Source organism: Quercus robur, chromosome 7 (assembly GCF_932294415.1).
Source record: "Quercus robur chromosome 7, dhQueRobu3.1, whole genome shotgun sequence".
NCBI lineage: Eukaryota > Viridiplantae > Streptophyta > Magnoliopsida > Fagales > Fagaceae > Quercus > Quercus robur.
In genome coordinates this window covers 7,457,684-7,511,508 of record NC_065540.1, presented here as the reverse complement: position 1 = coordinate 7,511,508, position 53,825 = coordinate 7,457,684, and the positions used below count along the sequence as shown (strand labels likewise).

General features: G+C 32.2%; 4 protein-coding genes across 5 annotated transcripts; 2 read left to right on the top strand and 2 right to left on the bottom strand.

The window, feature by feature from the left end:
• Positions 1-2,131: 2,131 nt before the first annotated feature.
• On the bottom strand, positions 2,132-5,943 carry LOC126691998 (serine carboxypeptidase-like 51). Of its 2 annotated transcripts, none has more exons than XM_050387344.1 (13): positions 5,770-5,942; positions 5,553-5,647; positions 5,361-5,468; positions 5,030-5,270; positions 4,715-4,758; positions 4,531-4,598; positions 4,345-4,450; positions 4,054-4,253; positions 3,880-3,949; positions 3,713-3,763; positions 3,506-3,558; positions 3,233-3,368; positions 2,132-2,464 (listed from the first exon to the last, which is right to left on the bottom strand). In XM_050387344.1, exons 1-13 carry the CDS (start codon positions 5,897-5,899, stop codon positions 2,399-2,401), a joined length of 1,368 nt encoding a protein of 455 aa, XP_050243301.1. In that variant the 5' UTR covers positions 5,900-5,942; the 3' UTR covers positions 2,132-2,398. The 2 variants fall into 2 exon arrangements, 1 of the variants encoding a protein (XP_050243301.1); XR_007644918.1 differs by lacking the exon at positions 2,132-2,464 and adding an exon at positions 2,565-2,694 and having other exon boundaries at positions 3,142-3,368; positions 5,770-5,943.
• A 21,145-nt stretch (positions 5,944-27,088) lies between these two features.
• LOC126691997 (protein RGF1 INDUCIBLE TRANSCRIPTION FACTOR 1-like) lies at positions 27,089-29,051 on the top strand. Its single transcript, XM_050387343.1, has 4 exons — positions 27,089-27,264; positions 27,371-27,550; positions 27,688-27,903; positions 28,353-29,051. The coding sequence occupies exons 1-4, from the start codon at positions 27,262-27,264 to the stop codon at positions 28,578-28,580; spliced, it is 627 nt and encodes a 208-aa protein (XP_050243300.1). The 5' UTR covers positions 27,089-27,261; the 3' UTR covers positions 28,581-29,051.
• A 1,973-nt stretch (positions 29,052-31,024) lies between these two features.
• LOC126691996 (RING-H2 finger protein ATL64-like) lies at positions 31,025-33,394 on the bottom strand. Its single transcript, XM_050387342.1, has 2 exons — positions 32,375-33,394; positions 31,025-31,541 (listed from the first exon to the last, which is right to left on the bottom strand). The coding sequence occupies exon 1, from the start codon at positions 33,271-33,273 to the stop codon at positions 32,389-32,391; it is 885 nt and encodes a 294-aa protein (XP_050243299.1). The 5' UTR covers positions 33,274-33,394; the 3' UTR covers positions 31,025-31,541; positions 32,375-32,388.
• A 13,417-nt stretch (positions 33,395-46,811) lies between these two features.
• On the top strand, positions 46,812-48,668 carry LOC126691995 (purine-uracil permease NCS1). Its single transcript, XM_050387341.1, has one exon. It carries the CDS (start codon positions 46,873-46,875, stop codon positions 48,583-48,585), a length of 1,713 nt encoding a protein of 570 aa, XP_050243298.1. The 5' UTR covers positions 46,812-46,872; the 3' UTR covers positions 48,586-48,668.
• The last annotated feature ends 5,157 nt before the right edge of the window (positions 48,669-53,825 follow it).

Here is a 53,825-nt window from a genome sequence, read left to right as displayed (position 1 = left end):
AGACTCACAGCTACTACCTAAGAGCTTTGGGAGGAGGTTGATGTGAAAGGACCAACAACATCAGATTCGACCTGCACGTGTACGGTGAAAATGAAGAAGAAAAGTAGTATATAAAGAAGAAGGAGCCCTGAGAAAATGATCGGAAAATTGAACCAGAAGATACACTGTAGCGATCTGAACCAACTTTGTAACCATTACCATTGTCACTAAAGAAATATATAAGCAGAAGCTCCTCGGACCAGAGTCGAGGACTGAATTGCTTGCTCAAGTCCACATTTGTTTTACTTGTTCATTCTTCATTGAGTAAAATTGTAGCCTTAGGTTACAACTAATTTTGTAACTAAACTTTGTCCTATATCATATTATTGTGTTTAATTGTTTGGTATTTCCTTCTCAAAAAAAAAAATGTTGGGTATTTTTAAATATATAAATAAATCAGGTTGTATTTTTTTCATGGTCAAATTCCATTCATATTTTTCATGGAATGATTTTTTTTTAACCAAATAAAACTCAAGTACAGATTATAGTAGTTTTTGTTAAATTCATAAATTAATTAAATTATGCAAATTTAATATCATATAGTAATCATTTATGTATCTAAAATTTTAGAATTTAATTTGAAAATAATATCAAATTTATTGAATTTACTATATATATATTCTCATATTTTAAAAATTATACACTCATTTTTATGAGGAAGAATACATTATTATATAAAGAATTTGAGCTTCTCAAACTTTGGAAGGCAATCATATTTTTTTCTCTTCAATAAAAACGTTTGCTTATTTAATTTTTTTCCCTTACACATTTTTTTTTTCATTTATAAGTTTGAATTTTAGAGAACATTGATAAAATAAAAAAAATATTTTCTTTCTGTTTTGTTTTGATGAAGTTTGACAAATAAAAGAGAACATCGATAAATTTTTTTTTTAAAAAAATCTTTCTATTTTGTTTTGATGAAGTTTGACATATAAAAGAGATATACAAAAATAAATATAGAAAAAAAGAGAGAGAAAAAAAGAAGAAGAAAAGGTGTGGATTTCTTTGGCCGGGTGGGGGCAATTGCCATTGACTCCACTCCAGCCTTTCTCATGCCCTTTTTTTTTTTTTTTTTTTGGTTGATATCTCAATTTTCACAATTAAGAGCCCGTTTGGATTAAGGAAGAAAGAAGGGGGAGTGGAGGGAAGTAGAGTAGAGTTGGTTGAAATAGGTTAATTTTGGGTCAATTCTACTCTACTCTACTTTACTCCCCCTCCCTCCTCCTCAATCCAAATGGAATGGAATTCTAAAGTCTCATCTAAAAGTTAAGAATTTACTTTTTCATAAGGATGAGGAGGCTTGTGGGATTTGAATCCCAAGTATTACAAGAGGTGTTGGAACTAAGGAGTATCCTTCAAATCCCACTTCTCACATTTAGGGTATGTTTGGATACTACTTATTACTGAAAAATGAAAACTGAAAATATTGTAGCAAAATAATTTTTAAATATGTGAATAGTACCGTGGAACCTAGTTTTAAATTTTTTTTTACTGAATAAAGTACTTGCAGGTCCTGTGAACAGTGCACAAGACCTACTAAAAAAGTAAAATGCAGCTGAAAATTTAATTTCAGTGCTATCCAAACGTACGCTTAGTTGAAATTGCAAAATATCATGCTTACAAGTAGTTAATGCTATTTATTGGGGTTTCACCTACCATAATGGCCATGTGTGTTGTTTTCAACTTTTTAGTAAACTTACATTAAACTCTCAGCATTATATTTTTAAAACTAATTTCTCTGGACCTACCGAAAACTAAAATCCAACTTCCCGAGAATCCAAACAACAAGGAATTTAATCTAAACTCCTTGATGGGTTGATTATCAACATTGCTTCAACTTTTCCTTTTTCCTTTTTCTATTATTGTTTGATATAATATAAAAGATTGGGGAAAAAGTTACACAATATAATACACTTCGCCTGCAAAGTCAATATTGGCTAACCTACCATATATACCGCAGCCTTATCTAAATGCATTTATCGTTACGTTGAATAGTTTCTCTTCTTTCTTTCGGTATAGAGTACTCACTAAAAATTTTCCAAAGATGGAAGAATAAACTATTTTCATCTTTAATCATCTTTGTCCAAGAGGGTTCAATACAAAGAATCAATGTGATCTCAAATTCAACGTAACCTTGATAACTTACATGGAAAATAAGGTATTTGAATAAAATTAATCAACTTTATGTAATTCAGTCTCTCTTCATAACAAATTTTCTATGCCAAATGGGGAAGCCAAGAAGAATATACCACATCTGCACAATATATATTTATCACCTTTCCTATGTATAAATAATAGAGCTTCACGCACAAATTAAGCTTTATTACAAAATATTTATTTCATTTTAGTAAAGTTAAGATTAATTCGGTGATCGAGTAATGTTGCCCACCATCTCTAAAGAAACACAAGGCTGATCAACAGGAACCTGCACACATAATCATGAATGCAAAAATCTAGTAAGACGATGTTAGCACCATTGACCAAACGTGCTATAGTGATTGTATCAAAACTTATGAGGGGTGGGGTGCAAGGCTCGAGATTCAAATTTCTAAGCGAGAATTTCACACACATATACACTTAAATTAGGCTAGAGTATGATTTCTATCTCAGATTAAAAAAAAAAAAAAATTTGCATTCTCGAGTGACTTCTAGAATCTAAATCACGCAGGGACGGAACCAGGATTCATACCTGAGGGGGGCCAAAGCTTAAAAACAAAAATTTTCTTATAAAAATAAAAACTAACATCTATTTCATATTCAACAAAATACTACATACAAAATTAGTATTTCTTAAACATTTCATATTAGAAAACACATCAACAAAGTATAACATACAAAATAAGTGTTTCTTATTTTGTGCGTGATTTTTGTTTAGTCTATATTTATTTTTTATTTTTTTGTAGTTAAAGGGGCATGAATTTTATTTATTTATTTATTTTCTTGTAGGTCAATATCTAAATATTTGAGAAGAGGGGAGATATATATATGTATATGTATTAGGGCAAATCTTAATTTTTTTATACTAATTTTTTTTTTTTTAATTTGGGGTTGGGGGGGGGGGGGGGGGGATGGCCCCCCTCTGCCCCAGTGTAGGTCCGTCACTGAAATCACGTGTGCATAATTGACTGAAAATAACTTAATTAATCAATTTTAACAAATAATGAAATTATTTTTGGTGTAGATGATTACTTACAAAGTGACCAGCCCCAAGAATCCAATAAAAATACAAGTTTTTGTAAGACCTAAAGAACCCTTTTGTTGTAGTATTGTCTCCTGAGCAATATAAAGGAATACGATCCAAGCTCATGAATTTTTTCAAGCCACCCCACCTGAAATGTTGATCCAATTGAGCATCCAATAAACCTTTTTTAATTTTTGGAGAGAGCGTCCAACAAACTTAGACAAAATGTGACATATATAGTAAATTCATAATATATTGAAAGGAGAGTTAGTGTAACAGTGTTACTTGAGTTTTTTAAGCCATGCTTCTACTCCTTTGGTTGAGCAAAGTAGATCAACCTATTATTGAAAACCGACCAAACTGTATTAGTCTCTAAAGATAATGAAAGAAAAATGAAGTCAACTATATATATTTATGTTAAAGGAACAATTCCCTAGTTGCTTTAGTTTAGTTTTTAAACAACTGTTGGTCCGTTATTATGAATATTTTTACCTGTCCATTATAAATGGTGACATTGACACCTTTAGCTAGGAGATGGTCAACCTGGCCAAAACTTCAAATGTCAATTATCATGGTCACCATGACATAAAATAAAAGCAGCAAATTCAGTCAGTTGATATGCAAGCAAACTTAATTAGACACATACACATTCAATTTACCTCTTTGATTCTTGGTCTCATGAAATCACCTCTCATGGCCTGGAAAACCAACATAGACTGCGAACGCCATCTACAACAACAACAACAAAAAATAAATAGATCAAACAATTAAGGAAAATTTGATGATTGAGGCCAGCCAACATATTTGTTCCTACAATTTGAGGATGAACTTACGTTACATTTTTGGGAATAATCTTCAATTTCTTTCTAATAGGTCCATTCATCAATCTAGGAAGGTCATGCTCATTACTACTTGGTGAATATTTTTTGGTGGATAGATATTCTGAGTACTTGCTCATCACATCTTTTCCTTTGGATCCCCTATTCCCTGTAACTGGGTCCTTGTTGCTATCCAACAAGAAGTTGTAGAAATCCTGCAAATCCAATACATGAATCACAATTCTGCAGTCTATTGTGTGTGTGTGTGTGTGTGAGAGAGAGAGAGAGAGAGAGAGAAATAATCACCACATTGTTGCTGTTATTGGAAATAATGTTCTGGAGGAGACCATATGATGGTGTTGCTTTTTTATAGTTACCTTTTGCTATCTGCCTCCGAATCTTATGAGCTAAACTGTTTTCCAATTTTGTTGCATTAGTGAAATTTTTTTCCATTTGATATTGTAGCTAGTATAAATGGCAGATTTCTCTGACCTGTTTGATATTTTCAATGTGTTGCTGTCAATTCTTGACAAGTCTTTCAAAAGGGGTCCCCATGAGAACTGCAATTTAATTCATGAATTTACCTAATAAGTAATCAGAATCTTTCTATCAATTTCCATTTGCAAAAGAGTTTTAGCTGCTAACGATTTCCCCATATGTAGCAAGAATTACATACCACAAACTCTTCAGGAGAAATCCAGCTATCTCCCAACGTCACCCCTACATATCACAACAAAACCACACAAAGTATAAAATATTTTTCATTTATTAAAAGTCATGTCAAAGTATCATAACATATAATTTTGTACAAAAAATTTATTTCGTGCAAAACAATGTATACTGATATCTCATATAATATAAACATGCGTCTCATGTGCGAAAAGTCCACAAGTAGATCATTCACATTTATAGTATAAAAGTAACGTATAATATACTGGGTGTACTGAATAATTTCAACTAATTTCATGAGATCACAAGATAATTTTATTACCACCAAGTTGTAGCTTTAATGTTCCTGCTTCAATTGCTTTTAGAGCTGATACCCCAAGAGTCACAGCAAATTTTCCACCATATGACTCTGCAAAAATGTACAAAGGACTTTTTTGGAGGGTCTCATTTCTATTGAAAAGCTTCTTCAACAGGGTAGTTAAATCTTCAGCTGCCTCTTCATCAGTTTTAACCACCAAGGTCTTATCCTCCACAAAACTAAAGCCTGTGGCCACTGGATTATCCTAATATCAATAGGAAATCATAAATTTCACATTACACTTAGGAAAGAGAATTGAACTAAGTAATACATAATGCAACACATAAAATTGTACCACAAAAAGAAGATCAGCTTTTCGGAGCCAAGTTGAATTCCGGGGATTCAATTTTGCATCCAGTGGACCAATTTCTAGAAAATTTCCAAAACCAACCCCAGAGCCTCCCTATGTGTAACAGAATCTGAATCAGCATAAACATGTAATTATATTGTAACTTGAGAATATTGTTTACTAAATTTAGTAACTTACAGGTCCTCCTTGGAGCCAGAGAATTGTTGGCCATGGTTTGGATGGATCTTCAACTCTACATGGACTTCTATAAAGCCACCAAAACATGTGGGCCTCTATACATTGCACATATATAACCCAAGTATCAACAACAATGGTGACAAAAAGTACCAAAATCTTATTGGGTTGACATAAAAATAGTGTAAAAAGATTTTGCAAGTAAATATTGCTTTATTACTTGGTCGAACTTCAACATATCCCCAGTGCTCCGACCCATCATTGGTTCCTGCAGCGTAGGCAATATGTTCATGAAGCAATGAGAAACTAAGCAAAAGAGAGAGATACAGAAGGGAGTACTGGTTTTCCATGGCAAGCAACCTCTTTAATTTTTCATATGAACTCGTAGAGGAGAGAATATATATAGAGATAAAGAAACATTGCCATGAGAAGTATCGCCTCGCTTTCTTTGACTTAGAAGACCCAAACAGAAAATGAGAACGTAATATTTTTTTTTTTTAATTTTTTGCTAACCAAATTTGAAAGCAATATGATAATTATAACTAATCAAGTTATAAATGACATAAAGAGAAAAGTCAAGGGGAAATAAACATAAACTTTGTTGGCGTACCATTGACATAATCGGATTGTGATAATTCCAACGAATCGAGTCATACTGAATGTGCAGAATATTCAAAGAGAAACATGCATAAACTTTGTTTGCGTAGCTTTGACATCATTGGTTGAGAACCACCGTGAGTGTAGCTTACTAATAGGAGTTCTCGTATTGTTTCACATGATGCTTGATAGGAGATGAACAATTCTAGCCGTAGCGCTTTAACAAATAAGATGTGTCCATAATGATAACCTCATCAAGGTCGAGTGATACACGTGATATTATTTATCATCACCTGATGTGGGATCTATATAAGTCCACATTGAAGACCTATTTTTTTATTAGCAAAAAAAAGAAAAAGAAAGAAAAAGACATATAATTGGTTGAGAAATAAAGAAGTGTGGGTTACGGCATAGACTTTGTGTTACGTATCTGAATGTATTCTATATTAAAATGCTGAAAGACAAAACGAGAGCACCAACGCTGAAATAGTAACCAGTATGTAGCAATCAGTGACTAATTCTTATTTGTACAAGTTATCTCTCTCTCTCTCTCTCTCTATAGACTTTCGAACCATTATGAGAAGAGAAGGGTGAGAAAAGGTCGGAAGGAGTTGGCTAAAGAAAGGAAAAAAGGGTACTTAGTAGTACTTACTACGTGGTTGGGTGACAAAGAGAGAAATTTTTTTTTTTTTTTTTTTTGAGTCACGTTTATGTTTACAAAAAATATCTTATTACACTAAAAAATATAGTTTCATAAAAAAAATACACAACTCTTGTTGCATGCAAGCAATTACAGTCTATCACGTAGGATAGTTGCGGTAAAAATTGTAACTTTTTATATAATACTAAAATTATTCTTATTACACACTTGCTTTTGAAATCATATTTTTAAAACACAGATTCAATTAAAATTATACTTTAAAAACAAGATTTTAGTCCATGACACTATGACAGTGAGTGTGTAAGGTTTTCTTTTTCTTTTGCTTTTAGCTAGGATTACACAAGTATTATTCTCGTGTGATGCACGACTTGATGAAAATTCATATGTAAGCTAAATTTTTCTAAAAATAATTTAAACAAAATTACCAAATAAATAGTAATAATAAATTATAAAATAAGTAAATAATTTTAATTAAAAAAATTGCTTTAAGTTCTAATTGTTTAGAGTTTGGACTTTATATCAGTATTTATCTATTTTTATATTTGAAAATTCTCTTTGTGTTAGTATTAATTTCTTAATATGAGATATGAAATGAGTTTGAACATTTCTATTTGGGTAATGTTTAATCTATGCTCTAGCCAGCATCAACACTAATAAACAAAATAGTTCCTCAATACAAATTTTTTCCCAATAATAGTCTAATTAAACAAATCAACATACTCACAAATTAAATATAATAACCAAAACCCAAAATCAAAACATAAATAAAAGAGTTTAAAATTTGAGAATTAAAAAAAAAATTTTAAACTTACATAAGAGAACCAAGAACTTAAATGGATATCCATTATTATTATTATTATTATGTATAGTAAACTTCTTTTGGCATAATATCCTGCACACAAATTCAAAAGTAAAGAATAATAAGTACGATGAATTTATTATATTAAAACATAAGCCTAAATTGTATCTTGAAAAAAAAAAGTGAAAAAAATACAATAACGTGAGGTGCATTTTGTGAGATTTAATTACACGGATGACTTTATTGGTTAAGAAAGATTATATCGAAAAGCCATGACTTAATATATATATATTAGTTGGAGTAGAATTTAAATTTCTAAAATTTCGATGATAAAGTTTTATCTAAATTAAATTATTGTTAAATCTTATCCCTTCGTCAAGAGTTTTGTAACTTAATATCTTAATAAAATATTAATTTAATAAGATGCAACTTAAGGGGGAAAAAAAACATGAGTTGTGTAGGATTTAATTTAGAAAATTTTGTTGATAGACTTTTAGTTTTATTTAAATTAAATAGTAGTTAAATGTTATTTCTTAATTTGAGAAAATATATTATAACAAATAATATACAATTAATTTACTAATTAGTTGTTCTTAAAATGTTGATAATATACTTTTAGTTGGAGTAGATTTTTTTTTTTTTTTTTTTTTTTTTTTTTTTTTTTATAGAAAGAAAACGTGGTTTTTTGTTTGGTATTTAAGTTTAGAATTTTTTTATAATATACTTTTAGTTTGAATAAAGTTTAAATGTATAAAATTAATTTATGTAGGGCCTGATAATTTGTGGCCCTGACCCATTTATTCATTGGGGCCCAAGGCCCGAGCCGAGGAAGGTTATAGCCAAGGATAGGTAACACAAGTACAAAATAGTCCTGGGACACAGCCGAGGACGATTCAGTCCTCGGCATGTCCGAGGTCCCCCTGGAAGGAAGGACAAAAACGGAACAGAAACAGTTTGGAAAAAATCTAAAAATATCTATGTCAATAGGGAAGGACGCCCTGGATAGTTTAACGACCAAGGACAAAGGAAAAGCTGCACTTACTGCCATTCAATACTCTGCACCTGACAGAGCCATATCCTTTAGCTTTTACAACCACCCCCAACCACTCTGGGTATGGGTTGATGGGACAAGTATTAATCTTGAAAAATCGAACCCCACACGTGGACGTTGGATAAGGAAGATAGGCTAGTATAAAAGGAAAAATAAGTAATCCGGGGAAAGGGGCTGGGAAAAATGGCCAAAAACTAGAGCCTCCCAGCCTGCCTCCAGGAGAAAAACTCCCAGGGCGAACACGATTTAAACCATGTATGAACATCACGAAAAACCCGCCGTCTGGTGACTAAGGCTTAGCCTTTCAAACCCACGCTTTATAAATGATATTGTTTGGGCCATTTTTCCGTGCGAACCCAACACCGTTAAGGTTCGTTACGAATCGCGTCCTTACAATTTACTAATTAGTTGTTCTTAAAAATTGATAATAGACATTTAGTTGGAGTAAAAGTCAAAACATGGATCTTTTTTCTTCTTCTTTTTTTGAGAAAGAAAACATGGGTTATTTTCTAGAATTTAAGTTTAGATTTTTTTTTTTTATAATAGACTTTTAGTTTGAATAGAATTTAAATTTGTTGAAATTTAAATGTATAAAATTAATTTACTAATTAGTTGTTCTTAAAATATTGATAATAGATTTTTAGTTGGAGTAGAAGTAAAATGTTGTTTGTGATTTAATTTTAGAATTTTTCATAATATACTTTTAGTTTGAATGGAATTTAAATTTGTTGAAATTTAAAGGATAAAGTTTTACTTAAATTAAACAGTTGTTAAATATTATTCCTTAATTCAAGGAAATATATTTTAACAGATAATATAAAATTAATTTACTAATTAGTGAGAGTAACTATTTGGCAACCACGGCTTCTAAGTCCAACTTTTATTATATAGTGTATGATTTTAAGAGTTATCTTATTTATTTAATTTATCCACAAATTATTTGATATTTGCAAAGGATTCTCATTGTTTTTTTAAATTCCCGAAAATTTTTAGCAAGTGTAATTGCAAAAAAAATTTATTAATATTTTAGAACTCTCTAAAATTTTACGTATGCTCTAATTATAAGCAGTTACAATTGCACCCACTCATCACTAGCTGTACGTGGATCCAATGCAATTCTTTTTCCCTTATTTTTTTTCTTTTTCTTTCTATTTTTTTTTCTCTAAAAGGAGTAAGATTGATTTAGAAGATAAGATTATGAGTGTTGCTCCACTTTTTGTAAGCTTCAAGTAAACTAAGCCAGTGAAAGTTATCTCAGCCCTAAGTGGACCATTATTATTCATCTGTCTTTGATGTGTTACTAAAGGTCAAAATAAGTTTTGACATGATTATTAGATTTTGAGTGTTTGATAAAGTTAATTTGAGCTTTATTTAGGACTATAATTCTAATAATTTCCTCTTTTTTTTTTGAGAAAGTAATGATTTCCATTTGATTGCTTTCAATGTTAATGATTTTTTTTTTTTTATATGTTGGTGTGTGCGGTAGTTATTTCAAGCAATTTTGATATTCAGCCAAAAGAAGAAGCAGAGAGTAATTTTGATTAAAATACGCCTTATTGAATTTCTTGGTTACTGGTTAGTCATGAAAATTGATACTACATTGTTTTTATTTTATTTTTTTATTCTAGTGTGAAAACATTGTATGATATATTTAACACTTGGTGCACGTAATCAATTGGGGAAGGTATATGCAATACTTACCCAGCAACCATAAACCCACTTGAGACAATTCAACTCAAAGAATCCCAGAAAAGGCAAGAACTAAGGACTTTATAGCTCGACCTACCAAAAAAGTTGGTCAACCTAAATGTGTTAATCACATTTCTAGAATCACATTATACGTTACAATCGTATTCTCACATTTTTTTAGGGTCGTATGCACACATTAACTACTCAAAGTAAAGATTTAGAAAAACTGTCCCTCCATATAGTGTCATAGTCTCATAGAGTCAGAAATTCTTTATGACAAAATAGAAAGAGGACGACAAGGTACACATTCAAGTTACAAGAAAGTGATTTATTCTTATTCGAATAAATAAGAACTACTAATTTAAATATCGGAAGATCAATGGTTGACACCAAATTCGTGTATTTTTTGTATGTATTTCCTTTTTGCAAGTGTGCATTATCTATGTTGGTAACGTGAGATCAACTGGTTCATCAAGACTGTAAAGGAAAAGAGTAAGAATTTTGGGAAAGAACATCCCAATGTCTCTTCCAATTGTCTTATTAATGGTCATTATTTAATCTAATACGTCTCCTATATATTAATCTGTGTTCATTTAAGGCCAAGAAGATAGCCTTTAAAGGATGTGGGACAACTATCTAGCTAGTAGTTAGCCTCCCGTAACCTAAATTCCGTATGACAAAAATAAATGTATATTATTCATACAAGATTATAGTCAAAGATTATGATTTTTGTTTCCTACCCCACTTTGATCATAATCAAAATAAAAAAAATATGTTGCTGATGTTATTCCCTTTTTTTATGTTAACATTTAAATGGTGATTGCGACAAGTGAGCTACCGTAATAAATTCGTTGGTTAATCTTTATCTATTTTTTACTTTTTTTTTTTGTTTTTTGTTTTTTTGTTGTTGGGTCTACATGAATTTTTAATATCCAAAGCCCATAAAAGTAGTTTTCCTCCAGAAGTTTGTTCTTGGTGGTTGTCTATCTAAATTAATTAGACACAACACGATTGATCCAGTTTCTAACAAATCCTTGGGCCTCATGGGCCTACGTTTTGGAAGAGTCAAAGGGTTCGTTTCTCTACCTTAAAGCCCCATTTGGGATCCAGTTGGGTTGCTAAAATTGAAGAAAAGTTCACATCTTCACAATTTACATACCAAAAATAAAGTTTTGGGGGCAACCAATATGGCCAACGGATCTCGAAAATGATTACAATTTACAACGTACCAAAAAGATAATTTGACCAAAATAGAGCCTTGCAGTAAAGTACTCTCAAAATCTTGACCTTTAAATTGAGTTAGAAAGCAGAAACCACAATGTGAACTTGATTACAATTTGCATTTCCTATCCCGCTTCTCATAGATTTTTGTGTTCCCTTCAATTGTGCACGAATTTGTTTAAAAGAATAAATTCTAAAGCAGTGAATTATGGCCTTTTAATGGGGTCAATGTTCACAATGATAGCCTTTTGACGTAAACATCTAAACCACAAACATGTATGAAATCTACGCAAAAGATATAAAAATATCCACACTACTGTATGTGTTCTTTAAGACATAGACGCCTAAAATTTGGATGAGAGAGAGAGAGATTATATATGGGCAAAACTTGGGTATAATACTTAGATGTTGTTCCTTAGATTTCACTCTTAAAATTCAGCCATGACCCATATGTAGTTACTTAACTAAAAATATACTTCCATTTCATGAGAAAAAACCACGTGATTGAATTTTAAAAGAGAAGCTTAAAAAAATAACATTTAAAATACTGTATCTAATTTTTGTCAATTACATATTTACAATACATGAAGAAGAATTGCTAGCTCCAACTGTTTAATTTCAAACTGAATACAAAATATGTGAAGGGCCAATTGGCTAAGAAGTCATTTGCAATGATGATAAGTTGAGGATATTAGGTTAAACGTGGACAGTTAAGCATGTTTAAGGTTGGAGGAGCTCTGAGGTTGATTGGCCATGTGGGATGCTAATTAAGGTTTCATTACAATGCAAGACACCATTTGATAATCCCCAAGTTCAGCGCCGGTTTTATGGTCTAGAAGTGAAGCAAGTAACAATTAATTAAAGTATGTAATAATGTGAAGGCAGAGAGAAGAGATTCTTTAGCTTAACATTTATCATGCAATGACCTTTATGGCCATAAAAAGAACCAATAAATATGAACCTTAGATTTGAAACAATGATTAGAATTTGGAAGGTAAAGTGCATTATTGTTTTGATTAATGACAATCTTGAGTAGGTAGGCCGTAGGCCAACCATGCATGCTGGTGGTTTAGATGTGATAACAACATTAATTCATTAAGATATAAGCACTTAATTTATGTAATTAAAAATAATATATTTGTAATTGTTTTCAATGACAAAATAATGTTTAGAAGAATAATTTTTTTTTTTAATGCAATAATTGAATTCTCGCTGTAAATGCTACATAGTTTGTTCTCATCCTTTAGAGATTATGATGCAATAGAGCATTCTATTGCCAGACTCTATGCTGTTTATTTGAAAGAGGTTGACCCTCTTGCTTTTCTCATGTTACGATCTCTTTGACTCAAATTCCTTTTTTTAGATCTGTATTTACAATTTTACACAAGAAAAGTTGTTATCCTAAATAGTGACAAAAATGATACTCCATTCAATGTCCAAGGTACCTCATTTCATATGGATTGGTATTTGGTAATTTCTATGAGAAGACATACATATATACTTATGTGCACTCCTAATGCATTAAGGACTAATTGAGGAGCTTTAGGGCCTATTTGGTTTGGTGCTAACTCAATTTTCATATCTCAACACTCAAATCTCATTACTCAATTCCCATATCTCTAGCTCAATTTTCCCATAACTCTATTAGTAGTGTGTTTGGCTGGAAATTCTTTGTGGTATTTCAATTCAAAAACTCAATTTTAAGTAAAGGTGTGGGACCCACAAAAATTAATGCTCAGCAAAATGCATCCTCTCCACTTCACATCTTCATCTCTTTAAATAAAACCCAACGACTACAACCTGAAGATAAACCTAGAAAATGAAGCCAAAAGATCTCAGTTTTAAGGGTTTGGTGTTGATATTTGAAGTTTTGATCTCATGTCATAAACCCAGTAGATAGCACAAACATCACAAACCCAGAAAATACCCAAAAAAAACTAAAATAATCTAGTTCGAAAATCAAAGCCAAAAATGCCCAAAAAAGACTATAACAACTCATCAAGAAAAAAAAGAAAAAAAAAAAAAAAACGGTGTGAAGAAAGAAAGAAAAAAATCAATGTGAAGAGATGAAGAAAAAAAGAAGCAGTTGTGAAGAAACAAAGAAAGAAAAGAGAAGAGAAGAATGGTGCTGGAGTGAAGAAGGAAGAAATAAAAATAAAAAATAAAAATAGAAAGAAAGAGAGAACCAGGTGTGTGACTTGAAGAAGAAAGGAAGAAAGAAAATTGATCTGACAAGACTTCAGGTGGGCCCCATTATTTTTATTATGTATTTACTAAAATGTCATGTAACTCATAACTTAGAAATGTGAAAACACCAAAATTGTGTTTTCAGTTTCCATCATCTAAACTCAAAATTTTGAGTTTTTGAGTGATAGAAATAAACATCCAAAACCAAGCCAAACATTGCATTACTTGTGGAATCCATGAATTTTGGATGATGGATCATGAAAACTGAGTGATATCACTCAGTTTTTGGACTATCCAAACAAGTCTTTAGACTTGTTGTTGCATTAGCATGTGGTGTGTTGAACATATTGGTTGTTGGGCTTAGTGATAGGTGTCTGCTAATAAACATGGTCCATAAGGTCTAGAAAGGAATGAGATATTCTCATATAAAGTTGTGTCCTCTACTCCTCATTGTGCCTTAGCCATAACAAATTGAGACAAATTTTTAATTAGAGTCTAAAGTAAAAGCCAAATTGATATTTTGTTTTTTGCACTCAAAATGAGGATAGAACTCATAGAAGTAATAAAGTTTTTTTTTTTTTTTTCAAAAGGCCAATTGGTATTTTGTTTTTTGCCCTCAATAAAAAAATAAAAAATAAATAAATTAAAAAAAAACATTAGTGAGGTTACGAGTAGAAGGCCACTTTGAACTACCTCAGAGAAGGAAAAGAAATAATCTCTAAACAGGACCACATGTCCATATAAGTTAACATGACACAGATGCAGAGCTCAATAACTTTTTGGGCTGGGATCAACAAAATGTGAGTGTTGTTGTAAGAAAAAGACAGCACTAAACATCCCAAATTGATATTTTATTTTTTATTTTAAAGGGTGACTATGACCTTTTTTTTTTTTTTTTTTTTTTTTTTTTATGGTTCTTAATTTACAATATAATGCTCATTTATATTTTCTTTCACCTCCAGGATGGTCATGAAGGAGATAATCTCTGCTTAAATTCAGGGTGAGGCTGGTTTGTTTGGAGTTGGGGATTGGAGGCAAAACATGTTACATGAGTGAGCACAAGTGAGCATGTGTTATTCTATTAAACTGTCCTAACCTATCTGTGTAGAATACTTTCTTTTTTGATAACCATCTGTCTAGAATACTAGAATAGATTGTAAAATAGTTATTTTATACTATTTTAATGGGATGAATTGTAAAATGTATGATATATCACTAAAGTGATGGTATAAAATAAATAAAGTAGGTTATTGGCGTGTAAAATGTATTTTTCTTTTGTACTAGGCCATGGAAAATGCTCTTACAATATATCCAAGTATTCTGTATGAGCCCAAGTAGACATGTGTTATTCTCTTAAACCGTTCTAACTTATCGATGTAGAATACTTCTTCTTTTTTTGGATAACTATCTATGTGGAATACTAAAATATATTGTAAAAAAGTTATTTTATATTATTTTAATGGGATGAATTGTAAAATAAAGAATGAGATATATAATATATTGTTAAAGTGATGGTGTAAAAAAAAAAAAAAAAGTAGGTTTTGGGTGTGTACAATGACTTTTCTTTTTGCACACGCCCATGGAAAATGCTCTTGCGATATATTCTAGTATTCTGCACAATACTAGAATATATTGTAAAAGCATATTCTAGTATTCTATAAATGACAAAATTTAGTTACAAAATTAGTTGTAACTTAAGACTACAATCTTACTCAATATATATTTATTAGAGGTGAATTTTGACAAATCCACTATTGGATTACATCTTCTTCTTATATCCTCTATGCTTGCAAAATTTTTAGAAAATTAAAGATCAATAGCTACGTCATTAATAAATTGTTTAAATTGCAAGATTTTATAATTTAAAATTATACATAAAATATAAGCTTACATATCATATAGTAAATAATATTTGATTGACACAAAATTTGACATTAAGAGCATAAAGAATATGCAATTTAACGGTTAGATTTTCAAAATATGTAGTAATATTTAATATTTATTTTATTGAATAAGCATGTAACCTTAGACTACAAACAATTTTGTAGCTAAATTTTGTCATTCTACAAAATACTAGAATATATTGTAAGAGCGTTTTCCATGGGCTTGTGCAAAAAGAAAAGAAAAGAAAAAGCATTTTATACGCCCAAAACCTATTTTATTTATTTTACACTATCACTTTAACAATATATCATACATCTCATTCTTTATTTTACGATGCATCCCATTAAAATAATATAAAATAACTTTTTTATATAACTAGAAAAAAAAAAAAAAAAAAAACAAACAAACAAACGAACGAAGAAGAAGAGTAAAAGTAAGTTTACATTTGGTGAACAATAATATGTATATTTGCATTTTACTGTAGTAAGAGCAACCGCATCAGCCCATGCAAACTTTTCGTCTATTTTGCACAAAAAAATTACTTTTCCTATTTTACACACTAATTTTTACAAAACACCTACATCAGTCTATTTATTCTACTCATTTATTCAATAAAATATTCATTCTTTTACAATTTTTTATTATTTCCTCACTCTCTACCCCTCTCTCTCACAAACCCTACACTACTAAAAAATACTAAAATATTAAATGCATGAGTTATAGTAACCGTGCATATATGCACAGTTACTGTAGTACTTGTGCATTTATGCACAATTTTACATCCATTGATGTAAGTGTTTTTTTACTTAAAATGTGTAAAATGGACTACTTATTGTATTTTGCAAGATTTTGCATGAACTGATGCAATTGCTCTAATATCTATTGTTTGCTACATAGATGCATAATTTGATGGGATGTCTGTTTTGGTGTGGTTTTTTTATTTTTACAAGGTAATGCAAAATGCAATGAGAAATGCCCTAATAATGAACATGAAACTAAAAATGTACTTCTCAAAATTATTTGTTTAGATTTACTTTTTATCTCAATTTTTGAAAAGATTTCAGGCCTATTTCTATAAAAACCTATTTTGACTTTAGAAATGTCTACCTCAAAAAGAAAATACCCATGGCATGATATGATAGCTTAGAATGATTCGATAACCTCACATATAAATTCATTAAAAACAAAACTCACCGGTACTAAAAGTATGAAAATTAATAAGAATCCAAGGGTATAGCTGAACTATTTCCCTAAACTATGGTTAAGAAAAAAAAAATTTGGGACTCATATACATTCGTGTTTTAATTTTATCCTCATGAAGAGAAGTAAAAACTGACTTATGTAGTACTACTGTACTAGTTGTTTGTGAATTGAATTGGAAGCTTCCCGATGGTGTCCTCACAAAATAATTGAGCTCCGGTGAGGCTTCTCTAAGCAATTAATCGAAGTACATTTTCTAAAAATAAACTAGTGGTGGTGATGATCGGATTGGGTTTTTCAAATGAGAGATAGTTATTGGCATAAGTTTGTTTGGCTTTTTGCGATTTTTTTTTTTTTTTTGGTTGAAAGTTGGTTATATTTGTACTTTAAAGAAATTAAAAAAAAAAATTTAAAAGTTGTACTTGAACAAAATAAGTAAAAGTCAAATGAAAAAGTTGAGAGAAAACAAAAATACTCCAAATGTTTCAAACCCAAGAACCCAACAAAATCTCTCACATCTCATAAGGTTAGGTCTAATCGTTCAGTCTATTTTGTCATGTTGGTTAGATACATGAATAGTGGCACTATTGTGCATATATGTGAGAGTGACAGTTTCATGTAGAAAAAAAAGTAAATAAGTTGAGGAATTGATAAAACATAATTGGATCCAAATTCATAGGCTTGAGTTTTTGGATGAATTGAAGTTATTATCGTTCTGTTTGTTTTGATAGAAAACCTTATGTAAATATAGTTTTCCGTATTTTCTAGTATTTGGTAGCATCAGAAAATATTAGTCAACAAAAAACTATCTTTGGTCAACAGAAAAATAATAACTTATTTTTAGATATTGTTTTTCACTAAATTTTTTTGGAAAACATCTGTATCACATAGAAAACCAAATAAGAGAAGTTAGAATATTATTTTTCAACTTATTTAAGGTTGCTACCAAATATAGGAAAATGAGATAATTTTTTAAAAAATATTTTTTTGAAAAATGACTCATTTTTTAGAAAATATTATCGCCAAAACAAACAAAGCATATATATTATATTAAAACCTCTATTGTAGAATCTCTAAGGTGTTATCTTCTCAACAAATGGTATCAATAGCATACATGTTTGAGAAATACAAATCTTGTCCCATTTTGTGTGTTCCACTAATTAGGGTATGATATATGTCTGAATTTTATTTATTTTTTTTTTTTCCTTTTTATACTTTGGGTATTTTATAAGGAAAGTGAAAATAAATATATAACAAGTTGTGATTAGTAGAGTATAAAATGGGAAAAAAGGTTTATATTCTGTATTTGAGGTACTAAGAGGCTGTTTGGATGAGTGATTTCCATAACTTAATTCTCTGTTTTCATAACTCATAACTCAAAAATGGTAGGACCCATAGCTCATTGTCCGTTTGGCAAACGATAACTCTGTTTCCATCACTCAATTATCTGATTTTTAAGTTATGAGTTATGGAAACTGAAAACACATTTTGGCTGTTTTCAGTTTCCATAACTCATAACTCAATGACAATATTGTAATTAAACACACATAGGGGACCCACAAATAGTACTCAGCCGCAATTTTTGACCTTTGACTTTTTTTTCCCCTTTCTTCTCTGGGTTGGCTGTTCGGTTTTTTTTTTTTTTTTCCTTCTCCTTTTTTTTTTTTTTTTCACTAGATTCGGTGAGTTTGGATACTGAAGAAAAAAAGAAAAAATAAAAAGCTGCACCAGTGACAGGTATGGGACCTACAAATACTGTGAAAAATATTGAGTGATGGTGCCAAATAGCCTTGGTATTTAGAGTGATGAGTGATAAGTGACGGAAATTGAGTGATCAAAAAATGGTGGCCAAAGAGCCTTTAAGTATCCACGCGGATCCACATTTGGTTTTTTTTTTTTTTTTTTTCATTTCAGCCGCATGTTTTGACTTTTCAGCAGTGAACAATGCACCCGTGCACTGTTTACGGGTCCCACAAACTTCACTTTTTAACAACTTTTTCATTAAAAATGAGTCACACAGTACTATTCACACATTTAAAAATTATTTTGCTACAGTGTTTTCAGTTTTCAGTTTCAGCAAAATAAGTTCTATCCAAACCGACCCTAAAAATAATAGAAGATCTACTAAAAATATGTGTTAGGTTTCGGACGTTAGAAGCTTATCCAAACCAAAACACTAGCTATCATACACACCAAATTATTACCAAACTCTAATAAATTTTAGTAATTCTATCCCATTTCCAGTTTATATTTGAAAAAGTCTATTGGGATTGGGGAGATCATAGAATTTAAGTTAAATTTTTGATCAAATGTACTTCCATTGAACCATATGATGCAAAGATCGTAGCAAATACGCATTCGAGTCTTATCTTTCCATATTTGGAGCAAAGATTATGGATATAGAGAAGGCAAGGGCTGACCAGCCAAGTGTGCCTACTGCCTAGTCTACTATTATAAAGGGGATGGGCAAAACCCACTAATTTCTCACCAATCCCTAACCGATATAGTGTGCTAGCTACCCAAAGTCTAAGACAAAAGTTATCAATTATGCAATGTTCAGGTCAAAAAATTCCATATTATTGGATAGTTAATCGGTACAAATCATCCCCAAATTCTAGCTCAATCTAAGTTCCAAATTCTGCTCAAATATTAACTATTTTTTCTTGGTCTTTTTTTAATAAAAATTTTCTTCGAATAAATTGAAGTTTGATTTGATATTATTGCCGCAATAAATTTGAGCAATTTGATATATAGATTTTGTAGGGTCTCGATTTACAATCCAAGCCCAAAACGTATGGGATGTTGGCCCAATGAACCCAGTATAATAAATTTGTAGAGAGTGGGTTGAAGAACTAGGCCCTAATGTATTGAACAACGGATAGATTTAATTTGAATGACTGTCAAACACAAATAAGAAATTTGATCTTAATATATTTTCAATCCGAAGAGGTCCCCCTTGTATAATTTAATCACAAATTGATACAAAGATAATTTAGATTACTACAATCTTTTCTCTTTATTTTTCTCCGCCCCCTCTTCATGAAGTGCCTTTCACATTATATATCCTCATTTGGACCATCTTCATCTTATACTTGTTGATTATCTGAGCCCTTATTTGAGTACCTGTCCCATCAGACACCCTTTCTAGTTCTTTGTGAGTTGTGGTAGTTAAGGTAGTACTGTTCAGAAGTCTTCTCTACATAAATGCGGCCAGAAAAGTAGTTGCAGTGCATTTAATGCGATGGTGACAGCTTTCTCTTAGATATTTTTAGGTTTCCTTCTTTTTCTTATGTTCATGAGGCATGTTCCTATCATTGGAGTTTCTTGGAGGATCACTCTAATAGCTGGAGTACATACTTTGAACTATATTCATCATATCTAAGGAGGAGTTCCTTCTCAGACCACCTTTCATTCGTTCCCTATTTATGAGACTTTAACAGGGAACATGTAACAACTATTTGCTCCTACTTGGACCTATCAATGTCTTCGGACAAAGTCCAAGGCCTAACATTTGGTTTTGGGCCCTTTATCCCTACAAATTTGATTTATCAATTTTTTTTTATTAGAGATAAGACTATACGATGAAAACTTAATTATTTTTATTTTGTGTTATAAAAATAGTAGTAATTTTGAAATTGTACACTAACATAAACTTAGTATTGCAATATTCCATTCTAATAGAGAAATCGAAACAATCGTTGGAATGGAATCGACAACTTTAATCCTGAAACATATATTTATCCGGACAATGCCTTTATCATCTCCGCATCTGATTTTTTTTGTCAAACCCTGCCAAAGTAAAATTCATCACGAGAAACAACTTAGGGGTTTTAATAGTTTGATTTTCAGAGAATAATAATAACAAATTTCTGTAATAAATCCAATCAATCGTGGCAAAGAGTAATCATTATTCGTATATATCCACAACTACAAGTACATAATTGATTAATAATAATTATGACTCATAGGATATATAGATCATGAAACAAGTGGTATTCTTGTGCACTAGGCCCACTACATTGATGTTTGTACTTCACTTACAGTGCTTTTGATCACTCTTTTGCTTTCAAGGATAGAATTCCATATTAAAAAATTTACGTATTATAGGTTATAGCACTATCGAGATCCTATGAACTTCAAAGAGTGCCATGTGGCAAGTGGCCACATATGAATATGATGCCCCAGCAACTCTTGGGGATTAATAATAATAATCCAAATTAATAAAAAAAAAGTAAAAAAAAAAAAAAGAAGGATCTTAAAGTAATACTACGAAGCTATTATATATGATTGAATCGTAAAGGCATAGTATAATTGTTTATAGGAAAATACAACGAAAGAGCGTGTGTTATGATTCACAATCCCATGTTTGCCAGCCTTGATTCCTACATAAAGGTATTGGAGCCTTTAATTAGTCTTCATTTTTGTGGAAGATTATTAAACAATTATGCTTCCACGCCTAGTTGTTAGCTTTTTGCTACTTCAACAACTATCAAAGCTCTTACTTAAAACTTTTAAACCAATAAATAAATAAATAAATAAAAAATCATTTTACAAGTGAAGAAGAGAAAATAACACACTTACTCATTTATATTATCAATCAATTTATCCCATTCACTCATTTTTGTCGAGAATAAGATTTAGATATAGTTTTGTAAGTAATGTATCTTAGATTCTACAATTAAATTCAATGATATATTTGTATTAATCAATGTAATTACACGATTGAATTTAATTACCTTAAAAAAAAAAACATACGTTTTGCATTAAACAATAAAATCATATAGTTGAGTTTTATTTTAAAAAATCCAAGGTAAATCATTTAACTATATCTTAATTTCTTTTACACAAATTTATATATATATATATATAAACACTAATTTGTCACATAAAATTAACTAGATTATGCCTTCATTTGCTAGGTATGGGCATATTATTGAATAGATAAAACAACTGAGTAGTACTTTGGGCATATTATGTTCAAATTTTGATGCGTGGTTAGAAAATTTACCTCCTTATTTGGAGTCTGTATTCCAAAAGGATTTTATGCAGTAAAAGCTAGCTTATCTTTCCTTTTAATAAAAAGAAAAAATGGGCTATAACTTATACCTTCCACTTTTTGAACGTAATGAAAGATGGAAATAAGCATATCAAGCAAAGCATTTCTTGATAAGAAGTCAATGAAATGTGTTACACAAGAGATTCTGTTTTTCTTCCCCTTTACCTTGGTAAAAAAAGCTTTGTGGTCTGATTTCGCCGTGGAATTCGTATCCGTTTCACATCATTATCAACACTTATCACCTTTCTTCTTTCACGGGCAAAAAAAATATGCTTTTTGTGAAGGTCTACAAGCCCCAATTTAGGTCTTTTCTTTCTCATTTGTCTCGAAACTTTCTCGTCTTTCAATTTGCTGTTCCACAAATTGATAAAAAGTAAGGCTTTTTTTAACATAAATTGCTCCCACACTTTTTCCACATATCACACGAAAAAAAAAAAGACTATAATTAAGTACAACATGATGGCTTAGATTAAATTTATTTGTATCACCTAGGCACGCCTAGCCTAATATGTTATACTCATCTAATTGCACCTTGATTCGAATTATTTAAATGGAAACCTTTCATATGGTGGGTTCACCCTAAAAGAACTAGCTTGAAAGAAAGTAGCTTACAAGCTTGATTGAACGGAATCTTAGCCTTTTTATTATGATAAAAATTTTCTTTTGATTTGATGTTCTTTTCATAAAGTGTTCCCAATTTTCTTGTAGTCCAAGAGAATAATGGGAAATTTTTTATTGCCGCATAATCAAATGAAATGAGCACATCACGATGATTTACTTATGGCGTTGGATATCAAGTGTGAATGAAAGTGGGCAAACTCTTCCACTAGTCATTTAGGCAATTAATAAGACTCTAAATGTAAGAAGATGTCATAATTTTGGTATATCACAATACTATACTTAGATAACAACTTAAATCTTCTATAAAAAAAAAAATAAAATAAAAGAAAAGAGAAAAAAAAGATAACAACTTAAAGTAAAGTATAATTCATATCAAGAGAGTCAATCTCATACCAGATGCTGTACCGATTTGGCCAGTGGAATAATATATTTCGGTATCGGTCAATACAAGTACATTGTTTCGGGTTTACCACTATTATATATATATATATATATATATATATATAAAATAAAAGTTTACTATAAAACATTACCTCAATTCTGAACAAATTATTCATGATTTTAGTCTTTAGTATCAACTAAAAGAAAAAAGAAAAAAGAAAAACATAATATAAAAAAAAAAAAAAGTTTAATTGTTCATTGCATACTAAAAAAACAAATAATACAAATTAGTTACCATTCTACCTTTACAAAAATTCAAAAATTACAAAACTTAAAAAAAAAAAAAAAAAAGGCTTTTTTCCATACCGGTTGATACGCCCGAAATCGGTTGATACAGCTGGTATTTAAACCAGTATGAAATAGCTGTGTTTCGGTACCCGTGCACGTACCAGAACGATAAATACTAGCTGTTATGGTATGGTATCGACCACCTTGATTCATACCCATTGTCTACGTAAAAATTAAAGAAACCTAATAAAATGTTTTACTTCTTATTTAAAAAAAAATAGAGAAAATATACTTACATTTACTATGTTTTCATCTAAAAAATTGTATCTAAAATATAAATAGAACTTGTATCTCATGAAATAATTCCTAGAATGAAATAGTTTGAAGAGAATATGAATGATAAGACAACGCAATCCACTAAAAAATATTTTAAAATGGATTAATTCTAATTATATATACTAGATCAAGTTCTTTCTTCAATTTGGAGTAGGTTTGAAAATTTGTAAATATACAATTATTAGTTTTTTATTATTTAATTTCGAGAAATAAAAAATACTAGATAATGATAGTTTGCAAACATATTCTCTTAATCTCAAATGTTTTCTCAAAAATAATATTCATTCTAATACTGACGATTTATATTTATTTTTAGAAAAAAAAAAGTTTATAAATAGAAGAAATTCTCAATTGGTTTATTAAATTATATGAACAACTAGGTTTTTTTTTTTTTTTTTTTTTTTTTTTTTTTCAAAATACAATGTATCACTTACATAATTTTACCAACAACACCTATTAAAATTGTTGGACTTGTTTTTGCCAAAATAATTTCAAATTTGAAATTGATAAGATTGTAGCTAAGATTGATAATATCAAGAAAATTGAGATTATAAAGTGGAATAGTCATATTGTAACGACCTAAGGAAAAACGCTAATCACATCTGCGCTATATCTCAAAAGGACTAGTCATAATTGAGGCTCATTTTAGTTGTTAATAGAGCTCAAATCTATCTAGTAAATACCCAATGTGAGACTCATCACACACCATCACACATCACACAATCAATCAAATTGGGGCATCATAATCTCCCCCACTTAAATCCCTAACATCCTCGTTATGGCCTACTTTGTGGGGTAGTGTTTCTAAGCCCACATGAGATTACCGGGCCGGCTTTGATACCATATGTAACGACCCAAGGAAAAGCGATAGCCACATCTGCATTATACCTCAAAAGGATTAGTCACAATATATGTAACGACTTAAGGAAAAACGCTAACTACATCTGCACTATACCTTAAAAGGACTAGTTACAATTGAGGCTCCTTTTAGTTGTTAATAAAGCTCAGATCTATCTAGTAAATACCCAATGTGAGACTCATCACACACCCACACACATCACACAATTAATCAAATTGGGGCATCATAATCTCCCCCACTTAAATCCCTAACATCCTCGTTATGGCCCACTTTGTGGGGTAGTATCTCCAAGCTCACATGAGGTTACCGGGTCGGCTCTGATACCATATGTAACGACCCAAGGAAAAGCGATAGCCACATCTGCGCTATACCTCAAAAAGACTAGTCACAATTGAGATTCCTTTTAGTTGTTAATAAAGTTCAGATCTACCCAGTAAATGCCCAATGTGGTACTCATCACACACCTACACACATCACACAATCAATCAAATTGGGGCATCACACATATTATAATTAAAAAAAAAAAAAAAAGAGATGTGAATAAACTTGAATTCAAAATTTAATTATTAAATTCACATATCAAAAACAAATTCTTTATTTTCGTTTCTACCTGGAAGAAAAATAAATAATTTGAAATTTTAATATAACATAATTAAGTCAAAACGTTTAAATTTAAGTTTTTGATTTAAGTAGTGTTTCAATATATTATATTAAGCTCTTAATTAGATTATATGTTTTTTCCCCAATTTGTCATTAATAATATATTAGTATTTCTCTTTACTCCAACGTCATGACTCATGAGGTGAAAATGAAATACGAAATGACAATGGCAAACACTAGCCATTTGATTAAACTAACTAGCTAGTTATGAAATGCAACATAAAATGACAATTGGAAACACTAAACAATTGATCAAACTAACTAATTATGCACAATAAACATACTGATTAATCTTGTTGCTAAGAACAGAGATGCATTAAAAAAAGAGGAAAATTAAGAGCTTTTGTCAATGAATCATCAGTGAAATGATTTAAAATTTCATTCTTGAGAGAAATTCTTAAATTATACCGTATTAGTAGACGCTACAGAACAAATTATTGTCATTATCCAATTCAAACATTTTTCTTTTTAATGTTTTAACTTTCAATGCTACGTACTTTTTGAACTAAATAAATGTTCCACAAGTGATCTGAAATCTTGTTCTAATCAACAATTTGTTGTTAATAATAATAATACTGGCCAAGGCCAACCCTATACAAGAGGATTGTGGATATTTCTAATTCCAACCCTAGTCATTTTCTTAATCGTTTTTAATGGGTCAATGACATGAATGGTTACAATCAATGAGATGTTGGGTGATGTTCACCATGTTTAAAATGTTGGGATGCCATTTAAACACTGAGGTTACCGGCAACATTTCATAGTTTTATTCAATCAAAGTTCTGAATATGTCTATTAGTATTTTTTATAATAATTAATAAATAATAGATTAACAACTCAGTCTCTTGTTTAACATAAAAACTAATCCCCTCTGACATGACATGCTGCCTAAAATTATGTATAATGAGCATCTCATGACCAAGCTAAAATTTCAATAATCCAATGGTAAGGTTGGAATTAGAAACCCTAATGAAAAGTGGTAATTATGGTTTTTTTTTAATTAAGATAAAAAATTGTAAAATCCATGGAGGTTATGATCCGCGTATCAAGTTTGGTATTAGGTAACATAAAACAAAAAATAAAACTAATATCAAAATATGACATTAGTTCAAAAAGTTACGTAAAAAAAAATTAAATTTTGTAATATATTGATTGTTTTTATTGATACGAGCAGCATGTCAATTGTGAGTAATTATTAACTACTCCTAAAATATAGTTTTCTTTTAAAAAAAAAAATTATAGATAAAGGGTATGAGTCAACTTTTGATAATTGGTCTTTATCATAAAATTATATATTAATTAGTTTTTGGTATATGTAAGATTTTAACTCTAAATTTCTTATTAGATGACAAAATTTTATAAGTTAAACTAACTTAAACTCATTTCTCGAAATATAATTGATAGAGTACTCCACTTCCGTGCATCATTGTATTTTGAAAATAATTTTTTTTTTCTTTCAATTTTACTTTGAAAATATTTAATAATTTTTTCAGAATTTTAGAGGGTTAGGGAGAGGAGAAAGTCAATTCATACTAAAACTCTTTACGCAATAGCTTACGCAATAGCCAATAGGACACCCATTTGAAGTATTTGTGAGGAGGCTATACACACATCATAACCCAACTTTTTTCACAATTCAGACGTCACCCTTTTTATTTTACTATTCTCAAATACCTAAATCAACAAAAAAGAGATGTGGGGTCCATTCAAGAACACACAGTCCAGATCGTGCCACGTGGGAGAATCTATACACGTGGCACAAGGACGAGCGTTGGATTCACCATGTTAGAAAAAGAAACAGCTCTTATAGCGTATGCGTAGCCAAGTGGCCGACCTCGTGCCTATGTAGAGACGCAAGAAAAAAATAAAAATAAATAAATAAAGAAAAGAGAAAAAAAGATGCATTAGTAGCGTAAGCGCCAAACCCACCAATCTCTTTCTGTAAATTGACGGCTGTGATTGAACTTCAGCCACCTTATTCAATCTCAGCCGTTGAAAAATCTCTCCCTAGGCGTTGCCACATTTGTTTTATGAGACTTGTCCCTTAGTCTAAGCGTTGTTTTGTTGTTGAAGTCTAAGTTGCAGGTCGTTTAGTCTCTCTCTCTCTCTCTCTGTCTCTGTGAGAGACTAATATTTTTCATCTGCAATTCTTTCTGTGATTTTCTTTCTTTCCCTTTGTTACTATTCCCAACAAGCCCAAGGGGGCAAAACTCACATTCTAAATGGTAATATCAATCACTCTTTTTCTTTCTCTGAATGTGTAGCATTGTGTGTTTTTGTGTTATCTCTTGATTCTTTTATAGCTTATTTTGGTTTCTGGGTTTTTAACAGGACACAATGTTGGTACCTCCATGGCTAGAGCCATTGCTAAACACTTCTTTCTTCTCAATCTGCCGGACTCATGGAGATGCGGCTAGGAGTGAATGCAACATGTTTTGTCTAGACTGCAATGGCGATGCTTTTTGCTTTTATTGCCGCTCTTCTAGGCACAAGGATCATCAAGTCATTCAGGTAGTCATACTCATTCACATTTCCATCAATTTTTAGTTTTTGAGCTTTTGTGCAATGAAGAGTTTTCTTTTTCTTTTCTTGTTCTTTCTTTAAAAAGAATGTGTAATAGGTTTTTTTTTTTTGGGGGGTTCTTGAAGATAAGGAGATCTTCATATCATGATGTGGTGAGGGTTTCAGAAATTCAAAAGGTATTGGACATAAGTGGAGTTCAGACCTATGTGATAAACAGTGCCAGAGTTTTGTTTCTCAATGAGAGGCCTCAGCCAAAATCTGGGAAAGGGGTTTCACACATTTGTGAAATTTGTGGGAGGAGCCTTTTGGACACATTTCGTTTCTGTTCACTTGGTTGTAAGGTTAGCAATTTTTTTGCCATTTTTTTTATAAAAAAATTTCTTATTATCTCGCATTGTTCTCATCGATCATCATCATCATCAACATCATTCACAACTCACATATGACATACCCATTACCTATATGCATTATGACCCACGTTCACAATGGTATATATCACTTTCACCATATCATTATCAGCCCTCTCCATTGCTGATCATTACAAGCTACCATATTATTCTCTCTCAACCATGCATAGTGCTTTACATACATGACTTGCATTCACATTATCACATATCAACCATTAGCATCACTATCATCCTCACCATCATTTCATAATTATTAACTAGTTTTGGTAAATTGGGTTTTGCTTGGATTGATACTTTTTTAATTTTTTTTTTTTTTTTTTGGGTTAAAGGGATAATATATTAAAATTGTATGATTTTTAATTTTTTTTGGAAAAATGAATTAGCTTGTAGGAATAAAGAGAAATGGGGACACAAGCTTTGTATTAGGGGCTAAGAATGAAGAAGCATTAATGGAAAGGGAAGGTATAGAAAGAAGACTAGTCTCATCAAGGGAGGAAGAAGAATTGCGGGGAGGGGCACAACAAGACATTTACCCATCCACACCTCCTCCACCTCCTTCAAACGCAAGAAGAAGAAAAGGCATTCCTCATAGGGCTCCCTTTGGATCCTAACCAATCGTACTTCAAAAACTTGTAGTACTTTATTCAATTATTCAAAGTTCAAAAAACCCAACTTATGTTACACGGTCCACCCTTTGGAAATTGGGGGTCTCTTTCTTGAGAAAGTATTGGGTAGCCTTCAGTGTGGGTTGTCCAAAAGACAAAAAAACCAAAACCCCCCAAAAAAAAAGTATACAAGAAAGTTCTCTCTTTAGGGGATGGGTCCCAAAACAACAAATTCTCTCTTGTGAAGAAGCAATAATGCAGAATTATTATTGATAGTTGCAAGGTGTACATGTCATTAAGAAAATAAAAGCTAGTCTTTGTGGAGTCCGTTTCATAGTTTGCAAGGGGCCACAACCACATGGGCCGTTTACATAAAGAAACAGCAGCTTTTCATTGTTTAATACTCCATGTAATGTGCAAATCAGCTTTGTAAGAATGTTAACAAGTTTGGAAAATTATGTCCGTGTTTTCCTTTTCTTTTTCTCTTTCTTTTTTCCTCTTATCTTATTTTTCATGAAAACTATGTGATATGATTGTGTTTGAGAGAGAGAGAGAGAGAGAGAGAGCAATTACGTAGTGCACCTTTTTTGCAATTTTAAGCAGAGAAGCCAAACAAGTAGGTAGAGTTGGACATGAATTGATGGATACTTGAATCTCACAGAGCGGCTTCCACGGATTCAAGGAGTAGGTATATTATAGTCTCAATGATTTAAAGAGCCAAAGAGCTTAGCAATATCGAGAGCGTTCCATTAAATTAATTGTACAAATATGGCCCAACTTTGGGGACAACGGATATAGTAAATTGGGTTAAAATGTGGAAAAGCAAGCCGTGAAAACTGAAAAATGAAAAAATATTTGTGTGTCAAAATTCAAAATATTGCCTCCATGTGCGTAAGTCAACGAATTACTATAAAAAAAATAAAAATAAAAGCAAAAACATACCCAATTGTCAACTTTATGTAACGAATCTAACCAATCATCTAAAACCCCTTTTTTTTTTAAAAAAAATTATTATTTCTGTAAATTCATATAAAACCTTGACTTCCTGCCAACTATGGTAGAAATTATATGGGTCTTTACCCATTTAGCTAAAGGAAGCCTAGATTAGCCATATCATGCTCATTGGTTCAACTTTTTGCATTTTGTGGGAAATTCATTAGGGAAAAGCTTAACTTAAATTTAAACCTAATTTGGGGTTTGGGTATGTTCTCTCTCTGTTTTTATTATTTGTAATAAGTAGTTGCCCGACAAATTCAGAAGAAGAAGGAAAAAATGGTTTGCCCCACATGGGATGGGAGGGTAGACATAGTCACTAGGTGCTTTGGAGGTTAGGCCTACCGACTAGGTTAGTTGGTAAACAGTGACAGAAGCTCGACCCAACCTTGCCAAATCTATGCTTTAGTGTGGCTCTTGTGTGCAATGTTTCCTCATTAATTGCCTGGTTTTGCCCAAATTAGCGTACTTCAATTGCCTTGCTCAATTTTTAAGTTAATTGTTTGATTTAATAGATTTAATTATGGACCACATGTAATCTTTATGTCATTCCTGGAATTCCTGGAATTTTAGCGTAAGCAAAGCTTACTAATAAATCTCTAGCACGGTTCTAAGAGACTTTCACACGCTACAATTATTATCTTGTTGAATTAGCAACTGATTGGCCTATTCTTTGCATCATCAACAACCATTTCCACGGCAAAGTCATGATGAAATATGTGCTGTGTCTCTCCCTGAAAGGCAGCATCTCCTACATAGGCCAAGCTTTGAGCCCAGATCTCAGTAAACCAACGAATCAGCTTTTAGTAGAAAACTGGGCCCAAGACCACTTTAAATCAATACTTCAGGCCCATTGGGTACATGCAAACAAAGTGAACGTGCAAATGATGTAGTCACTTTAATTAAACATTTATTAATTATAATGACATGGACATTTTTTATTTTATTTTTAATAATCACAATTTTTTGCCTGCTCGTTAAAAGGGAGATACTCTAAACACAGTGGCCTATAAACCAGTTGGCATCTCTACCCCTTATATAGAGTACGTTGAGAGGGGAGTCATTGGCCTCCTTTACTTAGAAAAAATAAAAGGGAAAAAATACATTTTAATATCTATAATTTAAAAGGGGTTGCAATTTAAATCATAGTTTTAGTGTTTATGAAATTAAACACTAAACTTTCAAAATGCCATCCAATTGAAACATTGAACTCTATGAATAGTTATGTTGTTAAATTTTGGGTTAGATAGAATGACACCATTTGGCTCAAAATGATAAAATGCATCACTCTAAGATAATGTATTATCTCTTCCTTGCTTTGCTTTTCAATGCGTGATAAAAAGAACAGGTTTAGATTGCCAAGTGAGGTAGAGATCAAAAGTTTAGAATAAAAATTGTCGGAGATCAAGAGATTGGGAAAGAAGAGTTTAATTAGTGTATATAGAAAAAAAAAAGGAAAGTGCTTAAGCTTAACTCCAAACTTATTTAGAAGTATTTTCCTCTAACCTACTATGTAGCGATTGAAAAAACCATTCATGTGTAGTCTCAGTCACATGACTTTTTAATTAATCATGTATGACTTGTTTAAATAATACATATGGATAGTTTTGTACATCGTCACATAGTGGATTGAAGAAAAAAACTTCAAACTTGTTTGGAACTAAACTTTGTCCTAAAAAAAATCTTTTCATGTAAGCATAAGGTGAAAACTACCTCCACCCATTCGAAGACAATTGCCGATACCTCAATAACACTATAATCGCCAACTCCCTTGACACATTTCGATTTTCTTCAAGCTAGAACGAAGCTTGGAACCACACATTTTGATGGCATTATAGACGTTGATTTCTTTATTTCGATTGGATTAGGGATGGATCTCTCTTCACCAAAAGTCACATTAAGTCACATTCTTCTTCCACAATCTCTTGATCCACGCCTTTCTCATTTCTATGTTCCTTTTATTTTAAGCTTGTTCTATGAGTGAAATATCAAAGAGCAAAACAAGAGATAAGATTAAGTGCCATCTTTTTTTATGGGGTATTTACAATAGCAAATGGCATATTATATACATGTTCTACCACTTCAAAAGACACATTGTCATTTTTCTAATCTCAAAAGTTAATGCAGTAATTGTTACTAGGCTTAGGGTGCATATTGAAGCACATTTGAAAGGTTAGAGTTTAAGTTGTAAGTTTTAAAAGCATAATGTTTAATTTAAACTTCCTTAAACTATAGAGTTTGAAATGTAATTTTTCAAAAAATTAAAAATAAAAAATAAATAAGAAGAAATAGGATTGACAAACTAAAAAGGTGAATTGCTACAAATATGTTGAAATAAGAGAGGTCCTCATACAAGTGACCCATTGTTACTTCTCTTGTTGATTGATAAAATTTTTAGTTCAGCAAAAAAAGATTTAAAAAAAAGGTATGGGCATTAATTTTTGCATACTATTTATTGTACATCGTTTATACATATTCATTTCAAGTGTTAAATGTAAACATCGTTAAGGAATATATGGACATTTTATGTGAAACTATGAATGTTACGAGTATGAAGAGTACATTAACAAGTGTAAAAGAACATATTTCCTAAAAGTATAATAACGATAATAATAATAAAAAGATTGAACCGATAAAAGGAATTAATAATGTTACTTTTTACAAGGTATATTAAATTTAGTCAAGGTATTATTCTTTACAAAAGAGGTTGTCTTTTTTGTTTTTTTTTGGGTAAAAACAAAAAGAGGTTTTCATAACTCATAATAATCCTCAACTTATTATCCATATTTACAATAATAATTAATCACCTCTCAAAGGCATCTCAAGATGGAAGAATCCCATTAGCCGTGGTGCTTCCCCGACTCGACTTTAGTTGCGAGAAAGACCTCAATAGCTTCCAAGACTTCAGATCTACCTGCCTCGCAGATTTACTGCGCATTGGAACATCTTTTGTAGAAGAAGTAGAAGCTGAGACTTCCTTTTCATGCTCTTTTTGTATGTTGATAATGACACAAGAATGATCCATTGATATGGATCTCTTCAAACCCTTGTTGATCGCCCTTGGTGGTTTTTCTTCCGTAGGAAACACAAGAGACCCATGACAAATTAAAACACCAGGTTGTTGTTGTTGTTGTTCCCTCAAAGTGTTAGCAACAACATCAACACCACCAGCATCATGATCATGAACATGAACATCACCTCCTTGATCACCATGAACCTGAGGTGAACCTTGAGCCATTTGTACACTCACATCACCGTCCAAAGGTGCCCCGGGTGCAACAATGGGTGATCGGCAAACTGGACAACTCGAATGCCCCAAGAACCATTTATCAATGCATGGAACATGAAATGCATGTCTACAATTAGGCAACAACCTTACCTTGTCCTCATCCTCCAAATCTCCTAAGCAAACCGCGCATTCGGTTTGATCCACACGAAATAGCTCACATTTTTTGGTTGTGTAAGAGAGAATTGGGATTGTATCAAGGATTTTTTGGTCCACACCAATGGTGGATTGGCCCCTAAGCCCATTGGTCAATTGTTCTTGTTCTTGTTGTCGCCTCCCCCTTAGGCAATATCGCAGTACAATGGTATGGTATGCTATTATTGCAAAAGTACATGCAGCTATGCCAGCCAAAGAGATTAGCAATGGGGTAAAGAAAGTTCCTGATAATCTGTTTGAGGACCCTAAGGTTGGGGTATCCATGGTTCATCCCCTAGTGTGGGGTTTTCCAAAAAAATCGACTTTGGAGATTAGGTCCCTTTGGAATTTATTTTGGGCAATTTGTAAAATTTTGGTACCCGTGAACTGCTGGATTGGTGATTAGGACTGAGATATATAGTGTCAACAATGGGGGGGGGGTTTCATGGTTATTCCAATAAATTAGGGTTTATGTTTGAATTCATTTAATTGAGACAATTAAGCTAGAGTAAACATACGTGGGATTCTTGACAGCGAAGTTGACCATGTCCAATGCTTGTGGTGTAGGTTTGGACAAGTGTAAGTTGGATATGGATCTTGAAAAATGTGAGAAATCTTTTTTAGTATTTTCTTTTCAAATTTCAACTTTTCAAAACCAAGTGTTTGTTTCTGATTGGAGTTTCTATATTTTTTTATTTAACTTTGGGTCATTTTTAGCCAACGACCTCACCTAAAACTTAACTAGGTGTAGCTATGTGGTATTTACTATTTAAAAAATAAATAAATAAATTTTAGTCATTATGATTTATGAACAAAGGGAGGGCTTATCATGGTTCTCTTATATTATAAGACGAAAGGAAAAGAAAAGAAAGAGAAAAAAAAATTTGAAATGATTTTTTATTTTATGGTTGAATTGAATTATAGAGGAGAAAGAAAAAAGTGAGAGATTTATTTTATTTCTTGGTCCAATATTTTCTTCCATCTTAAATAGAGAGAAAATGGAGTGAGAAAAATAAAGTTTCAATTTTAACAGCGGTAATTACTAATTATTTCCTTCCTCTATCCTCCTTTGCCAAATAAAACCTCGAGTCATGCCCATAGCACAATAGTTAAATAAAGTAATTAGAAACATATCTATCAAAAGAACTTAGAAAACATCTTATAATATCTATGACATAGTTTTCCTTTACAAATTTAATTGTAACAAATGTTTTAATTTAGGGTGTATACTATCTTGCACACCAAAATAAACTTTTATTGTGTTAGAATTTGGTTAAGCTTAGCCAAAAAAAAAATGTCATTCTAATCTCATTTGTGTAATTAATGCAAATAAAGAAAAATGAACTCTTCCTCTCCACTACGTGATGTTGGACATAATTTTTAAATTAGTTTTTGTAATTTGTTATATTTGGTATTTTTATGTAATTTTTGTTATTTTAGGTTTAGGCTATTTATTATTTTGTTTTTAGGTGTTTTTAATGCTTTTTAGGTCAAATTTGGTTCCTATTATGGTTAGGTATTAATTAGGAATTATTTTAGAATATATTTTCTTGTTTGTCAAGTTTTATAGAACCCTTAATTAGGCCTCTAAGTCTGTAAACGTTTTTTTTTTTTATAACAATTATTGATATTAATAAAATTCAAATATTTTGCCTCTTTATTTTCTGGTAGATTCTAGACCCTTTCTTCTTATGAATTCAAGGACTCTTGTGGATTCAAGGAACCTTCATAGATTCGAGGTTATTTTCATAAGTAAATGTGTTTTGTTTCTTATTTTCTAGAAGTAGTTGTATTAACATTCTTTTTTCTTGACGCTTCCACATCCCGCATCACTATGGAACATTCTCTCTTCAGCCAAAGAAAAAAAATTCAATCATGCTCTATCACTAGCAAGGTTCTTAGACAATGGATTTACATGCCTTACTCTAATAACTAGTACCACTATGAACAATATATATTTTGATCATGAAAATATAGATTACAACATGAAAAAATCATAAACAAGGTTTAGAGATATATATACATCATTTTGTTCTTTGCCTCTTTAAAAAGGCTTAAAACCATATCTAGATAAAGGTTATCAATTTTGGGTGATGTATTATAACTAAATAAGGATATTTTATTGGAATGAGATGGGCATTATAGTTTAATTTTTTAATAGGCAAAAATTTGTTGCACACATGTTAATAAAGTAATTCACACATTTACATACATGCAAAAATGCATGATTTCAATTGCTTGTTGCCTTTTTATGTGTATGTAAAGTGTGCGCATTAACGTGTGTATAATGAATACTATTTTTTTTAATATATAAACTATTAAGTATCCCAAATGTAATTAAAAAAAAAAATTATAAGAGAGAGAGAGAGGTTACCCCAAATATATAATGTTCACTATATATACACGGTACGCCATTGGCAAAAAACTACACCGTCACTAAAGAACGATCTTGTTTAAAACACCAACAATTTGACTTTGCTTCATGGAACATACGACACCTGTGGCTGTGGCATCATCTACTTGTTGGCGGTGGATTCATTTAGGTGAGTTAGGTATAGCAATTGAAAATAGACTTTTGAAACTTGAAATAGTTGTGATTTTAATCATTGCTGAATAAAAATTTGATGTTTGAAATAGGTGAGAATTTGTTGAATTAATTTGAGAAAAAAAATTGTAGTTTCTTTCAGTAGCCCAATTGTTTGGCTAATACTTCTTAAAAAAACTATTGCATAAGTATATTATCAAAAAGACAGAGTATCAAATGATAAGTTTCCCTTTAAAGATCTTTTATTGGCTTCCGATTTTTTAGATGTGTAAAAACTTTACTGTAATAATTTTTCTCTGTAGTAGCTTGAATTGGTTCCTCTCCTTTCTCTTCTTTTCAATGAATTAATTTTTCCTAGGGAAAAAAAAATACTTTACTGTAATTTACTTTTGGTAGAAATAGGCATATCATACAAAACAGGTACAAAACCACAAGTCTATTACAACAAACTCCCTCCTTATTTTAGGGTATATAGAAATATTTTTCCACAAGTAGCGAATAGTCTTAAATAACAAAATTAGAGGTACTAGAATTTCCAAGTTTAGATAACGCATTTGCACAACAATTGACTTCACTGAATAGAGTGTTCAAACTGTATGTCTGGAAAGGTCTTCAAGAAGTTCACGCAATCAAAGAGAAGAGATTCCAATGACAAGTTAGTTGAGTCATTGTTCATCGGGTGGATCACAACTAAAGCATCTAATTCAACAAACAAATTGGAGATGTGAAGACTTTTAGCTAAAAGAAGATCATTCCGCAAGGCCCACAATGTTAGCCATTACAGTGGTTAAGAGACCAGAATTGTGAATAAAGTCTATTAATAAAATTGCCATTAGTTTCAATTAGCTCAATTAATAATAATAAATAAATAAAAAATGTTTTCAAATAAGAGACATGGATTTGAATTGTGCCACCAAAAAAAAAAAAATCCATTAATTTTTAGCTTGGCCTGATAATAAAATACAATCATCAAGGAACAAGAACTATATATTTCAAATCTTATTTTATCTACTAATAATTATTATTGTTGTTGTTGTTATTTATTATTATCCATATCTAGTTTTTTTTTTTTTTTTTTTTTTAATTCAAAGCTTTCTTATACATTTACTTATTTTGTTGGAGCATAGATTTGGTTGTTGGCTAGTTGCTCCCTCACTTACTGTTGTAGTTCTTGTTAAGATAACGGATTAATAGGATTAAGTTAATCCTACTGATGCTAGTTTTGAGAAAGATAAAGATAAGCACCAAGTTCAAATCTCATCATTTCAAGATCAAAATAAGACCAAATTTCCTATAAAACAGAGCTGCAATAGAATATTGAGATAGATATGCATACAACTGATATTTAATCTTCTTGTAATTGAATTGTTGCTATGTCTTTTCAGGTGTAACAGATTTACATGTATAGCTATATAAATATTAATGCAAATACACTAGTTTTGGTCATTGAAGCCAAAACCAATTCCCCAACTTTATTTTCATGGTATTAGAACCTTCTTAGGCTAACGCCAATAATCTTTTGATCCTGTGACCATGTCTTCCACTACTTCCAACCTTAACTTATTTACTAATATCTCATTACCTTCCTTTCTTCTTCCCAATTTTTCTCAAGGGATCCCTATCAAGTTGGATGGTAGAAAAAAAATCTTAATTGGCTCCCAAGATTTCTTCCTGCCGTACACAGCAATGGACTAATGGGTATCATTGATGGTTCTAATCTATGCCCACCAGAATTTTTAGTTGATGTTGTAGGGAAAAAGACTCTTAATCCCAAATTCACTCTTTGGACTAAGAAGGATCAATATCTTATTAGTTGGATCAATTTTACTCTCTTGAAGGACATACTATTTATTGTTTATGGACTAGACACTTCAAACTACTGTTTATGGACTAGACACTTCGAAACAAGTGTGGACTGCACTGGCCAATCGCTTTGCCTCACAGTCTCACTCTCACATTGCTCATCTGAAGAGACAATTGCAAAGTTTAACTTAAAGCTCCAAGACCTATTCAGAGCACTTGCAAATAGCCAAATCTTTGGCTAACCAACTGGTAAACCTCTCTTTGAAGATGATCTCATCTCATATATTCTCATTGGTCTCAATCCTTCATTTAACAATTTCATGACATCTTTCTCTCCTGCTACTCAAGACCACCCACTGAGTTTCGTTGACTTTAGAGATAAACTCTTGAATCATGAAATGTTACTCAACCAACAAAATGTTGTTGTATTTGATACAACAAACTTTTCTTTGTTCACCAACAAGTAGGGCTGTCAATGCTCGACCCAACCCGCGAACACAACATGAACCCGACACGGGTTTTTTCGGGTTAGGGTTGGGCCTTAATGGGTTTGGGTCATAAACGGGTCAACTCGAAAACGACACGATAAGAAACGTGTCATAAGCGGGTTAACCCGCGTAACCCATAATTTGTGTCAACTCGAAATAATCCACTTAACACAACTCATTTAATTTGTATAACAAATAAATATTTATTTTATTTTAGATTTGTCAAATGCCTTTTATATCCAACATATATTTTAAATTTAAAAAGAAAAGTGAGTAATTACAAAAACTTACAAGGGATATAATTGGAAATTGAAACTTTACAAACCCTAGATCTCTAAACCTTAAAAACCCTAAATCTCTAAACCTTCTTACAAATATCTAATTTTATTTTTTTTTTTAATTTTAGCCGTACTACTCTCTCTCTCTCTCTCTCTCTTTCTCTCATGTGTTTATTTTTTCTGCATAATGCTTTTGTTCTATAAACTTTGAACTCATGTGCCGTTATTAATAAATGAGATATATTAATTGTTGATTAAGGCCACGGTTGTAGCTTTTGTCTTGTACCATGTGTTTTTTTTTTTTTTTTGGTGTTTGTATTAGTGTTGGACACCGTCTACATATTTTGCAAGCAGGTTTATTGAGATAGTTTATAAATTAGATTTGATGTGTATTGCTTTTAAAGATTACAAGAATGTGGGTTGTAGATTTGAAGTGTATGCATTGCTTTTGGGATGTAAAAAGAATTATTTCTAGATAGATGTTATATTTAATATTATGCAGGTTGAAATGGGTTGTGCTATATTCATATCAACTCAACATGACTCGTTTATTAAGTGTGTCAAATGGGTTGGGTCAAGTCAACCCGCCTTATTAACAGGTTGGGTTAGGGTTGAAGGATCATGACACGATTATTAAATGGGTCGGGTTAGGGTTGAGCCATTCAGTCGAATACTCCTACCTCGATACGACACAAACCCGACACACTAACCCGAATTGACACCCCTACCAACAAGGCTGGATCTCATCAAATTCCTCCCAACAGTAAGATGCAGTACACACCCAAATTACCCAAATTTCAACCAAGAAACTTTACTCCCAAACATGCTTATGGAACATCTAATTCTCGTCCTAAACCTTCTTAAGTCAATAGTGGTGCCTCTTTCAACAGTGGTGCAAATGTTCCATGCCAAATTTGTGGCAAGACCAATCATCAAGCCCTTGACTGTTATCATCGCATGGATTACTCCTACCAAGGAAGACATCCTCCAACGCAACTTTTAGCTATGGTGGCCCATACAAATGCTGCCTTTGAAAATCGAAAATAGTTTGTTGATAGTGGTGCAAATGCTCATATCACCAATGAACTTGAAAATTTGATAATTCAACAACCTTTCCAAGGTATTGATACACTATAAGTGGGAAATGGGGCAGGACTTGCTATCGAAAACTCTGGTTCAATCACTCTTCCCTCTTTTTCTTCAAACTTGCATCTTAAAAATGTCTTACATTGCCCAAATGTTTTTGCCAACTTACTTTAAATTTTCAAAGATTCAGTTTAGATAATGCATGTTACTTCATATTCACCTTATCTCATTATTTTGTGAAGAACCTTCGAACACATGCAATTCTCTTGGAGGGGAAAAGTGAAAATGGCTTACATCCACTACAGCTTCAAATGAACTCTCTTCGTGGCAACTGGGCTTTTACTGCTTTGTTAGGAATAAGAACATCTTCATTGGTGTGGCATTTTAGATTAGGTCATTCGTCTTTTGATGTTGTTTCTTGTGTTGTAAACACAATCATTTATCCTTTTCTTGTAATGACTTTATTAAAAATGTTGTTTGTACTTCAGGCCAATTGGATAAAAGTAAAAGAAAACCATTTCATTCAACCACTTGTCTCTCTAATATTCCTCTCCAACTTGTTCATATAGATATTTGGACTTCATCAGTCCAATTTGTGAGTGGGTGCAAATATTATGTGGTTTTCATTGATGACTTTTCACACTATACTTGGCTCCATCCTCTTTATAATAAATCTGAAGTGTTAACATGCTTTGTCAATATAAATTGATAGCAGAAAATCAATTATCTACAACTATTAAACAATTACAATTGGATGGAGGCGATGAGTACACCTCACTTATCTTCCAATCATTTCTCAGCTAGCATGGCATTGTCCATCGAAAGTCTTCCCATACACTTCACAACAAAATGGTCTTGCTGGAAGAAAATTGTGGCATACATATTCTTGAAACTAGATTAACACTATGGCTCATTCTCATCTTTCAAATCGTTATTAGGTTAATGCTTTTCTTACGATTGTTTATATTATTAATCGTTTGCCTACCCTTATTCTTGATCATAAGTCACCCTTTCTCAAGTTATAAAATAAAGAGCCAAATTATAACAATTTGAGAGTCTTTGGTTGTTTGTGCTATTCACTTTTGTGCTATAGATCTTAGTCTTGTATTTTTATTGGATATTGCTATGCAGGTTACAGGTGTCTTAATCCTATTACTAACAAAGTGTACTTATCTTGATCCTATTACTAACAAAGAGTACTTATCTCGGCATGTCATTTTTTATGAGAATTCCTTTCCAGCCAAGGATAAAGCTACTTCACATTTGCCTTCCAAGATTCATGCATCAAGTGATGTTCCCTCCTGTTCCTCCTTACAATACTTTCTCAAATCTTCCTTCTTCAATTTCTTCTACAACACTTCCAAACTCTCCATCTACAATACCTACTCAAAATTCTGCACTAGTAAATGAACCGCTTGTACATGGCCCACCTACATCTCCTACTCCTCTACCACCCTTACCTTCCATATCATTATCACCACAATTACCTCATTCATCTCCAACTCTGTCAACTTCTACAAGGTCTGATGCACCACTTACTCAACCCATTATTCCTCATCCAATGGTCACTCATTCTAAAACAGGTTATCTTAAGCCAAAAACCTTTCCTAACTATAAATTATTCCAAACTACCAAATATCCCTTCCAAGGCCTCCACACTACTGTCCAAGAGTTTGAACCATCATGCTATAGCAAGGTTGCTACAATCTCACAATGGAGAGCAGCCATGAAGCTAGAATTTGATGCCTTGATATCCAATGGCACCTAGACCTTGTGTTCTCTCCCTCTAAATCATAATATCATTCACAACAAATGGGTGTATACAATTAAACGCAAATTTGATGGCTCAGTGGAAAGGTTCAAGGCTCGATTAGTTGCTAAGGGGTTTAATCAACAAAGTGGAGTGGACTACATTGAAACTAGGGCTGTCTAAGGACCCGTCGGACCCGACCCACCCGCCGTCGCTGACCGAACCCAATCCGCTGCCAACCGAACTGATTGCTCTGGCGGTCAGCAACGGATTTTGTTCTCCAAAAACCGAGATCGGTGGGTCGGGTATTGGATCTCCTTCTCTCAAATCTGAGAAACCCGAATCGATCGACCCAGTTGTGTTTTCTAGCGAATACTAGGATTTTTTCGGGAAGATCTAGCTAGATCTGACGAGATTTCGCTAGATCTAGCCGAGATCTTGCCTAAAAAGGCTGAGATCTCGTCGGATTTAGGTCGTTTTGCAATTTTTTTTTTCTCCCTAGATTTTCGCCATTTTTCATCTTTTCTCACCAGATTATTGCCATTTTTCAGATTTTCAACCCCGACCAATTCACTTGACAATCGACGAAGCTTTGACCGGTCCAATTCGATTCTCCTCCCGGTCAACGGCGGGTTGATGATAGCTCCACCTGATTAGTTCAGGTTGGATGCGGGTTGAGCCTAAACTTGTTTCGACCCGAACTGTGGACAGCCCTAACTAAAACTTTTAGCCCTGTAATCAAACCTTCTACCATTCAGATTATATTGGCTTTAGCAGTTAATTTTGATTGGGAAATTCAGCAATTGGAAGTATCAAATGCTTTTCCTCATGGGAACTTAAGAGAAGAAGTATTCATGGAACGACCTCAAGGGTTCATCAATAATGCTCTTCCTAATTTTGTTTGTAAGTTTCATGTTTGCCAATAGCCCATAATAGCGGCCACGTGCCCCATATTTCCAGAGACCAATCCATTCTAGGGCCCGTACATTGAATTATAATAAAAAATATAAGCTGATGAAATATATCACAAAAATATAGTACACATTGAATTATAAAATATTTCTTTCACGGATTGAATTTTGTTTATGGTACTTGTTTAAACTACTACTATACATTAAAGGAATATAGATATAGTATGTATACAATATACATTAAAGGAATATAGTATATACTCAGAAAGAAAAGATTTAATTATTATTATTTTTTTTTTTTGACTCTCAATGATGAATTCCTTGCTTGTTGTATGTATTACATGTTGTAAAATTAATGTGTTTTTGACTTTTTGTCATGTGACTCATTAATTGTTATTTTTTTTTACATATTAATAATTGAAGGTGATGAATGTCTCTGTTAGAAATATCATAAGGAATCAAATAGTTGTGTTATAAGATTTTTGATAATTATTTAGATAATTAATTTACTTTAGATGAAAACTCTATTAAAGTTTTACGTAAAATATTAGTAGTATTGCACGTGAATACTACTAGTGATAAGGAAACTCTTGTAAATTGTAATTATTCTAAGGTTAAAGGCTTTTAAATGTCCTTTTGGGCCATTTGCTAGATTTCCAAAGTTTGGAAGAAGTAAATTACACAGATAATTCAAACACTCTTCTAAAGCCAAATTTAGATCATCTTTATTTCCAAGTCAAATGGAGAGTATCTATTTAAGGTCATAATTTAAAGTGGAGTAAATCTAGGGTTTATATTGTGCCAACTCATTTAAAACTTATGGCTCTAATTTACTTTAACTATAATGAGTTGGCTTTACTCAAAAAAAAAAAAAAACCTATAATGAGTTGGCATAATATATACTCTAGATTTACTACATTTAAATCATGAACCTTAAAATGACAATTTCCATTTTACTTGGAAATTGAGAGGATTCTTATCAGAGCCTTAGAGCATAAAGGGAATCTCACCCCAACATTATCAATTAGCAACCTATTCGATTGAAACTCATCTATACATGGTTTTGAAGCTAGTAGCTTGTTTGGATGGAGGGAGAGTAGATGGGAGTAAAGTAGAGGGAGGGAGAGTAAGTTAAATTATCTAGTTTGGATGTTTTTTTAAGGGAAGAGATGGAGGGATTTGGAGGGGTTCTAACTAATTCTAACCCTTCATATTTAATTCTCCCAAATTGGAGAGATTTGAAGGGAGAGTAAAGCATAAAAATGCTTGACCAAATGAATTATCAAATTTGTCTTACTATATTAACAAAATTACAAACTATGAAAAGGATAATTATTCCCCTCTCTCTTACTTAATTTTACAAACATCAAAAAAAGGTGGAGGATAATCATTCCTCTCTACTCTCCTCCCTACTACTCCCCTCTACTCTCCTCTCCCTCCAAACTTTCAAACATAGCATAAGTTTTTTCATTTTTTTTTTATACCAATTTATAAATCCTTAATCTTTCTAGGTACAGACATATTTTAACCATTTTTTTTTAAAAAAAAAATTAAAAGAAGTTGGTGCCCAATCATAATTTGGGTTAATTAGTTTGTTCTCATTAATCCTTTCTCTTTCTTTTCTTTGGCCATATTTCCCTATACAAATATAACTTTTTTTTAAAGATAAAATACAAAAATATCATTAAGATTAGGCTAATGTCAGTTAATACTAAAACTTTTCAAAAATATCAAATTTACTTTCTAAGCACAAATATCACACCATTTGAAAATCTCCCTATTGTTCCCACTTCTTTCTCCATCTCTAACTGCTATATATCTACCATTGCAATCCAAACTCTCATTTATAATCATTATAATGCAATCCTTGTGAGAAGTGCAATCAAAAAAAGTTGTTGGAAGGAAGCAAATGACTTGAAGGAACAAAGAACTTACAAACGACATATATATATATATATATATATATATATATATATATATATGTGTGTGTGTGTGTGTTGTTTGTGCTTAGGAAACCAATTATATATTATTAAAAAGTTAATAGTAATTCATATTAGCTCAAACCTCAAATGCCTTTTATGTATTTTACCCCTTTTTGCTTTTTTTAATAATTAAGACATAGACTTTAGAATTGGACAACAATGTCTTGATTTATAATTTTCTATCCCCGTAATCTTACTCAATCAGACACCCACTTGGAAACTCAAACATAGCTCGGCAATCAATAAGTCTAATTTTTTAGGCCAAATAAAAAAAATAATGCAGTGTTTAATAATGAGATCCATCCAAAGATTTTTTTTTTTTTTTTTTTAGCATAAATGCACGGTCCCCACATTTTGTGGTCATTTCTATTTTAATCCCTACATTTCTATTTTATCGCTTTTAGTCTCTAAAATAAAAAATGCGTTCCATTTTAGTTCTTACCGTCACTCACTTAACTAAAATTGCTGATATGACAAACAGAATGCACTACTGGCACATTAAGTGCCATTAAAAAAATATTAAAAATTTTAATTGACATTTAAAAAAATACCATGTCAGCTTCTAAATATAAAAAAGAATTACTAATCAATTTTAACCCAAAAAAAAAAAAACCAGAATTAAAAACAATAAAATACAAGAATTCAGATTTAAACCATTTTAAACAAGAACATAATCGGAGATTGAAAGCTCTAGCAAATCACGTCACTTGAAGCCCACAGTTTTGAACCTCCAACAATAGAAAGTGCTTTTTCTTCTTCTTCAGCCAGTGATCGGAGATTGAAAGCTCTAGCAAGATAGGATGGGTGGGTGGGGTCAGATTTGGGTTTGTGTTTGGTTGCTTTGTTTGGATTTGAGTTTTCTGGGTTTGCTGAAAATGGATTGCTGGGTTTGTGTTTGTATTCTTGCTGATGTTTGGGTTTGTGTTTGTTGTTTTTGTGTCTGGTTGACGAGAAATGGCAAGAAAATGCTAGAAAATCTGGGCTCTGTTCACAACCACCAACAACCCACTATTAAACCGATCTCCAGCAAACCCAAAAGATCCAGAATACCCACAAGAAAAACAAACCAAAAAACTCATCAATCATCAGATCTCAAAGGCCATGTTAGAGATATATTAGCCCATTAGAATTAGGCGTTGGGCCTATGCTAATGGGCTAATATATCTCTAACAGGCCAAAAATTCCAACAGCAATCGTTGACCGATACTAGAACCTCGCCGGAAAAATTATTGTACGATAGGTCGAGACGGTACAGTCAGAAAAGAGTCGGCATTGACAGCGGGAACTCGCCGGAGAAGTCGTTGTGAGAGAGGAAGAGGAGCTTAAGAGCCGTGAGGTTGGAGAGGTCAGGAATGGGACCTGAGAGACGGTTTTGCTGGAGGCTGAGAACTCGGAGCTGAGTCAGAGCGGTGAGCGACTTGAATGAGCCCTGGAGATCGAGGTCTTCGAGATCGAGTCGTGAGACTCGGTCGTGGAGGCACGAGACGCCTGTCCAGGTACATGGGTGGTGGAGTTCCAAGTTGTAAGCTTGTTTGCTTTATCTGTACAGGCTTTGAACGCCAAGAGAGGTTCCAAATCTGGGTTTTTCGAAGCTTGGGAGAAAAGGAAATGGAGGATGAGAAGAAAAAAAGTGAAAGGTAGAAGAACATACAGACTTGGGTTCGCCATTGTTGTTTGTATTCTTACTGATGTTTGGGTTTGTGTTTGTTGTTATTGTGATTGGTTGACAAGAAAAATCAGTTGCTGGGTTTGTGTTTGTTGCTTTTGTGTTTGGTTGACAAGGAAGATCTGTTGCTGGGTTTGTGTTTGTGTTTCTGGGTTTGTGATTTTTGGATTTTAATTGTGTTGTTCTTAGATCTGGGTATGGATTGGTTTCATGTTGGGGAAGAAAATGAAGAACACATGTTCTGATCTTCGTGCTCTTCCCAAAAATAAAGAAAAAAAATTAATTTAACTATTTTCTTTTCTTAAAAAAAAAAAAAAAAGAAGGATTGAAGTTTTATTATTATTTTTATTTGATTTGGTTTTTTTTTAATTAAAAAGCTGAAGTGGCATATTTTAAATGCCAATTAAAACTTTTTAATATTTTTTTAATGGCCACGTCAGTGTGTAATGTGCTAGCAGTGCACTCTATTTGTCACGTCAGTAATTTTCGTTAAGTGAGTGATGGTAAGGACTAAAATGGAATGCATTTTTCATTTTAGGGACTAAAAGCGGTAAAATAGAAATGTAGGGACTAAAATAAAAATAACTCCAAAATATAAAGACAAAAGTGCACTTACGCCTTTCTTTTTTTTTTTTTTTTTTTTTTTTTTTTTTTTTTTTCAATAATTTGGTTGAATAGTCCATTATCTCTTGCTAAGTCAAGAAATCCACCTCTTGATGTGATAGTTATAATATTATCGAGAAGACTAATTCTAAGACCACATTATTTCATAATTTTTTGTTACAATTTTGACGTGGCAACGGTGAGTGGTTGTCTATTATTTATATATAAACTCATTATTTTTTTTCCATCACTCACACTCTGCCACATGACAACTTTGACATGACAAACTAAGTGATTGTCTATCACTTACACATAGACCCATTATTTTTTCTTTACCATATATTCATACTCTGACGCATAACAACTTTGACTGTTTAACATGACAAATTATGAGTGGTTGTTTATGACTTACATATAAACCTATCATTTTTTTTCTACCACTCACACTCTATGCATAACAATTGTGGCAAAAATAAATAATATGAAAAATGGTGAGTTCTAAATTTTCTCTTATCAAAATAAATTTCAACAGCCTGTGCCCCTTAATAAGACTTTTTTTTTTTTTTTTTTTTAAGTTCATTCCATGCGCTGAAAAGTCAAAACACGCCACATCCTAGGACTTGATAGGAATCTTATAATACACACAAACTGAGAGTGACACTACCCACCAATCAACCCGTAAATAATCTCATCCTCAAGACATATATGATATACCATAGCATAGATTCTAAATATTCTGTGGCCATTTGAAAAGTGAAATCCCCACTGAATCATGGTGTCCAAATGTCTCAGCTTCCATCTCCATCACCATCCCCACCCCCACTCTTCCCTCACCTCTTCCATATACCAAAATCCAAGGCTCTCTCACTTTCCCACCACTCCTTCGCAGTCATATACCAAATTGACTCTCACTCCTCACCAATCCTCCCCTTCCCTCCATAGAAAAACATGCTCCATTTTCACCCCCATGGCTTCAAGCCAGTCAACGCCTAGTTCCAAGTTTGATGAGTTTGAACCCCATCCCTCACTTACCAATGATGATCTCAAGCCAACTACATCCCATCAAAGGACTTTTACCTGGTGGGAAATGGCTAGTCTTTGGATTGGTCTTGTTGTGGGTGTTCCGTCATACTACCTTGCTGGTAGCCTTGTTGATCTTGGCATGGCTTGGTGGCAAGGAATTGCCACAGTTGTTACTGCCAATATAATCCTATTAATCCCATTAGTCCTCACTGGTCACCCTGGCACCCGTTATGGTATTTCTTTTCCTGTCCTTGCAAGGTCCTCTTTTGGAATCCGCGGTGCCCATATCCCCACTCTACTAAGAGCCTTCGTTGGTTGTGGTTGGTATGGAATTGAGACTTGGATTGGTGGCGAGGCAATTTTTCTCCTTTTACCAAAATCCATCAAAGAATCAACCTTGTCTCAGCTCATACCTTGGCTTGGTACTTCCCCACTTGAATTTGCTTGTTTCATAGCCTTTTGGTTTGCTCAATTAGCCATTGTTTGGAAAGGAATGGAAGGAATCAGACAGCTTGAGAAGTACTCAGCTCCCATCCTTATTCTACTCACTTCCTGGTTCCTCATTTGGGCTTATGTCAAAGCTGGTGGCTTTGGCTACATGCTCTCCTTGTCCTCTAGGCTCTCCTCCTCACAATTTTGGTCCCTCTTCTTTCCTTCACTCACTGCAAACATTAGCTTTTGGGCTACTCTTGCACTTAACATACCTGATTTTACTCGATATGCCAGGAGCCAGACTGATCAAGTTATTGGTCAGGCAGGTCTTCCAATCTTCATGGGGGCATTTACATTTGTTGGCCTAGCCGTGACCTGCTCTACCAAAGTAATATTTGGACGAGTTATCTCCAACCCAATTCAACTTCTTGGACAAATAGGAGGATTCTCAACTATAATCCTAGCTATTCTTGGGATTAGCTTGGCCACCATTACAACCAATATTGCTGCCAATGTTGTGGCACCTGCCAATGCACTAGTCAACCTCAGTCCCACAAATTTCACCTTCAGAAGAGGAGCTATTCTAACAGCATTGCTTGGAATTGCTTTTCAGCCTTGGAGACTACTTAAATCAAGTGAGAGTTTTGTTTACACCTGGCTAGTTGGATACTCTGCGTTATTGGGTCCGATTGGGGGCATAATTTTAACTGATTACTATCTTATTCACCGAACAAATTTGAGCATCAAGGACTTGTACACATTGAGTCCTTATGGGGCTTACTATTATTCAGGAGGCTATAATTTGGCAGCAATGGCAGCCTTGATCGCAGGGATTTTGCCAGTGGTTCCAGGGTTCTTGCAAAATGTTGGAATTCTATCTTCAATTCCGGACAGTCTTGTTCTCATATACAACAATGCTTGGTTTTTCAGCTTCTTCTCTGCAGGTTTTCTCTACTGGCTTCTATCCTGTTTGACAAGAAAACAAAATAGGTCTCTCCCTATAGATCCCCTTTTGCCCTCTACAAATTAAGTGTTGTAAATAATCATCATACATTCATATCTATGAAGTGTTGAAAACAATTATCATAAACAACTTAAACAATTTTTATGACACTTGGGTAATTTCCAGTCTAGTCTCTCTGTATATTGATGATATCTGTATAAATAAGTAGTCAATATATTGTTATCTTAAATCACATGGTCAGGCTTCTCTCTAGCTACCAATTTATCTCCTTGCCTTTTGGGAACGCTTAGATTCTACAAAATGTATGAACCGTATTGACAGCTGAAAAGATTTGGTTGAAAGATTGCTTCTCACAGAGGCTTCCATTTCTTCAAGAAATACAAAATGTTCCGATAGAAGAGGTTCCATGTCGCTTTAGGCTTCTTCTATCACTTCTGATTAATCATCTAAAATAACACCATGTCCCTAGCAATTGGAAGCTGCTTAATTAATTAATTGCATGCCATGTGTAATCACATAGGCTTTTGGATAAAAACAAAATAAAAGCAACATTTTGAGGAAAGACATGAGATACTGAACTTTTATAGATCCATCAATGCCCAGATGAGTCAATCAGCAAGAAATTTATAATATATTGGACAAAGAAAATAACCTGAAGATATTTATGCCAAAAAAAAACCAATAATTAGAGAGCTACCTCGAGGAGGAGAGACTATAACATAATTCATGTCATTGCATATTTGTATGTAAATACAAGTTTTACTGTGTAGGTCTTAAAAATTTATGTCTCACTTTTAAAACACAACCCCCCACCCCCCTCCTCTTTTGGGACTGAACTTTGAGATTATTGGAAACTTACTCAACATCAGGCATGCAAATCACATATTCAAATTCATGTTCTTTTGCTTAAATATCTCAATGATCTTATTGATGGAAGAAATAAGAGAACAAGAAAACTACAAAACTATGGTAGAGCCATCCCACCAATCCACAGCTTCAATGCAAGCACCAACAACAAGAGAAGAAACAAGAATGAAAATAATAAGATTAAATAACTTATAACAAAAAGAAGTATTAAGATTTGATTGGTGCTTAAGATGCACTTAACAGGTCATTACAATGTTCAATAGCGTTTAAAGAAGCCTGCATCTTAATTGAGAAAACTTAGCCTCAATTATCCAATGGTTTTTGTATGAAAAAAGAAAAAAGTGATAAAATCCTCATACCCTTATATATATCATTACAGATCACATTCATTAATTTTATTTTATTTTTGATACAGGATAGAAATTCTACTCTAACCTAATCTAAGTGTATATGTGTGTGAAACTCTTTCCTGGAAACTTGAACCCTACTCTTGTCACCCCACACCTCACAAGCACTTATACTTGTGGAGTGACAATCGCGCTAAGGGTGTGTGGTGGTCTTATCCTTCAATTTTTAAAATCTATATAATATCTAAAAGCTAACACATAGCATTTATTGTTGCTTCACTACGATTAAACCATATCAACTTAGCATTTCGGATCACTTTGGTCTGTTCGTTCCAATTTGGTCCACTTTGGTCAATGTTGTCCATTTCAATAACTAAGGTCTATTTGATCCATTTTGGTCTACTTCGGTCCAATACGGTCTACTTTGGTCCATCTTGGACTAATTGAGCCTTAAATTTCTTTTTGTAGGTTGTCTTTTCAATTTTTGGCCCAAAAAAAAAAAATTCATAATTTTAGATTAAAAATTATGAAACTTTATTCTATTTGGACTTAACACTTTAGGGCCCGTTTGGTACGTATGTTTAAACAACAATTTTTAGTTTTTTTGGAAATACGTGTAGGTGAAAAAGTGTGTAAAAATGCGTGTAATTTTATTTAAAAACTGAAAATATGTGTTTAAACAAGTCTATCAAACAACCCCTTAGTTTTACACTAAAAAATGCAAATAAAAATATAGGAATTATATTTGTGGAACACAATAGTTTGTGGGCTCGGCTTGCTCGCTTATGGGGAGTCCACAGGCCCCAAACTGAAGGAGGCCAGGGCCCAAGCTCAAAAATAGTAAGCCCAAAGTGGCCCAAAGATACAGCCGAGGACAGCTTAGTCCTCGGCAGGCCCAAAATCCCATTGATGAAAGTGGAATACAAGCAAACTTAAAAGATCAGAAAATATCTCGGGGAAATAATCCTTAATACCCTTCATTGACATGACATAGCACCTAACAAAACCTGATTTTTAGGCTTTATTAACCACCCCCAACAATTCTGGGATTAGATTGACGGGACAAATATCAGTCCTGGAAAAGTTGACCCTACACGTGGACGAGGGACAACGAACGTAGGCTAGTATAAAAGAGAGGATAAACTAATCAGAAAGGGGGGGATTCCATCTCACTCCCTGGGAAAAACTCCAGGGATGAGAATGACCGGACAATATAAGTACTCCTCCACAAAAAGCCCACCTCCGGGTAAACGGAGAAAGGCATTAGTGCTGCTCGGACATGATCCGAGGAGTCCAATCCTTCGAGATACAAAGTTATAGGGCTTGGACGTCCAGGTTGAAGCCTTTTTCTTATCTGAATTTCTCTAAAGTCCGGTTTGGACCCACGCCCCGTGACCAGACGCCAGCCTTTTAAGCCCACTCTCTACAAATTTTATTGTGAGGGATCCATCACGCGCGAGCCCAGCGCAACCGTTGGGCCGTTTGAGAAACGTGTCCCTACAATATTTATATTTGAAAAAATAAGCTACAATTCTAAACTCATTCCATTTTTAAATTGAATGTAACATGTTACATGTGTTCCATGTAATGAGTGTACTTTTATTTTTTTATTAGTATTCTTGTATATGTTCAAATTAGTCAATTGATTATAGTATATTTTAAAATATATATTTTAATAACATATTCTCCATTTATATAAAACAATATTATAATTATGTAATTTAAAATTTTATTATATATGTTTGTTGAATGCAAAATATATTATACATTTCATTACCTAAAAGAATAAAACTTATGAAATAGAACATATTTTTAATACAAATTTTACATTATATTCTTATAAAATAACTATATTACATTTCTTACATATCACATTGGTTTGCAACTAGTTATATAGCATTGGTTTGCAACTAGTTATATATATTAGATGGCTACAACTTATGTTATATCCAAACTTTTCAAATATGGACAATGTTTAACTATCAAACCAATTTTTAACCATCTCATCTAACCCACTACGTGGTAGTTTATAAATACTATTTATGTAGTTTAAGATGAAAATTTATAGTAAGTCATTCTCTACATGCAATACTAACTCAACACATTTTGTAGATTAAGACGACAATTTAAAATGAGTCATTTTTATAAAGTGTTATTAGTTTCTTTCAATATCATAATGACGGTACGCACTGAACGCTTCTTTGCAAAGCTATCAATTTGATATTTGATTTTTTAACTTAGGCTCAATTAAATTGGTTTATTTTTACTAATACCGCTATGATCATGCCAAAATCATGAAATATGAACTCTATTATTGGCATGTTAAATGAAATTCATGCAAAATATAGCCACATTATTATGAAGATTTATTTATATGCATAGAGTATTTTAAATATAAAATAAAATTTTTAAAAACTTGTAAATTTGAAATGTTGTTATTTTCATTAAATACCTCAATTGAGATTTAACCAGATTATTTTCAAACCTCGTTTAAATTTACGGTTGGCAAAAAAAGGGCTAATTCGACACTCTTTTTGGGTAGAAGCAAATGTTAAATGTATTATTATTTAATATTTTATAAGCGATACATGAATTAGAAAAATGAATCCAATATTTTATTATAATTTAATACATCAATTGGACTATTTTCATATATTTGTAAATTATATTTAAAACTTGTACTTCTAAAAATATAGAAACAATCAATATAAAATTTTAAAAAAAAATTATTTGTTATATTTTTGGGTATTAATTAAATTTTTTTTATAAGCATTCTATCATCCAATAGAAATTGTATATTTTTTTAAAAAATTCCAAGTGTGTGACCTTACTTTTATTATTACAGTATTCTTTTTGTGCAATATTATAAGATTAATACATATATATATATATATAACCGAAACTTTTGACTTTTGGTTGACATCTCCACAATTTTCCACATTAGTATTTTTTATTTTGATTTAATTCTTTCAATTTTATAGCACCAAATTGCAGAAAATTTGAGGAGAGAAGAGAAAGTCCTAACAGGAGTCTCTCTCTCTCTCTTTTTTCCTTAATCTTTTTTTTTTTTTTACGTGAGTCTTTCTTTTTTCTTTTCTTTTTTTCTTTTTTTTTTCTTTTTTTTGAAACCTAAAGTGAGTCCTTAAAAAAAAAAAAAATAATAACTTGAAGTATAATTAAAAAAAACTATAATTATTTTTTAATCCTAATTCTAACATAAGTCTCTCATAGAGTCAAAAATTTTGGTTTTATATTATATATAAATAATAATAATGATGTGGCAAGCTCTAAGGATATGAGAATGCAATTTGTAGATCTACTATCAAGATAACATAGATTAGATTAATAGTGAATAGTAGATTTAATTGTAGTTGAGTATTATGTAAAGTCATCACTGAGATGTGTTATGTGGAACCAATAATATAAAAGAAAAAAAAAATTCTAAATCATTATTTGAACAAAAAATTACTTATTCTCGTTCATTTTCAAGTTATATATATTTTTCATCAAAAAAAAGTTATATATATATATATATATATTAAGTCAAGTCATAGACTTTTAAACAAATTAAATACTTTTAATTTTTATTTACTGCACAAATTAGCAACTAGTATATTATATTTTAGAATTCCTCTTTCAATTTGGGCCCTTAGGCCATTGCTTAAATAGCCTATAGTTGAGCCGCCCCTATATACAATCAAAAGATGGATAAAAGTTATTGTGGATTAAAGATAAAAGAATCAGTGGGCTAGGAACGGGCTTTAAGTCCATCTCTGAAGCTATGATCTACAAATATATCAAGGAGCTTGGGTCTAGTTGTTGTATAAGAGCCTAATGAAAATTCAATTGGATCTATGATGATATCTTCTTACTTCTTAGTCAGAATTTTGTCCATATAAGCCCAAATAACTAATCATGGGTCCACAAGGCCTCACAGCCTTCGTTTGTAATCATGTAAGGGCCATTGAGGACTTGCATTGAGTCGGCCCGCCAAGAGAGGGAAAAACTTCTTCCCCAGCCCCCACCACAATTCTATTGGGCCTCACTTTGCTCTGAAGGCTAATGGTGAAAAGTGGAAACATTACGATGGAA

What these genes read in the sequence shown, in the direction of transcription:
- LOC126691998 (XM_050387344.1), bottom strand. Translation starts at nt 5,899, where the DNA reads ATGGAAAACCAGTACTCCCTTCTGTATCTCTCTCTTTTGCTTAGTTTC. An exon ending in ATTATTCCCAAAAATGTAAC is followed by an intron (nt 3,950 to 4,053) that starts GTAAGTTCATCC and finishes TTGTTGTTGTAG; the next exon opens with ATGGCGTTCGCAGTCTATGT. An exon ending in GCATGGCTTAAAAAACTCAA is followed by an intron (nt 3,369 to 3,505) that starts GTAACACTGTTA and finishes TCAACATTTCAG; the next exon opens with GTGGGGTGGCTTGAAAAAAT.
- LOC126691997 (XM_050387343.1), top strand. An exon ending in AGGATCATCAAGTCATTCAG is followed by an intron (nt 27,551 to 27,687) that starts GTAGTCATACTC and finishes GGGTTCTTGAAG; the next exon opens with ATAAGGAGATCTTCATATCA. An exon ending in TCTGTTCACTTGGTTGTAAG is followed by an intron (nt 27,904 to 28,352) that starts GTTAGCAATTTT and finishes AAAATGAATTAG; the next exon opens with CTTGTAGGAATAAAGAGAAA.
- LOC126691996 (XM_050387342.1), bottom strand. Translation starts at nt 33,273, where the DNA reads ATGGATACCCCAACCTTAGGGTCCTCAAACAGATTATCAGGAACTTTC.
- LOC126691995 (XM_050387341.1), top strand. Translation starts at nt 46,873, where the DNA reads ATGGTGTCCAAATGTCTCAGCTTCCATCTCCATCACCATCCCCACCCC.